The sequence below is a fragment of the Zootoca vivipara genome, chromosome 11 (genome assembly GCF_965207765.1).
Source record: "Zootoca vivipara chromosome 11, rZooViv2.hap1.1, whole genome shotgun sequence".
NCBI classification, from domain to species: Eukaryota; Metazoa; Chordata; class Lepidosauria; order Squamata; family Lacertidae; genus Zootoca; species Zootoca vivipara.
The window spans coordinates 24,015,454-24,075,895 of record NC_142594.1 but is presented as its reverse complement, the minus strand read 5'-3'; the positions used below and the strand labels follow the sequence as shown (position 1 = coordinate 24,075,895).

At 42.2% G+C, this 60,442-nt stretch overlaps 3 protein-coding genes across 7 annotated transcripts; 2 read left to right on the top strand and 1 right to left on the bottom strand.

Moving 5' to 3' along the window:
- Positions 1–6,763: 6,763 nt before the first annotated feature.
- On the bottom strand, positions 6,764–29,000 carry TRA2A (transformer 2 alpha homolog). 4 transcript variants are annotated; one of them, XM_035129022.3, is made up of 8 exons: positions 28,796–29,000; positions 17,839–17,972; positions 15,903–16,071; positions 13,848–14,036; positions 11,121–11,236; positions 10,507–10,629; positions 8,051–8,118; positions 6,764–7,615 (listed from the first exon to the last, which is right to left on the bottom strand). In XM_035129022.3, exons 1-8 carry the CDS (start codon positions 28,829–28,831, stop codon positions 7,605–7,607), a joined length of 846 nt encoding a protein of 281 aa, XP_034984913.1. In that variant the 5' UTR covers positions 28,832–29,000; the 3' UTR covers positions 6,764–7,604. The 4 variants fall into 4 exon arrangements, with proteins under 4 accessions (XP_034984913.1, XP_034984914.1, XP_034984915.1 ...); XM_035129023.3 differs by having other exon boundaries at positions 10,507–10,626; XM_035129024.3 differs by having other exon boundaries at positions 15,912–16,071.
- Positions 29,001–34,739: 5,739 nt separating this feature from the next.
- On the top strand, positions 34,740–41,879 carry CCDC126 (coiled-coil domain containing 126). The gene is made up of 4 exons (XM_088653539.1): positions 34,740–35,018; positions 36,791–36,848; positions 38,704–38,836; positions 40,280–41,879. The coding sequence occupies exons 1-4, from the start codon at positions 34,948–34,950 to the stop codon at positions 40,453–40,455; spliced, it is 438 nt and encodes a 145-aa protein (XP_088509665.1). The 5' UTR covers positions 34,740–34,947; the 3' UTR covers positions 40,456–41,879.
- A 3,116-nt stretch (positions 41,880–44,995) lies between these two features.
- On the top strand, positions 44,996–56,034 carry FAM221A (family with sequence similarity 221 member A). 2 transcript variants are annotated; one of them, XM_035130268.3, is made up of 7 exons: positions 44,996–45,306; positions 46,199–46,372; positions 47,709–47,899; positions 48,490–48,696; positions 50,706–50,819; positions 52,499–52,584; positions 55,699–56,034. In XM_035130268.3, the coding sequence occupies exons 1-7, from the start codon at positions 45,242–45,244 to the stop codon at positions 55,759–55,761; spliced, it is 900 nt and encodes a 299-aa protein (XP_034986159.1). In that variant the 5' UTR covers positions 44,996–45,241; the 3' UTR covers positions 55,762–56,034. The 2 variants fall into 2 exon arrangements, with proteins under 2 accessions (XP_034986159.1, XP_088509663.1); XM_088653537.1 differs by having other exon boundaries at positions 45,066–45,735.
- Positions 56,035–60,442: the final 4,408 nt, after the last annotated feature.

Genomic DNA, 60,442 nt, shown 5'->3' with positions numbered 1-60,442 from the left:
TAGATGGACCAGTGTACTGACTTGGTATGGCTTCCCATGTTCTTAAGACACACCACACTTTTCAGTGTAGAATCTTATCTGTGCTGCTCCCTCTGCATTCAGGTAAAGGTAAAGGGACCCCTGACCATTAGGTCCAGTCGTGACCGACTCTGGGGTTGCGCGCTCATCTTGCTTTATTGGCCGAGGGAGCCGGCGTACAGCTTCCAGGTCATGTGGCCAGCATTACAAAGCCGCTTCTGGCGAACCAGAGCAGCACACGGAAACGCAGTTTACCTTCCCACTGGAGCGGTACCTATTTATCTACTTGCACTTTGACGTGCTTTCCAACTGCTAGGTTGCCAGGAGCTGGGACCGAGCAACGGGAGCTCACCCCGTCACGGGGATTCGAACCGCTGACCTTCTGATCGGCAAGCCCTAGGCTCTGTGGTTTAACCCACAGCAGTACAGTACCAATTTCAAAGTTGTATTTCAGCCCCATTGATGTACACCACATGCATAATGTAACTGGGATGTACCCCAGGGTGCTTCAGAGAGTCCTTATCCCTCTCCTTTAACTTGCTCCCTGGGGGAGTGGCAAATGATGTTTGCCAACACATCACTAGGAAGGAAAAGTAGGCTTCAAAGTGTTGCTGCAGCAGCTAAAGTGCTGGCAGTTAAGAAATACTGCCACCTAAGGCTGTGCCTGAGAATAGCAGTCTACACTGTAAGCTGGTTATACAGTTAAACGTAAATATTTACAGCTCAAAAGGCTTAAACCAGGGGTCAGCAAACTTTTTAAGCAGGGGGCCAGTCCACTGTCCCTCAGACCTTAGGGGGGGGCCAGACTATATTGGGGGGGATGAACAAATTCCTATGCCCCACAAATAGCCCAGAGATGCATTTACAGGACACATTCTACTCATGGAAAAACATGCCGATTCCTTAATTTGCATACCCATGGCTTAAACAGTTTTAAAGGCTGTATGAAAAGGCTTCCATAGAACATGAAAGCCTGTACATGCAGGCACATTTAGCATAGTGATTTGGTTCAAACATATTTATCAATTTTTCATCAATACCACTACTTACCTTATTTGGATTAATATAGTAAAATACGGTAGCTGCATCAACTCCCTGCTCCCATATTCAGCCTCTCTTACAATGCAGGCTTACAGGCTGCTTACTCTGTTGAAGCAGTGTTTTGTGAAAGGGACGGTTGTGTGTAAAAGAAATGGGAGACAGAAAAGTGGTCCAAGTGTAATCCAAATTGCTCAGTACATTTAATGGGACCTGCTAGAATGTGAGGAAGTAGGAGGCGGCTATCAATAGCTACCCAGCAACCACCTTGCAGGACTGTTGTGCGGATCAAATGGATTGGGGAGTTCTCTGATGGAAGTCGCACAACTGGGTTTGTTGATTTGAAAGAGGATTGCATTTGGTGGGTGGGGGAGAAGAGTTAAAGGCCCCTTCCACCCATGCTGTGCTCTCACTCTGGATCAGAGACCCATGTCTGTAGTTTGATTTTTAAAAATTTAAAAATCCCACAAGCTAGGGATAACCACCACTAGTGCCATATCTAGTTTGGGCCTTATTGTAGGTTACCAATGCATTGATTGGTGATAATGTAAAGAATGTCGACTGTTTTAAAATGCTTCGTTTCTTTACTGTTTTAAGGCTAAGTATTTTAAATGTTAAACTGTTTGTGGAACAGGATAGGAAAGTCATAACAGCAGACATGTTCAACAAATCATGTAACCTAATCCTTTTATTATTTCCTAATCCAAGTGGATAGTTCAGTTGGTTAGAGCGTGGTGCTGACAATGCTAAGGTTGCAAGTTCGATCCCTATATGGGACACAGATGATCCTCAGATGAACTCTATGATTCTATAATAGATACCAAAAAAATGCACATCAGCACAGTTTTCCTCACGTAGCAACCTCTACTTGCCCGTAGCATTACTTTTCTTCCCAACGGGTTCTTCCAAGCATTACACAAACACGCACAAACAAACAAGCAAGCAAGCAAGCGTGTGTGACAAACAATAGGCACATTATTATCAATCACCCACCCTTCATCCTAAGTTCCCAATGTGGGTTATAACAATTAAAACACAGCGTAAAAGTTTTAAACAGCTTACATCATGTTACATCTAAAAACATACATCTCAAGTGTAAGCCAGGGAAAAAAGGTGTGTCTTTATGAGCAGAGGTGAACACTCATCAAGTAAATTGAGCTACACCTTTTTCATTTTCATTTTTTTTTATTTTAAATGTACTTTGAAGGACCCTTCAAGTTAAGCTGGTTACATATTAAAAGGCTTAAGAGACAAGACCCCCCCCCCCGTCCTAACCAACAACAGAGATGTTGCCTCACCTTTCATCCCAGGCTAAATTGCAGTTACACATTTTCTGAAACAGAGCTGCTGATGTAAAAATAGTTACCTAATGTAACAGGCTCCACTTCCGAGGCTTACACTACAGTGATATATGGACTGCAAATATGCAACAGAAAACCATCACTCAACAGCTCACTCTAATGGACGTCTCTAATCCACTAATACATTTTACGAAGGATAAAACAGCACCAGCGTAACAACAGTGAGGACTCTGGAGACCAGTGGATGCTGATCATCAGCCAGGAGGTGTAGGGTTCAGGCACGAAAAAGCCTTCATCCTTTTCTGAACGTGTGCTATTTTAAAATAAGTCATCAGGAAGTAATACATTTTCAGCCCTCTGTAGCAGGTGCTAAAACCTACAGTTCAGCCAGAAAGTGGTACATTAGCTTCTCTAAACTTGTAGTCAAGCAGAGGGAGCAAGAAAACAAAGGAATGGGCACCATTAATTTCTCTCCACTCTAGACTGCCACCTATTGCCAAAAACGGGAAGGAAGCATAGTTGTTTCTTTCAGCAGGTTGTTTAAATTTTTTTATTTTGCAAAACCAATACCTCCAAGGTTTGTCAGAAAGGTGCACTGAAGCTATTTTTTCTATTTTGGAAGTTTCTCTGTGCAACAGGAAGTGGGGTTAGTTGGTTGTAAGGCAACAGGGGTAATAATCTGCTTCAGTGTTACATTTAGTTTTCTATGGACTGGCCTCAAAACATATTTGAGTTTCCTGCATACCACTGTGTCCTGGTATCAAACAACCTTCAGAGAATCAAATCGAGAAAGGAGTATTTTTTTAAAGCGCTGGGATCTATAGCGTTCTAGCCAAAGGGAGCTGTTCCTGCTGTTCAACATACTGAGACAAGAATTTCAGAAAATTGATCTCTCCCAATTATCTTTATGACAGATTATTTTAAACCTGAAGACTAAGGATATAAAAAACAAAAACAATTTGACTATACCAAGTATAGAATGTTTCAGTACAAGGGTCAGAGTGATAAACACTTTGATTGAAACATTTACCCCAAAGCTGTCCAAGCAGAGAGCAAGATGGCAAAAAATTATGAGTTAAAGACTCCAAAATAATGAAAACTAGAAAGGGGGTGTTGTTTTTAGATACAACCCTGCTCACCTTGGGGAGAACACTAGCCAGTTCAAACCTGTCTTTTCAGAAATAAACTACAACCTTACAGGGAAGTGATCAGAAGCGAATTGCTGAGCAACCATGACTACTGTCTCCATATTCACAGGAATCGCCACACAACAGAAGCCTTGTTAGGTATTTAAACTTGCTTGTTCTCCACTAGGCGAGTGGGGATGTGCTAATTAATTCCATTCCTCCATCCCATTCCTGAAAGTCCCATAGTACTCCACATGTTGAGGCTGAATTTATGCAATCATGCAGATTCCCCACTTGATTTAGTATCTAGGTTCTAAATCACAGTAGCAGCCTGGGGACCACCAGCTCCCACTACACTTTCACCCTACCACCTCAGCCCTCCAGATGTTTTTGACCTACAACTCCCATGATCCCTAGCTAGCAGGAACGGTGGTCAGGGATGATGGGAATTGTAGTCTCAAAACATCTGGAGGGCCAAGGTTGAGGAAGCCTGCCCTACAATGTAGAGGGGTCTGTCATGTGATTTGATGTAGAGGGCTTAATTATGTGTATACCTGCTGTACCCCACTTGCACTACTATTGTAGTATGGTTGACCACTTGCATAATTGAGAACAAAAGGTTATAAACATCTGACCAGGTATATAGCTTAGAGAAAAATCTCATCAACTGTCTTCCCCCCCACCCCGAGCTCTCCTGCCTTACATGGCTTAGAACTCAGCTACATTCGTCACAATAATATGTTTTGAATGTGCTATAAACATCCAACACCAGAGAGCAAAAAAGAATTTATATGGATTGTTATATAGGTTTTTTCCCCCTTTTGTTGTAACAATTTAATTTCTGACTTGCTTATAACGTTTTTAACCTGTGTGTAGAATCCTCTGGTTCGCCAGAAGCGGCTTAGTCATGCTGGCCACATGACCCGGAAGCTGTCTGCGGACATACGCCAGCTCCCTCGGCCTATAGAGCGAGGTGAGTGCGCAACCCCAGAGTCATCTGTGACTGAACCTAACGGTCAGGGATACCTTTACCTTTTTAGATCCACCCTTAATTTCCCCCCAGTAAGAGTTAGTTTTAACTTCCATTAACATAGATGTAAAACCGATTCACAATGAGCTCCACAGATTACTTTAAAATGCACAGTATTTTGTAGTAATGAATCTCTTCCTGTAACATATGCATGCATCCACATGGATCCCAAGTAGTTCTGGTGTCAGGACACCTACACAGATACATTCAACTCCCATGCAAATTACACCTGAAATAATATTTAGATGACATCATATGATTAAGTGTGAAACCATTAGTAATGCATCTTATGTTCAAAAGAGGCAGGATTTAAAAATCCTTCTAATCTAATCTATCTAAAATAAAAGTGGAGAAATATCAGAGGACAAGGGCATGTAAATTGATTAGTGATGTGAACAAATAAATCCAATGCATGCTTTTTAAGTACCACACAAAAGAAGAGCACTTGGATGAAAAAGAAACTTTAGGAAATAGGAATCCTAACATTAACACTTTGGGGAAATGAAGTTGCGTAGCATCTTAAGTTTATAGTGGCATGAGAATACCTGTGGCAACAGGCTTAACAGCACTACTCTTCCAGAATTCATATCCCCATTATAAGTTTGCAGTATGACTCCTCTTCAGGAATTCATATTTAACATGCAAAAGAACAAGTGGTAGCGAACTGGGTGAGCCCCAGCTAATGTGCAATTGGTGTTAAGCAGTTTACATGTGTATAGGGGTTGGGAACTCTTATCAATCGGGTCTCCCATCCTCACTATGCGAGTAAAGCAGCCCCTTTCAGATTAATGACATTCATACATTAGCCAGGCACACTCTGCAGCCAATGCAGTGTAACTGAGGGGGTAGGGCTTGACAGACATGTTTCTGCTTGCCCCTTTTGAGTTCAAACTAAATGCTTGAAGATGGCGAAGATTCTCAATCATTCCAAGTGCCTGTAAATTTCAGGTGGGGCAGGATATGGAACATTTTTCTTACATATTGAATGCTTTGAAATTATATACCAAACCATTCTGCACATCAAACATTATCCACACAGACAAGTATGCATTTGAGATGGTAAATGAGGAAATTTGTGTGTATAAATGAAAGGGAATCTCCACATTGCAGGGTGAGACTCAAAAGGATGAAGTCAAAGCTTCTGCGAGAAAGTAGTACTTTTTTCTTCCTTGGCCACAGAGATGTGTATTACTTTAGGTTATGCAAGTATATATTGTATAAGCACTTATGATTAAGCCTAACGATGCTTAATGATAGAAAGTTTGGGTTGTACATACTTGCTCCTCTTTGTTTTCCAAGTAAATATCATGCATTCTAATGCTTTTGTTGTTGTTATTTAAAGTTTTGTTGTGGGTGCCTTCCAGTTCATCCCTTACACCAAGATTTGAAAAGTTTACTCAACTCAGAAGCAAGCACACAGTATTGTAGTATTAGTTAGTATTGACCATTAGTTAGTTGTACCACAAAGTGGTGTTTGCTCCCAGAAAGGACAACTAGGGGAAAGAAAATGTTTGCCTGTTTTTAAATACTGAGCTTTCCAGGAATTTTGGTACTCTTGAAAGACAAACCAAAAAGTGAGGCAGGAGAAGGTGATGTGCACCTAGGATGTAACACACACCAAGATGCCAGTTCTCCCTCTGCCCCAGTGATTCCTGCTTCTCTTTAGTGTGGCACCTGTCTTTGGCCAGCTGAGGGCTCAACCCCTTCATGCTGTTTTCTGCTACCCATATTTGCATGCAGCATGAGAGCAATGCACATACATAGCTCCTGCTGATTCTGGGGAGAAGCTCTCTTCTAATTATTTTAGAAGTTTAATAATTATTTTTTGCATGTCTACAGGCTCTCTCCCATTTGTTAGGTCCCTGTCTTGCCCTATCTCTCCATCCATTTTGCTGTTCAATATATCTGCACACCCACTTTACTAATACAGGGAGTGATATACCAGAGCTTAATTCCTCAATTCTTTTTCCATGTGCTGAATTTCAGTGACTCCAGATAGTCCAGTTTTAGGGAAGATGCTGTTGGATCTCTCTCCAGAAGCAGACCCATATGTTTTATTGTGCACACCGCTGCCCCCAACTCTAAATCTAAGGGTTGGTTCCAGTCTAATTTAGCTGAAATTGATGGAACTTAAGAGCAGCTAACCTAGGTTGGATCCAATACCAAGATTTCAGGATATGTTACTTGTTAATTCCTTGCAAGAAACTTCACATATCTAACCAATTCTATTAAATGCTGAAACACTGCACTGGTAGCATTTAAATTTATTTTGAGAAGCAAAATAATAGTTTAGAAATCCATAGTACCAAATAGAACATGCTTAACCATAATTTTATTTCCATATAGAACTGCTGAGAACAGATCAAATATTTTCTATGCCCAGTAAATTAGGCGTGTCCTGATTATGGGGCAAACATAAGAACGTTTTCCAGTCAATTTAATATTAACCAAATTAATATTAACCAAATTAATATTCACCAAATTAGCACTGTGATTATATTAAACACATGCCAAGGTGAAATTTGTAGTATATGAGAATTTTGTTTTTTCCAAAGACTTCCCTCCAATGTTTATTATTATTATTATTATTAAATCACTGCATTGAGAAAATGAGTGAAAATGCTCTGGTTTAAGAACATGCACTGACTTGGGCCATAACTGAAGATACAGAACACTTTCTTCCTTGAAAGTAAAAGGCAGAAAGATGAACAGTTCATTAAAATAGTAGATTTCTACTGAAACACAACATGCAGGCTTTAACACACTTCTGTTTTCCTTCCCCATTACGTTCAACAAAAATCCACTTGCTTTTTTTTAAAAAAAAAATCACAAAACGTATTACCACTCTGGGTTTCCTATTTAGTTTTCGCTTAAAGATATTTAAGTACATAAAGCTACAACAATTACACCTGGAGTATTACAATAAGAAGAGATGGAAAACTGGTATTTCAACTGAAAATACATATATTCTAAATGAACCAAAGACCTTTTAATAGGGTTTCAGATAACTGCAGGGGATCTATAGGAAAAGCGAAGTTCAGAACTTGCTGTTTAAAAATTGTATTTGCAACTGTGACTAGCTTCTCTTCTTCAATAGCGCCCTGAAAGAAAGAAGAGAGAATGCTGTAACCATCAGTTCATAATTCCATATTCATTTGTTTCTCCTTCCACCGAGTATCAGTGCATTTCATCTGCATTCCCCTTCTGTTACACTTCATTTTGCTAAAAGTAACTTCTTCTAGATACAAATGCTTTACTTAGGGTTGCAATCCTACGATCCCTGTGAAGGTGTTGCATGCACTATAGGATTTTGTGGATCTCCCTGTCTGCAAGCGGAGAGGGAGATCCAGACGGAACAGGAGCTCAGAACATGGTATTCTCGCTACTGTCTAATCACTAGACTAGAGGATATCCATAAGGCAAATTGGAAGGATTTTTTAAAGGTGTGTGGGGGGGGGGGAAGCGGAGCCTGGCAGCGCTTTGATTTTATGTTTCCTCTGCTATAACCACTCTGGTGAGACTGGTGTTATACTTACTTGGGCTGTAGGAACGGGATCTTGACCGTGATCTGTAACGACTATAGTAAGGTGATGGTGATCGCCTCCTTTGAAGAAAGTATACAAATACATTTGTTAGCAGTGGCTCTAGTACATGTGGTGTATGTACTATTCAAGAGATTAAAAAATATTGTCAAATGATTTGTACACCATACACATTTTAACCATATGGAAGAACCAAGCCTCATTTGCATGGTTTTTTTTCTCCCCCACAGCATATTGGACAAAGTTAAAGACACCTATTTTTAGGTAGTATTCCACAGTGATTCAAGAGGCTGATTAATATGGAAACATTGTTTTTTACAAACTACACTAACAGATTAAGAACACAGACACAGACACCTCTTTTTCACATATTGTAAGTCTGTATCTTTAAGCTCTGACAAGTATTTACTGCTATACCTGACCAAATGTAAGGCAGTCTAATTTCTAGGTACCGTACTCATATGGGCATGTTATTTTCAGCCTAAAATGTGCTGCTGCAGCTGCAACAAATAGTGGTTCTTGTGCCAAAGAAACCTGGGGTTGAAAGGGACTGCAAAGATAATCTAGTCCTCCTCAACCCAGTCATTTCAACACCAATGTCATATGGCACACTAAGTTGTAATATTACATAAACACAACTTGCTATCCAAGCTCCCTGGTTAGGAGAAATGTTGGATAAGTTGGATTTTCAGAGAGATGTAACTATACTGGTGTGAAAAAACACACCTATGATTACAGCATGCTACTGTATACTGTTGACCATAGGTTAGCTTTTATATGGAATAGTTTTAATTCCCTGTTTTATCAGGTACTGGATTTTTTTGTTTTTGTTTTCTTGGTTCTAAGATGTTTAAGCTATTTTACTTGGCTGATTTGGCTTTTATTATTTCGTTTCAAAATATTTATTATTATCTGCTTTGAGACTATTGCAGTTTGTAAAACAGGCTAAACATGCTTTAATAAATTGGCAGTTATATGGATGCGATAATCTTTATTTGCAACAAACCATAAATCACTATACAAACTATAGATCACCATACGAACTAACAGAATTTTTGAAGGCCATAAAGCAAAGTTATCTCAAAATGTCTACCCCCAGGGTCTAAAGGTAAAGGGACCCCTGACCATTAGGTCCAGTCGTGACAGACTGGGGTTGCGCGCTCATCTCGCATTATTGGCCGAGGGAGCCGGCATATAGCTTCCAGGTCATGTGGCCAGCATGACAAAGCCGCTTCTGGCAAACCAGAGCAGCACATGGAAACGCCGTTTACCTTCCCGCTGTAGCGGTTCCTATTTATCTACTTGCATTTTGACGTGCTTTCGAACTGCTAGGTTGGAAGGAGCTGGGACCAAGCAACGGGAGCTCACCCCGTCACAGGGATTCGAACCGCCGACCTTCTGATCAGCAAGCCCTAGGCTCAGTGGTTTAACCACAGCGCCACCTGGGTCCCTTACACCCCCAGGGTCTACCTGAGGGCTAAAATTAGTGGAGCCCACTAGTCACAAAATGGTAGTGGAAGGATGGAGCCAGCAATTAAATGATGGATGGATGAACCCAGAGATTAGCACAATTGCCTGGCAATTACAGACATTTTTGATTGATATTTAACCCTTCTTTAGAAATAGCTCAATCCTATGGCAGAGCAATCTTCTTGCAGCAGGGAGCTCAAGTACTGACATGACTTTGGATCAGAAAATTCTGCTTGAAGCAGGGAGGCTAAGTGAGGGCAGCTTTTAATATTTTCTCTTCTACCATTCACGTGCATCTTAAAAGTAGTTCTATTTGTCTTTATAATTTCTTCTAGACTCCTTTCACACCTAACTTTGCCCCTATTCTTATCCCAACCACCCATGTTTCATCCGTTTTCTGTGTTCCTTTCACATTAACTTCCTCTTCTAAAACAGCTACCCACTCTTACCCCTTTCCCTAGTTTATTACTACTTTTGAAATATAAACTTTTCATCTAGTTTCCCAACAAACCAAATATGAATAAAGGAGGGACTGGTATGTGTGTCCAAAAGACAAAGAAGCATAGGGACCAGAAGGCTCTACAGCAACGTGAGCAATCCTTGCTCAGTCTGCTTGTCCCTTTAGACCAGGCATAGGAAAACTCTGGCCCTTCAGATGTTTTGGGACTACAATTCCCATCCTCCCCGACTACTGGTCCTGTTAGCTAGGGATGGTGGGAATTGTAGTCCCAAAACATCTGCAGGGCCGGAGTTTGCCTATGCCTGCTTTAGACCCCATCTTTCCCATTTTCACTCTCCCATCACACTCAGTGGGCCACACCATCCATTTCTTCTTTTACCTTCTTCTCCAACTTTGCATACTACAGCCTCACTCTGTAACCAACTCCTGCCCCATATGTCTGCCTATGCCTATGCAATGTTCATGCTTGTGATAAAGATATCCTCTGAGCTTTTTCATTTATTTAAATCAGAATGCATACCTGTAACGGTAATCATACTCTTCGTATCTGTCATAGCCTCGGTCATATCCTCTGTCGTAATAGGAATCACGGCGACGTCCAGCTCCTCCACCACCTCCTCCTCCTCCACCACCACCTCCACTACTTTTTTGGGAGGGAAGACAAGATGCATTATGCAAAATATTAGGATCTCTCTTATTTCAAGAAAAAAACACATTTTTAACATTTAAACTTGCAGCTCGCAGGGTTCCCCATTCAAGGGATTACTCGGGTCCACACTGGCTTAAGCTACAGGATTAGATAGCTGAGTCTAGACCATTCAACGGACGGAGTTCACATTTAAAAAGTTGCAAAGAACGGTCTGCCTTTAATTGTATTTGTAATTATTGTTCACATTGCATTGCATTGCAATGCATGCCACTCAGCAACAGTGAGTTATTAGGTGGTATGGAAATAATGACAATAAGTAAGTTTAAAGAACATGAAATCAATGGATTTTCAAAAGGAATTTCTCGAGTAAGACAGCGACTAGCCTATGAAGAGACAGAACTATTGCATTTATCGACAACATAGTTTCTTATGAATCACAGACTCTCAAATGCAGTTCTTCTGATTAAGCCAGGAAAACTCCTTACTGGGTTGGCCTGCCCATGTAGATTCCAGGGGTGGGCGTGTGTGCTCTCTTTGTGATAGAATAATCCACCCGGATTCTCCTGCCATCCAGCTCCATTCCATTTGCATGTTCCATTGCCTGCAAAGAAGGCAGACACTTTAGTTCCAGTAATGAGAAATTAGTGCTTATTCGCATTAAGCAAAATCAGCTTGTCTTTAGTTATTAGTATCCTGCTAATCCGTGGTCTTTTCTCTAGCAGAGAGAATTAAAATGTCTCCACTGACTTGGGGCATTAAAGTTAGTGAAATAGGATCCCTTTTAAAGCCAGCACCCTGCTAAGAAGCTGATGCATTCCAGACATTTTGCCCTTAAGGCTCCCAAAAAGGTAAACAGGGAGGCATTTCCCTTGAAGCAAAGGGACCGCACACTAGTGTGGCTTCCTGCAGGGTGCACATGGCTGGGTTACTACTGCTATTCAGCTGCCATTTCATGCTTTGTGTCTCCTACTATCTCACTTACAAGGACCTATTCCAGCAGAGCTTAGTAAAATGGCAGGTTCAGCCTATATGACTTCCCAATTACTCCCTCACCACACGGCAGTTCACTCAAACAATACATTAAGGAACTGACTCCACATCAGGCTCCATCTCCAAAACACTCTCATGGATGTTATATGCTTTGCCTCAATTAACTGAGTTTTTAGCTCTATTCTTAATCATGCAAATTAGACAGCATCAATAATTTACAATCAGATGATATAATGATTTATTAAATTTCTATACCACCTGTCATCTGAAGATCACAAGGCAGTTTACAATATAAAAACACTAAAATACAAAGAAAAATATTGCCCCTATTTTATTATTAATAATCCATGTGCAAATTTACATAAATCTGGTTTAAAGGTTTGACCCTTGCTCCCCTTTTGTGTGTGTGGTGGTGGTGGTGATTATTGGTTTCTACCTACTCCATGTCTGTTGATGCAAATATTTTCCTTTCCTTTCTTCTTTTTTTGCTTAACATGGACTGGAGAAAATATATGGCACTGCTTTTGCACAAAGGCTTATGTAAATACTAGCAAAGAGTTGTTTACCTACAGCAGGTAGGCTCTACAGCAACAGTCATGCTTGCACTTGTTCAAGAATGCCACAGTATGCCTTTTTGTGAGCAGGCAACCCCTTCTGTGGACAAAATACCGTATATTCCGGCATATAAGACAACCGGGCATATAAGACGACCCCCGACTTTTGAGAAGATTTTCCTGGGTTAAAAAGTAGTCTTATACGCAGGAATATACAGTAGTAGCTTTTGACCCAACCTAAACATTACAGTTGTACCTCGGAAGTCGAACAGAATCTGAAAACCAAAGTGCGGCTTCTGATTGGCTGCAGGAAGCTCCTTCAGCCAATCAACACTCACTTTAGGTTTTTGGTTGTTCGGGAGCAGAACGTTTGACTCCCAGGGCATTCGGGAGCCAAGGTACGACTGTATTACATTCTTGGCACTGGACTTTTGTTTAACTCCAGTCCTAGAAAAAAGGCTCATCCATAATTTAGGGCTTAAACTAGGGAAAAATCAAGTTCCACATGGTTACTGTTTACATTGTAAGAAATTAAAAAGAAAAACTAGAATATTCTACACTTTGATTCAGTACAGTCATACCTCGGGTTACAAACGTTTCAGGTTGTCTTTTCAGGCTGTGCACAGCGTGAACCCGGAAGTACCCGAACAAATACTAAATCACGCTTTGTGCATGCGCAGAAGCGGTGCTGTGGGTTGCGAATGTGCCTCCCGCACGGATCACATTCGCAACCCAAGCGGTCCACTGTAGTTCGAATGTGATTAAATGTGGGCTATATCGCCACCTAGTGATTTCTTTCTATCATTGAAACACAGCAAACGCTATTTTAAAGAATCTTCTCTCACCAAAAGGTCCATGCTACAAGAACAAATGAAATTCCTGAATCAAAGCATCATAGATTATAGCACTATTCATACCAATATATAGTTACTCCAAGACAACTTGAAAAATGCTATTATGAAAAGGAACACCAACAAAGACTACCATTCAAATTTCATACTTTTATCAAACAGCTTCACATAAGTCCTGACAGACACATCATCAACATAGTCTCCGGAATCAAGCAGACCCAAATGACAAAGAAACATTCTCAGTCAAAATTATCTATTACAGCAGCCACATGATTTGATTAAAACTGTATTACTACTATGCTGATATGAAGCTAAAAAATTGAAATTCAAGTTTTAATGCCAGTTTATTTTTCAGAAGCTTATTATGCTTCTCTCTCAAATGCAGTTTTTTCAAACGCCTAGTGTGAAATCCTGGTTAGTGTTTACATTCATCAGATGTAACCCTACAGTCTGGTTAAGAGGGAATTTACATACAAGTGGGCACAGAGTGTACACTCTCACAGCCTTCACTTAAGTCTTGATTATTATTAGCAATCAGGAAGTAGGTCTGCACTGGACAACTGTGGCTGATTCACAGATTATACAGTACTATTACTCCCCCCCTTTTTTTTCTAATAGAGAGAGCGAACTGAATTTGCCTTTCATTATATGTTTATGTTCTGCCTTGGCCCCAAGGCTTGTGACTTCTCCGGGCCTCTCAAATGACCTGGAAGTCTCCAGGGAATCTCAACTCTGTGGGTAACCTCTACAGCCTCATAATCACTGGTAAACTTTGTAACCTTCCCCTAAAACCTTCCCAACTTAATAATTAATTTACCTCTTTAGAATCATCTATTCTTTCAAAGTAAACAAAAGCAAATCCTCTTGATCGTCCAGTTCGTTGATCGTAAACCACATTGACACCACTCAAAGGTCCATAACGAGAGAAGACTTCACGAAGATCCCTCTCAGTAGTATACAAACTGAGGCCAAACACGCCAAGGCATGTATTAGGATCTGGATTAGCCTAAAAAATGAACCAAATTCAAGTATCAAAGCATGTCTAAAACAGTGCCAGTTGCACATTCACTCATATTCTTTCACTGACATAGGCAGCAAGGTATTTTAGGTAACTGCGCATTCTGAGTAACACAAGAAGGGAAAGGAAGATCTATTATGCCTACTCCACCACTGGATCCAATTCTCATAATGAAAGAGGATTCAGAAGGTCTCGCTTCATTATGCTGACTAGGGGGAGGGGCACATTGGCGGCAGAGAGAGTACAGCAAACTGTACTACAGAGCAGCTAATCCTACAGAGGTTTGACAATGTACTGGCTAGAGGGTTTCTAATTCAGTTATGGCAAGATGCAGGGGTAGCCAACATGGGGTTCTCCAGATGTTTTGAACTTACAACTTCTACAATTTACAACAAAAGCTTAGGGATGATAGAAACTGCAGCCCACAACAGGCAAAGGTCATGTTTGCTGCAAACGAGAGAATTAGTTCTTTGAAATCTAACAAAAATGCTGCATTCTGTTGATGTCATGATGGTTCATTCTTTTACAGCTTAAAACATGTATTTACCATCTAGTGCTGGGCAGATGGAACAATATAGCATTCTGGTTTCAACACTGACTGGAGACTGTGTTTCAGACAGTTGCCTGCCATTCTCCTTTCTGTTCAAGGACAACTTCCTTGAAGCAGACAAACAGGTCTTGTTAATTTCCTCAGTGTCTTATTGCAATAGAGGGAATGTTTAATCAGCCATACAATGGAAACCTACCTGCTTTGTACCACCTGCACATGTGCTCCAAAACTCTCCAAGGAGAGTAGAAAGGATCTCAAGTTCCTTTCCCACTCCTAAAATCAGATCAATTTAACAAATGGAGCCTTAAGATGTTGTAATTCCATAATTTTAAAATGCATAATCATTTCTATATATAGTATAGGAAATTCAGAAACACCTGACTTTTCGCTTGGAATGGGAGTGAGTTACAAAGACTCCTGCATCCCACAATGCCTCAATATTTACATAAATATTTTTTATGTAAATGTGAGTAACTCACGAGTATCCTGCCAGCCTACCACAAGGGATGCAGCAAAGCAAAAAACAAAGCAAAACCAGAATAGAGGCAAAGACAGAGTCCTGTGGCCATAATTATCAGAGGGGTTTTGCAAATTTCAGCAGCTCCCACCAAACATCAATTTCAAAAGGGAAGGTGGGGCCAAAAATAAACACTGAGATTGGCTGGCCACTTGAAGTCAATCAACAGTTGATCATGATATGCCTCTGAAATATAACTTTCCCTAAACTGGCACAGGATAGATGCAAAATTTCTGAAGAAATTGTATTTGTGATTCCTGCTGACAGGGGCTGATAGGAGTTGTAGTCCAAAACATCTGTGAGACACCATGCTGGGGACAGCTGATCTAGTCTACCCAAATATCTTCATACCAGCAAGGATTTAAATCTCATTTCCCATGCCCCACTGTAAATCTTTTGAAAGCTATTAGATATCAAAGTTGTCTGTTCTTGCAAAGAACTACACACCTATTGGGTTTGGTTTTTTGGGGGGGCCTCCTCCCATAAAGCCACCAGTTCTTTCCACCACCAACACCCCCCACCCCTTAAGAGAAAATCAGGGTGCTTCTCTCCCCTACACTTCCTTGTTTGGGAAAGTACTGTGGGGTATTCATACTGCTGGTAGCTAGGGTAAACGCTAATAGACCTGACAAGCAGAAAATGCCAAGGCTCCTCTTATTCTTGACCGCAGAAACCTGCAAGCTGTGGATGTTATGCCTAATCAACAAAAATAAATTAGTTAAAAGGATTAGCTTTACTTATACATATATTCATAGTGAGATTTGAAATAATTTCCCTACAAGCTTACACTACATACTCTGCTGCCAGTGTGCCTTCTTCGGTTAGACATTGGAGAGTGACTGCGGCTCCTTCGACGTCGGTACTCTGGGGTGTATGATCTGCTTCGTGATCGCCTTCTATGAGAATGGGATCTAGAGCGAGTGTAACGCCTGTGAGAATGCCTTCTTGACCTGGACCTTCAAATGATACATTTTATTTGTTATATGAAAACATCTGTGAAGCACTATACAAATATTGAAGTTTTCATAATTTCATGCTATACACACACACACACTCCTGAAAGCATATCAAAGTTAGTTTCTGGCACAGTTTTAAAATATCAAGTATTTTAAAATAAACATTTTGTAAAATGTAAACATTTTCAACATTTAACTGTTCCAGGGGCTCCCAAACTTCCCCCCACATGGACCACATGAAAACTGCTTAGGGTCTTGGTGGACCACTCAAGTATTTTTCTGCATTTTGTAGCAATGGTATTGTGTTGTATTGTGCTGTGCTAGATGCTATATGATTTAATTGTACTGACTGCTTCTTTATTTCTTACATTGCATTTTATTGTATTAGAATTTGAATCTCTTAATTACTTGTGCAGGTAATTTGTTGAGTAATTGCTAGCCATGTAATGGTGGTTCAATACAACAATCACTAAAAAACTGAAGGGGGGGTATTTATACAACTAACAGTCACCACTTTGGACATAAAAGTTTGTCATTTCATAAGGTAGCAGTTCACCACAGAACGTACAAAACACCACAAGGAGCTGGTTCACATGTCATGGTAAGTCACACGTTTCTCTGTCACTCGTTTTGCTCGGTCTGTTGTGGAACCAAGTTAAGCCATGAGTAGAAGTCAAAGGAGAACAAAACCAGCCTTGTGATTTATTTCTCTTGGTTCCAGGCAGAATGAAGCAAAGCAGGAGTGGTTGTGCAGTGTGCGCACATGTTTCTCATTCACAGGATGCCATGGTTTATTTCTTAGGTGATTTATTGTGATGTGAAAATCAAGTCATTGTATGGAATGTCAGTTTATGGAAGCTTCACTATCACTGGGGACAGAAAGGAGATAGCTTTTCTTACATTTTAGGATCTTATTTGTCTTACATTTTGTCTTATGTGATGGTAATCCATAAACTGTTCTCCAGTTGGAGGCACAAAGGCTTGTGACATTAGAAAGGAGAATTTTCATATTTCCTATAGCTATCGAAGTAATTTTCAGAGCACATCCATGGTGGAAAACCTTGAGTTTTATTACCTACTTAAACTTACATAATTGTTTTTGGCATCTTGTCAGTGTACCCTGTTTCTCATATTTTAAGACATACCCATAAAATAAGCCATAGCAGGATTTTAAGCATTCAAGAAATATAAGCCATACCCCGAAAATAAGACATAGTGATAGGCACAGCAGCAATGCTGGCCGTGGCAGGAGGAGGAAGAAAAAAATAAGACATCCCTTGAAAATAAGCCATAGTGTGTTTTTTTGAGGAAAAAATAAATATAAGACATGTCTTATAATATGAGAAACACGGTAGGTGGTGATGCAACTAGGCCATGAGGAGGTACAACAACCTCAGTTGTCATTGTGGAGAAGGGTTGTAGCGGCATGGTAAAGGAAAAGCTTCACATGCCAAAGGTTCAGTTTCAAATGCCAGCATCTCCAGATAGGGCTATCTGAAGCTCTGGGGAGTGACAGGCAGAGAGTCTAGACAGCATTGAGTGAGATGGACAAGTGGTTACTGTATAAGAGAGCTTCCTATATTTCTATGCTACTCTGAGGAGCAGTTCAATCTTGCTGAAGAACAAAGTCTGGCATTTTAAAATCATCCATTTAAAAAATTCCTAAAAAGTGCAACTCAAAATCTCTTCCATGAAACCACTCAATACCTTGAAGGCTCAAAATAAGTATGTTTTATGCAAAGACAGAATGTATAACAAGACACATACCTGGATTTTGATCTTGATCGAGAGTGCGATTCAGAGTGTTTAGAAGCTCTTGATGGGCTACGCGATCCTGACCTGCTCTCAGATTTTACCGGAGCAGGACTCCCAGCTGGAGATTTTGACTGGGAGCGTGACTCCTAACAAAAAAAGCAGTATTACAAATGGTAGTGGTTGCACAAATGCCTACCTTCTTATATTAAAGTAACTATATTTTATTGATTGTGCCTGAAAAACAAATGGTTAGGCAATACCCTCCAGGACAAACTTCTGTTTAACCCACTGTTAACATTGCGTGATTTCCTCAAATAGTTCCCTACTCGAACCAGATGACCAATGCTCTATTAACTAAGTAATCATGCAAATTCATCTACAACTTGATCATACAGACACTGGAACATAAACCATACATTTACTTAACCTAGGACCCATTCATTCTTCCAGATTCTTTTAATTCTACTTCACTCTTGCTTTCTACTTTTCTTCATTCTTCATTGAGTTTTTCATTTTTCATACTTCGTGTATTCTTCCCCAATTCAAACAATTCATTATAGCCTTAAAAATATTCAAGTGCTTCTATCTGACCAATCTTCTGTTCAATTTTTTCCCCCATTCAATTTTAATTTTCTGATCTTTAACACTTTTCATTAGCCTTCTTTTATCTTGATTTATCTTCCACATTCTTGGAAAAAACTCTTCCATTTCTTCACGAACATTAACCTTAATGGAAAAAGAACATTTAGTATATTTAAGCATGTGGGGATTATAAAACTCTGCTGGAGTTTCAGACTTTTATCTACCAAAATTGAATAGCCAGCAGGTAAAGTGCAAATAACTAATTTATAAAAGCATTTTTTCCAAAAAAATCTTTTAACTGGTGTAATCATATAGGCTCTAAAAATGAGTCCACTGATTTCTTTGCAACATTTCCCAAATGTTCTTAATCTATTCTGCTCCTTTTCTAATTTTAATCTCGTTCAATTCCATATGATACACACGGACTTCAGTGTTACCTTAAATACTAGGATTGCCTGAAGTTAAAAATGTCAAACAAAACTTATAGGCCAGATTTCAAAGAGCTACACTAGATGCAAACAGGGAGTTACACATGCCTAATATAATGCCCAGCTCCCCATCACCCCAGGCCGCATCACAAACTTTTAAACTCCCAGCTTCAAGAGGTTTAACATGCAGCTTGGGGAGCAGTTGTTCATGACAGACAAGTACCAAGTCCAACTAGCTGCAGGCCACATATGTGCCAATGATCTGAATATTCCAAAATACTTTCCCCCCCTAAACCTAACCATTCTATCCAAAACCTACAAAATATGTGCATAGTAGGGAAGAAACAAAGCCAATTTAAGGCTCTTCTTCAGTAACAATTAAATCAACTTCAGTAGTGGCTGCCATGTGAAGTTATCTATAGAACTGGGACTGATATTCTGTATTCCTTGTCAGAACAACAGATGAATCAAACAAGCAATACAGGAAAATAAGATATTTCAATAAGCGCACTCAAATGAGGTAATTGGGCAAACAGGGAAACTAAAAGAACAGATCAAGAATTTTATGGAAAGATATCGGATATCTGAACTTCAATCTTCATTCTATGCATCATGAAAATTACATTAAGATACATCAAAACTGCGCCCTCCTTTTTTCATTAGCACAGCAATCTGTACTGCTCTGTCTAGCTTATTCCCTTTTTAGCCAATGAAAACTGCTTATTGCATTTACCGTATTTTGCCAAATGTCATTTTGTCTTGTAGTTCTTACTGTTTTGTTTCTCATTAAAGATGCCATTTTATCATTTCATTTCAGACCTGTTTTCCCATACTAATGTCATATTGAAGAGTGAAGTAGTGAATTTTTCAGAAGGGAATCTACATACTCGCGGTAGTCTGAACGTGCACATTTTAATAGCACCATTACTTTCCCTGAGTTGACCAAAATACCATATTGTGGAGCTGTGTCAAATGTCAAAACAAGGCAATGTTCTTTTAAAAAAACATTAGGAGGAATGGGCAAGACAGACAGGGAAATCGATGGTGGAAAAATGCTTAACCAAAGAAAATATTAAATATGAAAAGTGGGGCAGGGTGCTTCATTTTTCATGTTTGCTCATTAAAAATAAAAGCCCACTTCATTGACTAAGTTAAACAAAAACTCCCCATCAGCAGACTTCCACAAGAATCAATTAGTAAAGAAGGAGTATACTGTGCAGTGCCAGGTTAACACTCTCACAAGGTGGCAGCAAAAATACAACTCATAATAATTTTTTTCATATATGAAATTGTTTCACACTGGCAAGGCAATCTTAGGCATGCCTACTCAAAAGTAAGCCCCATGGAGTAGTAATTCAATAGGAATTATCCACAGGTGAGTAAAGGATCACAACCTAAATTAAGGTGCTAAGAGAAGACTTAATAGTCAGATCCCAACTACTGTTGATTAAGCTTTCTTTCTGTTGCCTTCAGATAACTATGTTCATAATGTAAAAGTGTCAAGAATGCAGGACAAACTTTCTGAGCAGAATCAAAGGTATCAACCCTTTAGACTAGCATTTATTCACGTTAAACTTACACCCAACCATAGGGGAGCCGTGACTGAATCTTGAGGTGGTCATTTCGTCATCTGCAACCATGGATCTCTTCCTGGCAGCTACTTGCCCAATCCAATCACAACTTGAGACTCTTTCCCAGAGCTCTCTGTGCAGAGGACTCAGACAAGAGGTCAGGAAAACCACAAATAATCACTAGGTCCACCAAAATTTGTGACTCTTATTATTCAAAATGTAAATCGGTATATATGAAGGTGGGAGAAAGCTACCGTAAATTCTTTATCTAGTGTGTGATGACTGGGATGGTTTGGGATCCAATATGAATGAATCTACAGGACAATGCTATACATATTGACACAGAAGCAAGTACCACCAAATTCAATAGGACTTACTCCTGAGTGTACAGCATTAAGAGTCTTGTGAGAAACAACCATTCAGCTTTGAAGACTGCCATAAACAAAGAGGAATGGAAGGTACCACTGATATTGTAGATGAACAACTAAGTTTTGTATTATATGATGATGCGTGGGATATATGAACCACCCAGAGATACTTGGATGAAGGGCAGAATACAAATTTAATAAATAATAAAATAAACTATATTTAAAAGGATTTGTGTCAAATGAACCCTTTCAAATACTGTACTCTGTTATATATAATGTTAATACATGTATACAAATAAGAATCTACAAATAGTTAATTTTATTTTACTCTGATACCTTCGACAAGTACTTTAAAATGGGCCTAAAGAGTTGCAAGAGAAAATCAATTAAAAGGTGTGATCAATTGAAAAAAAATCATCTTCAATTACAGTTCCCCTCATGACAACAAGGTACCAGTCTAAACCCTAGTGCAAGGAGGGGGGTTGGCTATGCCCTGGCAAGTCCAAGGCCTAGGTCCAAATTCCTAATGAGCCACATAATTTCTGTGCTGCTTTGGGTAGTTCACCATCATTCAACCTAACAAGGTTGTTGAGAGGTTGAATAAGAGAAGATGAATAGAACAGGCATTGTAAAGCAGTTTTACACCAGAGTGCTATAGAAATAGAAGTTTTACAACTAGCAATAAAAGCTCAATAAAGCTAATTAAGATACCATCAACTCCAAATAAAACCTGTATGCTCAGGGGACACTCTGTGAAGAAGGGCAATGATCTGGTTCACTGGCAAAGTACTTTCTGCATAGAAAGTACTTCCAGTATCCTCAAAGAGACCAATTCAGGAATCCCATGTTCCCTAGAGTTCAGAGCACTCCCAAGTTTGTACTAACCACAGATCACTCAGACCCAATGCCTTAAGCTATAGAAAAGGAGATCAGGAGAACTCATGAAAGTTTGAGATTCTGCAGCCTAGTAACTATAAAAACAGCATGGTCCCTGGGGAACCAATATAGAAGAGCACACAAGAAGAGATTTATAATATTTCTGTTAGCCACAATAAGCATATATAATTAGCTATCTCCTAAATACATTCCAAAAATCAGGCAACTAGTCCTGTGCACCCAGTCAGGACTTTGAACTTGTACTACTAGCTACTTGTAAGCGAGTAGCTGGGATAGCTCAGTTGGTGTAGCAGGAGACTCTTAATCTCAGGGTTGTGGGTTCAAGCCCCATGGTGGGTGATAGAGTCCTGCATTGCAGGGGCTGGACTAGATGACCCCTGATGGCCCAACTCTACAATTCTATAATTCTGTTGTTTTTTCAGGGTTATTTCCAATGCTCTCTCCAGGAGACAGTAAATGGCTGCATATGTTTCATTTTGACCTTGGCCACCGGCCACTTGCAACCAAGTGAAGATGCCTGGGTGTCAGGGCGGTGACATCTCCATCTGGCTGGGTGGTGCAGAGCAGTGTATTTTGCTGCTGTGCTATGTTGTGAGTCACCTGACTCGCACCATAGTGCCTCTGCAAAAGAGCAGAGGCTTCCGCTGCCACGAACCAGCTGACTCGCGCAACAGTGCAGAAGACAACTCTGTGTCTTTTGTATAGAGACAATTTTCTGTTTCCCTGAGGCCAGGCTGGGGTTCCTACTGCAAGCAGCTGTGCTGAACCTGGCTTGGAGGACAGCTGATTGCCCATCAGCTTACCCTATGGGCTGCTCCCCATGGCCCTGCACTGGTCCCTGCTGCCCTCACGCCTCCTGCTTGCGCTGTCCACGTTTGCGTGGGAAAGCGAAGACTTCCAAGGACCACACACTGGGATAGTTTCCACACACTCTCTCAGACATCACTCTCTATCTTCCATCCCGACTAGCAAAAGGATTATCATAGCTCAAGGGCAAATTTTAGCCAGGCAAAAACACTCAAGGATAGTGAAAAGCAGAAATGATGAGGAGTGAAGCCTGGAGTGAATCCTAGAGGCCAAACAGAGAGGTTTGGAGAGCCAGATTTGGCCCCCAGGGCCCAAGATTCCCCACTGCTGCTTTACATGAACATTCCAACATGGAACACACATTTCGAGTCCATTTCTCAATGTATGTTTAGAATACAATTGCTCAAAGGCATAACCGGAAGTAGCATCAATGTAACATAGCTAACACTTGAATTGTTTGCCTTTGTTATGTTAAAAGCATGGACAGGATAAACACACCAGTGCAGGTTAGAAATATAGTTCCCTTAAATTTCATCCAAAGCTGAGAACTCAGCCCTAGAATTTCTTCTAAGCATTCATGTTCAGCCTTGAAATATTTAGAATAAAGAAAGGCATTGCCTTCATTACTAAATAATCAGAGCAAAGGCCTAAACTTCTAGGATTAGGGTAACACAGCCCTCCAAGGCCCAAGAGTGTGGTTGCTAGACAGGCTGCCATGTTAGAATCTAAAACGGATTCAGACATTACATGGCAGTGTTTTTGAAGACTATGATAAACATAAGCAATTATAATACAGATCCAACATACAGCCTGACAGAAATCCTAAAAAAAAAATTAGAAGTCTGCATCTATGTTTTTTAGGTATGGTCCAACCATGGGACTACTGAAATTTTGTCAAATCCCCAAGCATCAAACATCCAATCACCTGCAAATTTCCAATACTTTATGCAACTATTTAGGATTAAGAAAAATATAGAATTAATGCTGAACCTCTCAAGTTATCACGTATTTACTGGAAACAGTTGTAGTGTTGTTAAGGTAAAGGGACCCCTGACCATTAGGTCCAGTCGTGACCGACTCTGGGGTTGCGCGCTCATCTCGCATTATTGGCCGAGGGAGCCGGCGTATAGCTTCCAGGTCATGTGGCCAGCATGACAAAGCCGCTTCTGGCAAACCAGAGCAGCACATGGAAACGCCGTTTACCTTCCCGCTATAGCGGTTCCTATTTATCTACTTGCATTTTGATGTGCTTTCGAACTGCTAGGTTGGCAGGAGCTGGGACCAAGCAACGGGAGCTCACCCCGTCACAGGGATTCGAACCGCTGACCTTCTGATCAGCAAGCCCTAGGCTCAGTGGTTTAGCCCACAGCACCACCTGGGTCCCTGTTGTTAGTCTGCTTCAAAATGCACTTCTACAACTGAAGCCTTCACGTAAATGTCAGGTTGGCATGTATTTTGTTTTGTTTTGTCTGTCTCCGAGAAACACTAGCCCAATGAGTTTTCTTTCTCAAATGTATTCAGTTACCACGATTATTTCACTACATACAGAAATGCCATGTTTGCAGACTAACACATTCAGAAAAAAAACCTGAGACAGAAGTTTCATAAATATACTGTACTTCTCAAAAGTTCTATAGGCAGACATCAACATTTTTGGTCATGACACTTGCGGCTGCCCCCAGGCATGTGTGAGGAGCAGCGGGGCTTCTTCCAAGCTGCAGAAACCATCTCAAAAAAACCCATCTCAATCTCCCTCAGCTCCACAGCTGGGAGGAAGGCTGGATTCTGTCTGACCACTTAGTGGTAGAGTGCCTAAAGTTTCCGTGTGCTGCTCTGGTTCACCAGAAGCAGCTTTGTCATGCTGGCCACATGACCTGGAAGCTATACGCCGGCTCCCTCGGCCAATAACACAAGATGAGCGCCGCAACCCCAGAGTCGGTCACGAGTCACGACTGGACCTACCTTAATGGTCAGGGGTCCCTTTACCTTTATACCCTAAACAGTTGTCCTTTCTCATCTGCTTTTTCCTGCAAAAACTACTAATATAAGAGCAAGCATGCTGTAGCACATAACAACTAGGGCATTTAAGATACAAAATTGCCCTGAGCTAAGCCCCAACTCTAATACAGATATAGAATGATAAAACTGGCGGCAGGCAAGGATATCAGAGTATTTGTGGGCTCATTTACAAGCTATTTAAGAATGTTCTTTTGAGCACCAAGTGTTCAAAACCCATTATCAGTACTGAGCCCCAAAGCACTGAAAGCCAAACAGATACACTCTACATCACGGGTGTCAAACACAAGGCCCGCGGGCCAAATCCGGCCCGCGAGACCTCGTCATGTGGCCCGCGTAGCCGCTGAAGGGGGGGAGGGTCAGACTGAGCCCTTCCGCGGACTCCTGTCCGTCCGCAGCCGCCGGCTGGCGCCAAGGCTCGGCGCGCGGGAGTGCGTTGTGAGCGCCCAAAAAGCCTCTGGAGCGAGGGGAGGGGAGCGGGGAGGGAGATGGCGGGCGCATGCGCCTGGGTCGATTGAGCCATATTGGATATGAGGCAGTGAGCGGAGCACCGGTGAGCCTTGCCCGAGCCCCGGCAGCGGCGCGTTTTGCTGTGTGCGCGACAAGGCTTTTTTCCGGCTCCTGAAGTTTGATGCGGGAGACGGCGAGGGAGGGCGGTATCAGCAGCAGCCAGGCGAGCAGGAGGAGCGCAGCGCTAGGGGAGGAGGAGCGAGCGAGCGGCGAGCGCTTCGCTCAGATGTGCAGCCGGGAGACGCCACCTCCGCCTCCGCCGCAGCAGTACGAGTGCCAACTCCGCGCGTGCTTCTCGCGCTCCGCGCAAGTTCCCACAACGCAGAAGAAAGGCGCTCTGTGCCCTCGCACCTCCGGGCCCGAAAGGAGGCGCCTGCCCGCCTGCCGTTTCCCTTCGCATTTGTTTTCCTGCTGTACTTGTAAAAAGTTCATAGGCGCAGACCACTGGAAGGTGCTCCTTCCACCAAATTTCACTCCGCGGAGCCCCTTTGCCAGTGCTATTGATGCCTCCTCCTGTGGGACTCTTCTTTCAGAAAAATTAAAAAAAAGTTAATGCCTTGTGTTTGCCATATGTGTAATAAACAGTGTTTGGCAATATTTGTATTTTTTTTTAAAAAAATTACTGTCTGTTACCAAAAATCATTTTTTAATAAATTGTACAATAATTGTACATTTGAATATCTACTTGCCATTATTCTGACTATGTTTCTGCTTTCAGAGCTAGTTATTACTTACATTATTACAAAAAACAGTAATAATTGAATGCAGTGACAATAATTTATGATAATAAAGAGTGGACACATAGTCCTACAGATACAACCGGCCCTTTGAGGGTGACCAAACTGCTGATGCGGCCCCCGATGAATTTGAGATTGACACCCCTGCTCTACATATTCCAAATGACCACAAAGCATTCTGTAATAGAACACTTTTGATGTAGCAGTTTGTTTCTCAGCTTTGAATTGTACAGATCTGTTCTAAGTGTAGTGAACTAGTTGAACACAATAAAGAAATTCCTTCCAGTAGCACCTTGAGAGACCAACTAAATTTGTCATTGGTATGAGCTTTCGTGAAACTTAGTTGGTTTCTAAGGTGCTACTGGAAGGATTTTTTAAATTTTGTTTTGACCACGGCAGACCGACACGGCTACCTACCTGTAACTAGTTGAACACAGATACTCTGCCCTGCTAACTTTCTACAGAACCATGTTGTTCTATATTTTTAACACACTCATCATCACAGGTTAAACATGTTCTTTTATTTTGTCTACATTCAAAACATTTTTTAATGCACAAAGAATGCAAGGTATTTTCTTGGAATGTTCAATCAACATTAAATACTACCACTCAGGTTTCAGAGCTCCAGGCTAGTGTAATGTGAAAGCTCTCATGCTAGCTGGTAACTTCATATAATGAGGGAATACACAGAATGCTTTGATCAAATCACCACAGCTGGAATTAGGGTACATATAGACAAGGCTGGTACACCCGAGGCAAGGTGAGATGACTGCCTCATGTGGCAAGCTTCACTGGGGTAGCAGATCCCCATGTCAGTCTCCCCTCACCTTGTTTCTGATGTAGACTTTCCCTCACCCCTTCTTCCCTGGTAGGGACTGCCTCTGGTGCTAAAATATATTGGACTAGCCCCACATATAGATATAAATGGTTCTAGATAGGGTGGTCTAGACCATGAAGGATTTATAAGGCAAGCACAGGAACTCTGAATTGGGCACAGAAGTTTACATCCTGAAAGCGGACATCCCTGCTTTTAAAAACAGCAGTGGAGAAGTGGAACTGGTAAAAAGTGTTCCTGGACCATCACCACCTGCTTATCCATAAACAAAGCATTCCAAAAAAACAGAACTAGCATTCTTTCTGTGGTAAAAAAAAATGGATATGGAAACAAATAGTGTGCTTTTCCTGTTAATATATGTTGCATGCACGCATGCGTGCATGTGTTAAATATAGCATAGTAGACAGTAAAGTACTGCAGAGTTAGTCGTGCAGTGAATCTGCGTCCAGCTACTTCACTACCGCCTCCCTGCCGAAGACTTGGGTGGTAGTAGTGGGTGATCCCATGTCTTCTTTAGCTTAATTTCATTTTGTTTTGTCTTAGCCACCATACATTGGTCCAACACTAAGTTGCTCCTGGATGCTTACATAAGAGAAGAGATGGATGTGATCAGCATATTGATATGGCAGGCCCTATTCCCACAGCACTACTGTGAGTTTTCCAAATATCCTCATGCTGAATGTAGCCAATTTAAAAAACAACATGGAATCATTCTGACCAACAGCCCAGACATTCTGACTAGAAGTTTAAACTGGTATTGAATGGAATGACCTAAAAGGTGCTGAGATGTCCAAAAAAAGTTTCTCCCTGTTCACCTCCAAGTATAGATCATTCACCAAGTGCAACTAATGCTGTTCCAGTCCCACATCCAGCCCAGTCTGACCGTAATTGCTAAGGGTCAAATAAATGTATTCCACTCAAGAATGGCTGGAATTGTTCTGCTTACAACACTGACCCAAACCTCCCTATTGCTACTTTTCAGATTTACAGTATAGGGGAAATTGTGAGTTGCAAGCTGCGCCAAAGACACATATTTCAGAATCAAGAAATTCCCTCATACTTCTTTATATTGGAGGGCAGGGGAAAGGAAGGGAGTCTCTCAAGCTGCTGTATAGTGGCTGATCAACACTAGCATAAAACACCCAGATAAATTAAGCTAAGATAATGCACTTCCCCCAGGCATGAATCCCAATGCCATTACTAAATAATGCCTCCAATTCATTTGAGAGGAGTCACACACCTCCTTCAGAAAGCTTCCGAGGGGTCAATCGAAGGATTTCCTACAACATATATAACAACAATAATGAAGAATACCAGCGCGGGTGAAGCACAGGTGCGGACTATGGATCAAACCGTTGAGTTACTAACCACAACCCTAAACAGAGCAAAATGTCTGCCGCCGCTACCCACACAACAAAAAATTGATTCTGTTTTTCCTTGTTTAAACTAGAAGTCGTACCGAAGATACAAGACGGCTGCCTAGGAGGACGCTGACCTTCAGCCGCAGAGTAGGAACCCTGACCTAAAAGTTGGGTCGCTACAGAACCACCGTCATAGCAATGTATCAGTAAAAAAATAATTAAGAAGTAGGTCCCCAATTGCATGTGTGAGCTAAAGGTGGGTCTTCGGTCTGAAAATATTGAGCCGGAGGGACAACAGCCTTTTTTTGCCTAAGAGCCACGGTCCTCACGCGCCGGATTTCCTGATCTACACGAGGCGTTGAGATCCCTCCCCACCAAACACATCTTAACTTCGCTCAGGATTTGGCGGTCGGGGCCTTGGAAAGCAAGAAAGCGGGGGCTGGCTATAATATACAAATTTATCGGGTTCTGGCGATAACGGCAGAGCTCAGAACTAGAAACTGGGAAGGGGGTGGGCTAGGAATCGGAGAGCGAGCGTAACAACCGGAATCCCAGTATCATATTTTTTTTGGGGGGGGGGTTAAAGCCTAAAGATCCCAGCTCAAAAATGGGAGGGCGGGAAAGCCAGGCCTGGAACAGAAACCGCGAAAACGGCCCCGCGGGTGTCAGCGCGGCCCCCACCTCAGGCGAAGGAAACCATTTTGTAGGAACAACGGCGCTCTCCTCCGGGTGGCTCCGCCCTGTTCGCGCCCGGCTGGGAGGCTCGGTTTCCCCCTCCCCCTCGAGCACTTCGTGTCCTCGGGGCCAGGCCAGGCCTCCGACACCTCGGCCTGGATAGAGAAGTGCTCACTACTCACCCTCCCCTCGAAATTGTTCTCCTCCACGTCACTCATGGCGGCGCTTTCCTCCTAACCCGGCAGGCGGATGAAAGGAGCGGGAACCGGGCGAGGAGCGCTTAAGCGCCGCGACCTTCTCCTGAGGCTGCCTCCTCAATCAACCAACTAGCCTCTTGTGGTGGCGGTACTAGCAGCAGCAGCAGCGCAAAATGGCGCCTCGCTCCGTAAGGTCTGCGCCCGACACTGCGCGAGGGAGCGGAGCTGCCGAACGCCCCGCCCCATAGGCCACAATGGAGGCGACCCGCCGTCAGGAGCAAAGCGGGAGGCAGGAGGAGTGGCGCAAGCGCAGTGGAGTCCACGCAGCCCCTCCTGTTTAGGCCGTTGCTAGGCTTACGTGGTAGTGATTACAGTTCCTTTAGGCCTATAGTTAACACCTGTTTTGTTTCTGGGTTCAAAACCTTGGCTTCCTTCTCCTTCTCCTCTGAATCTGTGGAGGAATATGAACATGGAATGTGGCTCCTGCCTGCTGCCTTTCCCTGTAGGGCTTGTAATAAAGGATGTATTATATTTTAAAGGATTTCCACAGCATTGGGAGCTAAGGCAGCTGACTCTAGGCTGGACTAGCTCCTGCGTAAGTTTGGGCAGGATCCCCACACAACAGTATCTCCAGCTGTCCATTCCTTCTATATACAATGCAGCTGGTAAACCAATAGATACTGCCGGTGATCCCTTTAGCTTCGAAGCTCCACCACACAAATTCTCTTTAAAGGCCATGACAGGTGCCACATAATACCTAACCCACTTTTGTAATAACTCAGTTGCATAGTTTGGCAGCAGCTGCACTTTGGAACTCCCTGCCTCTTGAGATCAAGCAGGTACCTGCCAAAAGCATTCCTGTTTAGACAAGCCTACACAGATGCTTAGAAAGTTGAGGTAATTTTAATCGGTTTTAGTGTTTTAACTTAAGTATGTTTTAAAGTGGGGCTGTGGCGCTGTGGTTAAACCACAGAGCCTAGAGCTTGCTGATCAGAAGGATGGCAGTTCGAATCCTTGCGACGGGGTGAGCTTCTGTTGCTCGGTCCTTGCTCCTGTCAACCTAGCAGTTCGAAAGCATGTCAAAGTGCAAGTAGATAAATAGGTACCGCGCCAAGCGGGAAGTTAAATGGCATTTCCGTGCGCTGCTCTGGTTCGCCAGAAGCGGCTTTGTCATGCTGGCACATGACCTAGTAGCTGTACGCTGGCTCCCTCGGCCAATAACGCTAGATGAGTGCCGCAACCCCAGAGTCGGTCATGACTGGACCTAATGGTCAGGGATCCCTTTACCTTTATGTTTTAAAGTAGGGTTGTAAATTATTCCTGAGTTTACTGTTTTTATTTTTTTTGTAATCCACTTTTAGGAATTTTTATTTGCAATTAAGCTGCTTATAAAATTTGTAACTCATAATAAATCAGTAATGATGTTCCAGCCATATTTTCCCTCAACTGCTCACCTCCATGTGAAGTCGTGGGATGAGGTAGCAGGGGTGTCCAACTGGTTGACCCAGTTGATTGCGATAGCACCCCCCCCCAAAAAAGCTCAACAACGGCTTCCGGTTGACCACGCCATCTTGCTCAGACGGGGGTCCGCACAGCGGAGCGGACCTCGGCGCTTCAGAGGTGGAGGGAATCGTTCCAGCGAAACGAAACCTCCTTAAAAGCCCCAAATCGAGCTTTTTGGGGACAGATTTTGCCTGGCGGCGCCAAAAGCGGGCTCTCTCCTCCCCGGATCGGCTTTGTTTAAGCCCCCGAGAGCGAGGAGGTGAACCGCGGCGGACAGGCTGACATTGCTGCTCTGAGAGTGCGAAGCTGCGAGTCTGGGAAGTGGAGGTGGCCAATTCTTCAAAGAACATTCAGCAAATGAATAGACTGTGAGTAATTTGGATTCTTTGGAATGTAAATTAAGGCAACAATTTGGACCTGGGAGAGAGGGGAAAAGAGGAAGCCACCCCCCCCACGGTAACATAAGAGACAGTAAACAGAAACCCGAAGCCGTAAACAGAAGATTTTAACTTAAAAGGATTCCTCAAAGGCATCAAAGAGAATCTCCCCTAAATGCAGGGTAAAAGGGGAGAGAGACTGTTGTGATTGCCCTGCAGAATGAAGTTAAGACTAAGAAAGACCTTTCTTTTTCTCGGGAGCCGGCAGCCCAGAAAACCCAGTGAGCTGACCAGGATTTATAGTTAAATTTTATTTCTATCTTTATCTCTGGACTTTTTGGAAATTCTTTTTTGGTTTATATGCTTTTGAAATGTGAGTTCGAACTTTATTTTAAAGAATGCAGCCAGCTTGTTAAAATGGAGTCGAGAAAATAGACTGCGATCATATTCCACCCCATGTGACAAGTTTTGACCTTGACAGGACTGAACTATGTCAACAAAAAGGTACCCGCCTGAGTTTCAGCGGACTGTTTTGACCTTAATGTGGGAAGCAAGAATAGAACTATGTCAAGAGGAGACACAACGGCTAGTGTTACAGCAACAATTCCAGATTGTGATGATAGAATATGATTTCCTAGAAGATGAAGCTTTTGAAACTGAAGAAGATGAATGTGAGAATGACAATGATGAGGACTGTGATGATTTAACACAAAATGAAGCCCATCACGAAAAAAATGATGATTTTACTCTACAAAAAGTTGGATGGAGTGCCTCCCCTTCGAGGGGGGCACGACTGGACTTACTGGAACTCCAGAATGACCACAGGGAAGAAGGAAAAATTAAGCAGAGAAGAGAAGAAGCTCAGGGGTCTGATATGGAGGCCTGGATGGCAAAAGACTGCAAACAGGGGGTGGGGTGAAGGGAAAGTGAAGTGGTGATTGTAAGGATGGGTTAATAGGACTATAACTGGACTGCTGACTATGGAACTTGCTGGATTGGTGGGGTGGAGCCGGTACTCGGGGGGTGTAAGGTTAGTTTGGGAATAGTTATAGGTTTAAAAAGTGAATTGATTCTGGAAAAAGGTGAAAATATGGAGGCCTATAGAGGGGTAAAAATTAGGCACGGGAAGAAAAAATGGGAGTTTGATTTCTCAGTGATTGGACAATAGGCGAAAATGATAATAGTTTAAAAGTGGTACAAGATATAAAGGTGTATGTTATAAAATATGAACTATGAAACTGTTGAAGATGATAAATAAGGGAGGAAAACCGGGGAAGGGTGGGAGGGTGGGGAAGCCCACAAAATATGGTTTAACAATTATGAATTTAACAATTATGATGAATTTTTTTTTTTGTCTTTTTTCCTTTTTGTCTTTTTTTTTTTCTTCTTCTCTTTTTTCTCTTTTTCTCTTTTTGTATTTTCTTTTTTTTTGGTATGACAATAGATGGTTGGATGGATGAACTCCTGCGTACTGCCCTGGTTCACTGGAGCTCCCTGGTGGCAGGGGGGGGCTTGGGGGGCAGGGGAGGGGGAGGAGGACAGAAACCCAATCATAAAATGGACCACTTCTGACTGATCACCTGCGTGGGATACTTCTGTGGCAGGGGAGGACCCATGGAGGGGGGTGGGAAGAAGGTGGAAAAGGTGTTTATGTATGTACCATCTTTTGTAATTTGTAAAAATCAATAAAAATTATGTTTTAAAAAAAAATAAAAAATAAAAAAAAAGCTCAACAACTCTGATGAAGATCGCCCCCCCCCAAAAAAAAGCTTGACAACTCTGGTCAATCCAATGGGTAGATCACTGCCAGTTTTTTTATACTGGGAGTAGAACGCAGTCTCTTGGAAGTTGGACATGCCTGAGGTAGGGTTGCTATATTTTTAAAAGCAGAAAGAGAACACTATGATGGCCGTTCAAAACAAATAAATGCAATTTGTCTCAAATTTTACCCCTGAAAAAGAGGGTTTGTCCAGGAAAAAGAGGACACATGGCAACCCTAGATGGGCTCTGCCAACTGCATCAATTTCTGCTAACACCAGGGAGAGACTTCCTTTTTAAAGCCCTTTATATTTGTTTTAGGAGTGAGCTGGAGAAAGTGATTGAAGTGTGTAATGGGCAAATCAGAGGCTACACAATGACCTAGGACTAGGTACATAATCTCCCCTGCCTCTACTCGCCCACCACCTCTGCAATCCCTGTAACAGGCCTTGAAACAAACATTCCAGTAGCACCTTAGAGGCCAACTAAGTTTATTATTGGTATGAGCTTTTGTGTGCATGCACACTTCTTCAGAATCACAGACCTATTCTGTTGCCTGGCATGCCTGCACATGTTGTTGACTTGTGAGCAGCATGCATTGCCCAAGCAGTCACAGTATGCTGGATTATGTATACTTTTTTAAAAAATTAGGAATCATCTCTTTCCCATTCTCCCACACTCTTAAGACTGATACCAATGCAGACTTTATAAGTTCTAACACCAAGCCATCTCCTTTCTCCTCATTCCTCTTTGCTTAACATCCAGCCTCGTGATGAGTTCTGGACAAAAAAAAAGCCAGTCTATTATATTGATTGGCCTAATTACTTCAAAAATTATGCATGCATGGGAGAAGTTTGGGTTTTTAAATAGCAGCTCCCCAACGCCACCCAGCAAACTCATTTTGTAAGTGAGAAGAGTTTTAAAAGCAGTTTGTGTTATAGTGAGTGCTCTTCAGAGAGTGGCGGAAAATTCCATTGGGATACACCTAAAATAAGGTTGAAATCATATACATATTTAATTGGGTGTTAATTCAGTGGGACTGAATTGGATTGCACTGTAAAATTGGATTCTGGACAGTTAGAATCCTAAAGTCTTACATTAGCAAAAGAGGTGGTTGGGTTTATAAGTCAAAAGACTCACAATGAACTTGATGGAATTGGAGAACCAAATACATCACACCTGTCTCGTATACCTGCTGCAGAGGATATGATTAACTCTGCCCTCAGTCATAGCACAACCCAGCAGCTTAGCTGCCAAGTATCCCGTTTTTCACCGGAAACCCCCAGATTTTAATCCGTTTCCCGCTGTTCTCCCTAATGGAGAAAAATCCCGGAAATCCCCCGGATGTCCTACCTGCCAGGGAGCCTCCATTTTGGATGCCGCTCTTCCCATGTGTGGGCACCGGAAATTGGGAAGAGCGGCCCCGGAAGTTGCTTCTACGCAACGCTGCTGCTGATCCCGCATTTTTCAGCGGGAGACTTGGCAGGTATGCCCAGCAGCACATTTATAGGCAACCTAAACTATAATAAGATGATCAAGCAGACAGTGAGGCATAATAATTGGACAAATAGGCCAAATGACAGGACACAACGTGGGAGTCCTCTAGCTGACAAAAACTGCCAATATACAGGTGAAACTCAGAAAATTTGAATATCGTTGAAAAGTGCATTTATTTCAGTAATCCAACTTATTATTTTTTATTTTAATTTTTAGAAATGCTTTCTTTTGGAAATTCCACAGTAATAAAACAAATAGTTACAATAATACAAAAATAAACATCTCTATTACATCTCATTAATTACATTCCATTTATAATTGTCTTGCTTTGCATGTCATGCATCTATCTCATACAGTATATTGGTTTTACCTTTTAAGTTGCATTACTTAAATAAATGCACTTGTCGACAATATTCTAATTTTCCGAGTTTCACCTCTAATTACTATTCATGTAATATACTGTACTATTTATTTAAGTAAATTAGTACACGTATTTATCGGTAAGGGGGGGGGGAAAGCCTGTTGGGCATTTAAAACGAAACTAGGGCATGGGTTGAAAGCAGAAATGCAAACTTTCAGATTGCAACGAGTAAAAACTTCTGATGAAACGTCAGATCAGACATACACGGTCTACCATCACTGATGTTACTGATGTTTAGTTTTATATCCGAGACTTTCCCTCCGTATTCGGTGCTCTCCCCCCCCCCCCAACTTCCCCTAAGTAGCCGGAAGTGAAGTCCGCATGCGCCTCGGCCGCGCTGATCTTCCTATGTACAACGCAGTAAGCGGAGGCTGGCGTCCGACGGGCGGAGCTTAACCGGGGCGTTTGCCGTGCGCGCGGAGAGCTCCGGCAGAGCGTGCGGGGTTGCATGGTAACCCCCGTTGAGGTTCGGAGAGCGTGATCTGGATGAGAAGGAGATCGCGGGCCGGAAGGGCGGACGCGCTTGCCTACGGTATATGGCTTAGGTGGGCTGGAGAGCATAAAATGCTGATGGACAGCTCATGGCCCTTGGGGAGCCCTGCGTTTTCAGCCAGCTGTGCTTGCAAGGTAAGATTGGGAGTTTGTTTCCTTTGAAGCAGAGGTGACGACGCGTTCCAGGCAAAACCTCATGTTTCTTTCGCAATGGCAACTTCCCGTTTTTAAAGAGAGGTTGTTGTGTTACGGCTCTCCTGCCCTGAATCCCTAAATTCTCCTGTGCTTTCAGAAATCCACTCCCCGCCATTTCTCTCTTTTTCAGCTTTCTGTTTGTAGGCTGCAAAACTGAGCAAGGTTCTTTTTTAGACCGACTTCCTGCTGATGGTAGACTTACACTTAACTGAATCGTTACGTTTCGTTTGGCTTTCCCTTTCATGATTATTTTAATTTGTTACACTCAAAAGACTTTGCCAGGTCAATGCCAGAGACTAATAGCGCAATCCTATATAGTGTATATATATTTACTTGGAAGTAAGCCGAACCGAGCTCCGATGTGCTTTCTGTGCGGGATCACACTCTTTCAAGTACAAGATAGGTGTAAAAATACACAAGCTTCTGTGTTACATGGAACTCTTTATTCAGATTTATTGCAACTGCAGAGTTTGGAGTACAGTAGTGCTGCATAAATGTTGCTAAGAGAATGAAACACTGTTTTTGAGAGAGTCTTGCAGTATGGACCTAGGAAGTGGCTGATGTAGCCCATCTGCCTTTTTTATCTAGATGTGGGTTAATCCACAGAGCCTAGGGCTTGCCGATCAGAAGGTCGGCGGGTTGTTCGGTCCCAGCTCCTGCCAACCTAGCAGTTCAAAAGCATGTAAAAGTTAAAGTAGATAAATAGGTACCGCTCCGACGGGAAGTTAAAGCTGTACTCAGCCAGTAAAGCGAGATGAGCTCCGCAACCCCGGAGTCGTCCGTATTGGACCTAAGGGTCAGGGGGTCCCTTTACCCTTTACCTTTATTCATTTGGTATAGATCAGGTAGCTTGGCTTTGTTGTCTATGGATGGATAGCAAGTATCTAAGTAATTAATCATTCTTTCCCCAGTTCATAAATCAGTGGTTTGGAATTGCTTTCCTCCTTTTTAATGCAATGTTTAAAGGTAAAGGGACCCCCGACCATTAGGTCCAGTCGTGACCGACTCTGGGGTTGCGGCGTTCATATCGTGTTATTGGCTGAGGGACCCAGCGTACAGCTTCCAGGTCATGTGGCCAGCATGACAAAGCCGCTTTTGGCAAACCAGAGCAGCACACGGAAATGCCATTTACCTTCCTGCTGTAGCGGTACTATTTATCTACTTGCACTTTGACGTGCTTTCGAACTGCTAGGTTGGCAGGAGCAGGGACCAAGCAACGGGAGCTCACCCCGTCGCAGGGATTTGAACCGTCAACCTTCTGATCGGCAAGCCCTAGGCTCTGGTTTAACCCACAGTGCCACCCGCATCCCTAATGCAGTGTTTACTTTGTAGCACAAATGGTAAATTTGCCTGATGAAGAGTTTTATAATAATAAAGCCTGCTAAACAAAGCACAAAAGAAATATAAGAGGTATTATGAAATAATTGTTTATTATTAGAAATTGAGGGTTAAGCAGAATGTGGATTAAGCAAGGATTCATTTTTTTCATGCATAGATGTGACCTAGAGGTAATAGCCCAAATACTGATTGGGGTGAGTGGGTTAGTCATTTATTATATTGTAAATGATTAATAATTTCAAATTAGAACTTTAAGTATTTTGTGGTTTTAGGGATTAACTATGAAATTTTATTATTTTATCTTGCATAATATTTTCTCAATTATATCTACATTCCTAGTGGTAACAACCTAAATGAACTCTCACCTTTTCTTCTTCTCTTGAAAGATTCCCCATCTAAATGGCTGCCAGTTGGGCTATTTGCTCTGATAACTAAAGAAAGCATCAGACTAGCTAATGTACCGGTAAGTTAATTTATACTGCCTTTAACATTTTTGACTTGCAGTCTGTTGATCAGTTCTGGGCTACTCCAGTTCAAATGATAGTTTTATTAAAGCAAATAAACTGCAAATTATATTTATCTCCAAAAGGCACCTGTTTTGTGATTTTGATAATATGCCATTTTTATTTGTTAGTTTTAATTAAATAATGGATTAATCTGATAAGGCACATTATTAATTAAAACATGTTTAGTTTATAACAACCATGATAAGACTTAAAGCACAATCCTATACATTTAGAAGATGTCTCACTTTGTCCAATGTGCTTGGTTTGCAGATTCTAATGTGTTTAGGACTGCAGCTTAAAAGTTACCTAGGAATGACTGTGCAATTCTATGCATGCCTACATACATAGAAAAATAAGTCCTACTGTTTTTTGTGGGATGTGCTCTCAAGGAGGTACACATAGTAGTGGTGGGGAACTTGTCCTTCAGAATGAACTGGACCAACATTTGCCCTGGCACACATGACTCAATAGTCAAGAATGATGGAAGTTTTAGTCCAGCAACATCTGGAAGGCTACAGCTTTCCCACGCTGTGTATAGTGGCACTTACTTCTGAGTAGACATGTGGAGTGCTCTCTCACTGTTTTCTGATGTGGTCCTAGTGCTTCATATACTTACTGTGTAAAGTAGGCCATTGTTATTCCCATATTATACAGGTGAAACTCGGAAAATTAGAATATCGCCAGAAAGTGCATTAATTTCAGTAACACAATTTAAAAGGTGAAACCAATATATGAGATAGATGCATAACATGCAAAGCAAGATATGTCAAGCCTTTATTTGTTGTAATTGTAATTATTCGTCGTTAGGCAGGTCAATGGGATGTGGGTGGCACTGTTAAACCACCGAGCCTAGGGCTTGCCGATCAGAAGGTCGGCGGTTCGAATCCCCGTGATAGGGTGAGCTCCTGTTGCTCGGTCCCTGCTCCCGCCAACCTAGCAGTTCAAAAGCACGTCAAAGTACAAGTAGATAAATAGGGACCGCTACAGCGGGAAGGTAAACGGCGTTTCCGTGTGCTGCTCTGGTTCGCCAGAAGCAGCTTTGTCATGCTGGCCACATGACCTGGAAGCTGTACGCCGGCTCCCTTGGCCAATAACGCGAGATGAGCGCTGCAACCCCAGAGTCAGTCGCGACTGGACCTAATGATCAGGCGTCCCTTTACCTTTACGTGGGTCATTTATAAATGGAATGTAATTCATGAAATGTAATAGCAATGTTTATTTTTGAATTATTGTAACTATTTGTTTTATTACTGTAGAATTTCCAAAAGAAAGCATTTGTAAAAATAAAAATAAAAATAAAAAATAATAATTTGCATTACTGAAATAAATGCAATTTCGACGATATTCTAATTTTCCGAGTTTCACCTGTAGATGTAGCGCTAAAGTAGTGTAGATACCAGACAAGTTCACGGTTGAACTGCCTGGTGGCAAATCATAGGCTTTGTTTAATTTACGTGTATCTGATGAATGGTGAAGTTGAAGTTGGTCATAATAAAGCTCATCTTACAAAGACTTAAGACTGATAATATTTTTAAAAATAATGTTTCAGGAATCAGCCATGTCCATTGGGAAAAGTTTACAGAATGATCTCTCCGGAAGGGTAACTCTGTTGTGAAGATTTTTTATTTTCTTTTAAACTACCATGAAAATACTGTGACTTGAGCCTTGGTTCCTTATGTTGACATTTTGGCCTGCTCAGAAATGTTTTTTGCATTTTCAAGAAAAAATGTGTCCCAGAAATTGAGCTTGCTTCTGCTGGTGTTTGGTTTTATCTGGGGCATAATGTTACTGCGCTACACCTTTCAGCATCCAAGGCAACAGAGCAGTGCTGAATTGCGTGAACAAATACTTGACTTAAGTAAAAGGTATGTTAGAGCACTGGCAGAAGAAAACAAGAATATAATGAATGGTGGTAATGGAGTCTCGATGGCAGGATACGGTAAGACATAATAAATGTCTCTATTTAACTCTTAATTTTAGAATTATGAAATGCAATACCAAGCATACTTTCAAAAGTTCCTATTTATTTTGTAAAACTAATGTCTAATTATTAACAGGGAAACTGTTATGGAAACGATCGTGGCTATGAAATCCCACATTCAGCTGAGGTTAAGAAATGCACAGTGTTTTATATCCTTGAGAAAAGTCATTGGTTTATTAAGGGTATTAGGATACACATAATATTCATTTGTATATGAATTGTATATCCATATTTTGGAGTCCTAGATAATGCCACACCTGGAAAAGTTTAACAGAAGTAGTAAAGGCATCAAATTGGAAAAAAACTAGAATTGGCTAGGTATATAATTTTGAAAACTGTACACTGTAGAATACGGTGGTACCTTGGTTCTCGAACTTAATCTGTTCTGGAAGACGGCTTTTGATTGGCTGCAGGAGCTTCCTGCACTCATGCGGAAGCCATCGAAGCCACGTCAGATGTTCAGCTTCCGAATAACGTTTGCAAACCGGAACACTTACTTTTGGGTTTGCGGCGTTTGGAAGCCAAGCTGTTTGGGAACCAAGGTACCACTGTATCAGGATTAGAGAGCAGCTGGTGGAATTAAATGCATATGTTAAAACACAGTAATTCTTTTTTATATGCTATGCACAAATATTTCCTAGAACTCACTAGCAGTGGTGTGGATAAACAACAACAAGAAGAAAACAAAGAGAGATGGCTAGTTCTGTGCCAGTTGGACTGAATGAAATGAGAAAGAATAAGAAATCCATTCTCTGTGTGAATGTTCCTGAAGAAAAAACCTAGATGAAGCAAATAAATAAATAAATAACCAATATAACTAGATATGTTATTCAACGCCTAAATGCAATAACTGGAAAGGGGTGCGTCTAGGACCAATAAAACAAAAATTTGGTTATGGGGGGACTTGCATCTCCATTGGTAATTTCTGTTTTTCTGCTATCTTGGCACAGTAAATCTCTGAGCCTCTTGGGCTTGCCGATCGGAAGGTCGGCGGTTCGAATCCCCATGATGGAGTGAGTTCCCGTTGCTCTGTCCCAGATCCTACCAACCTAGAAGTTCGAAAGCACACCTGTGCAAGTAGATAAATAGGTACCACTGTGGCGGGAAGGTAAACAGCGTTTCTGTGCACTCTGGTTTCTGTCACGGTGTCGCCAGAAGCGGTTTAGTCATGCTGGCCACATGACCCAGAAAGCTGGCTGTGGATAAACGCCGGCTCCCTCAGCCTGAAAGAGAGATGAGCGCCGCAACACCATAGTTGCCTTTCACTGGACTTAACTGTCCAGGGGTCCTTTACCTTTTTTTACCTTTAGTATGAGCACCTATGCTTCTTTCACTATCAGTAGTTCCATTGTGGAGTGCAAAATAGACAGGATTCCTTTCTGTGTTTCTGTTTTTCTCTAGCTGATCTAAGACGAACGATTGCAGTTCTTCTAGATGACATCTTGCAACGCTTGGTCAAACTGGAAAGCAAGGTTGATTACATGGTTGTAAATGGCTCGGCAACAAATACTACAAATGGGAACTTGATGCCAGCAACTACAAGCAAACGGGTAAATGCAGTAAACAACATAAGATAGCAGATACAGGTGCACAAAGTGATTCTGAATGCTATCTAGTTCTGCTACAGTAGAAAACACAAGCCAACTGCTGGCAAGGAGGTCTGCATCCTGTTGCAACAGGAAATGCTGAATACAGTTCTAACTTCTTTTATATCAAGCTCTAAAACCTTTTAAAGATAGGTCTTTCATAAAGCAACACTGTACAACATCTTATTTAAAAGAGATGCTGGGAACCTAGCTAGTGTAGTAAGACAAGTAGATAATGTGTACATCCATATGTGAGGTTCTATGATAATCATTGAGATTATGATCATGAAAAAGAGGTAGATTTAATATCTAAATATCGTATTTAAATTTAAATCTAACATATCTTGGGAAATTTTAGCTTAATCTTGTGATCTGGTTTACTAATGCATAGCAATGAAGGATAATGCCTTTAACATGAGTGCTGGAAATTTATGTATGTGTAAAGTATATTTTAACATCACCTTTGGCTGATTGATTTCTACAATTGATATCATGTTGTGGATAACATCCTAAAATGGTGATCCAAAGAATGTCTTTTATTTGCACTATCTGTGAAATATCTAGAGAGAATGTATTAAAAATACGATTGTTTGTAAAAGCTTAAAAGGGCGACCTGCCCAAGTGCACACACACACTTGCTACAGAATTAGGGCACTTAGATGATCAAAGATAATCTGTGATGGTACATAGCTGTTAACAATAAATAAATGTATGTATTTAGCAACTGAAGATAAAAACCTTAAGTGATAGAAGCCACACTTACCAGATATTGAACACTGCTAGCTTTTCATTCATTGTTTTTTTTGGGTGAATATTTGAGTATCCTACAGCCTATGATGAATGTAACACTAGTTCTTTAGTTACTCTTTTTAAAGAAAACCAAGAGTGACAAGCTGAATTTAGATGAAGGGAAGCAAGACACTTTGATACTTACTGAAAAGATGAGCTACAGGGGTGCAGTCTCTCAGGCACTGCTGCTTTGCAGTGGCCTTTTGAATGAGTGTTGGTTGTGAAACAGTAGTAAAACCTGGTGGATTTGAACCCAAGCTCTTCCGTGGTGGACTTTAAATTGAGTGGGAGCAAAGGTGAAAATTGCCTTATATCCATGTTAGCCTTATAGCAGAGAATTTGCAGCAAGGGCACACTATGTTACACAGTGTGCTTTTTGTATCCTAAATTATAAAAATGAAGTGCCAGTCTGAGTTTTTGCATCTATACAGAATGATCTCTAAAGGGTTTGTTTTGGTATTTTATGTTTAAAATATGCTGTGTAGTTTTTTCTTTTTCTTTTTAAAGAACTTTTATTTAAAGGGAGAACAAGATTTGCGGTGCTAGATTATATACCGTCCTGAATTATTATCCCTGCAGATGATGATAGCATCTGGATAGATTAAAATAAATAAAGTGAAATATATGGTCAAAGGTTTTGAGTGTCCAATAAGTTCTTATCCTCAGTAGGAGTGTATACATGATTTTGCACAAAATGAAAATCTGTGGTTGCTTTCTACATGTTTTAAACGGCTTACCTTTTAACTTGCTTTAAAATTAAATGACGAGAAGTCACATATCACAGGCTAGACTTGGTAAATGAAAACACTATTCTACTCAGAAGTAAATCTAGGAATAAGCCTTGCTCAGCTCGGCAAGGCTCACTTTGGAGTACACATTTCACAGGACTATATTATAAGGCTACATTCCTGAGCACATACATTTCTAAGCCTCCTGAAACTTTTTTGGTCAGTAAATTTAATTGGGACTTGATTCAGAGTACATTTTCAGACGCTACGGTACAGTCTAAGGCAGGCATCCCCAAACTTCGGCCCTCCAGATGATTTGGACTACAATTCCCATCTTCCCCAACCACTGCTCCTGCTAGCTAGGGATCATGGGAGTTGTAGACCAAAACATCTGGAGGGCTGTAGTTTGGGGATGCCTGGTCTAAGGGAACATACAAGAGGCCAGCATTGTATGAATCCTTGGGATACATTATGTAATGAGTTTACACGTTTATCTACCGCCTTTGGAAGTTTGATGCTGAATTTCTCTTTGCTGTGTGACATTCTCCACTAGTCATATACAGGAGCAGACCTGGTGGATCAGGACCAATTGCCCATCTAGTCTAGGATTCTTTTCTCGTAGTGCTCAGCCAGATGCCTGTGGAAATTCTGTAAGCAGGATTTGAGTGCCCTTGTAGACTCTTTCCCATTAGTGATTCCAAAAATATGATATACAGATGCACACTACCTACAACATTGACATAGATCATAGCCATCATAGCTAGTAGCCATTTGAAGCTTTAACTTCATGAATTTGTCTAATTCTCTTTTAGAGTCATCCAAGTTAATGGCCATTACCACATATCATGGGGTGAATTCTGTAGTTTATGCACGGGATGAAGAAGCACTTTATTTCATCTGTCCTAAATCTTGCAGCATTCAGCTACATTGAATAAAAATAAATGAATAAATAAAGCAAACAAAACTGGGCGGCTCCCAACAGAATATTATTAATAAAAAGCAACATCAAACATAAAAACTTCCCTAAACAGGGCTGCCTTCAGATATCTTCTAAAAGTCAGATAGTTGTTTATTTCCTTGACATTTCATGGGAGGGCGTTCTGTTACCGAGAAGGCCCTCTGCCTGGTTCCCTGTAACCTCACATCTCTCAGGGAGGGAACTGCCAGAAGGCCCTCGGAGCTGGACCTCAGTGTCCGGGCTGAACGATGGGGGTGGAGATGTTCCTTCAGGTATACTGAGCCAAGGCCTATTATGAGAGAAGGGCTGAACAGGACGTTAAGAGAACTGTGTGCAAAATAAATACAGCACTTTTTTATTTTAAGTTTTTCACATAGCAACTCTCACTTGAGGAGGCGAGCTCCTTTTTAGTTTAGAAGCAGCTTGTATTTTCTCCTGGATATGTTACAGAGAAACCTAAAATAATGCTTTGGTTCCTTGTTCTTTCTTGACTTTTTTTTGGGGGGGGGAGGCAATATTATTTGTGTATTAATGAATTGTATGGAGAGCTTACTATAAAAGGTGAAATATCAAAATAATAAAGAGCCACGTCTTCTGCTGCTAGTCTCAACAAATGTAAATACTGTAATGAGACAATACTAAATGCTTGTAGCAGGACGTTGTCACCAGCTCTGCTCCTGGACCTGTTCTGGAGTGAAGAATGCTTTCAGGGAGGGCAAGGACAGCCTGAACCAGGCACCCCCAAACTGCGGCCCTCCAGATGTTTTGGCCTACAACTCCCATGATCCCTAGCTAACAGGACCAGTGGTCAGGGAAGATGGGAATTGTAGTCCAAAACATCTGGAGGGCCGAAGTTTGGGGATGCCTGGAACACTGCCAGTGGCCAGGCAGGAGAACTCCATCCAGGTCCCCCCTGTGATAATTTCCCTTGCAATCAAGCCAGTCGGAGGCACACTTTAGTCAAAAAACCCTCACAAAATGGCTACGAGTTTTTTAGGCTGCAGGGCTTCCTTCCTTCCTTCCTTCCTTCCTTCCTTCCTTCCTTCCTTCCTTCCTTCCTTCCTTCCTTCCTTCCTTCCTTCCTTCCTTCCTTCCTTCCTTCCTTCCTTCCTTCCTTCCTTCCTTCCTTCCTTCCTTCCTTCCTTCCTTCCTTCCTTCCTGTGCATAAGGGTGGATGCAGCTACCTGGGGACACAAGCGGGTGCACGGCTGAGGATTTTGCCGCCAGATCCCTGGGGTCCGAAAACCATGAGTGAGGGGAAACGAGCTGAGTTCAAAGTCCGTTCCTCAGGTCCAAACGTTTTGCTGTTACCTTGAGAGTTTAAAATTCCAAATCTGCAGCACAACTGAAGTGGTGTCAGCCATCTTTTAAAATGGATTAAAACTCTGTGTGTGTGTGTGTCTGTATGTTATACAAAAATTGGGGTTAGGCTTTTGCTGCCCCAACTCGCCATGGGATTCTATGAGTCCCCTAAGTCCATTTTCGGTCAGAGAAGAATGGATGGAGGCAGGATCCAGTGGAAAGCAAGGCACATACTTATTTTTCTGTTGCAACAGAGTTTCTTCCCCTCCTTTCAAGGAGGGACAGACCCTGAACCAAAGGGTGCAGGAACCTTTTGACATTGCCCAACCCCCTTAGCCAAAGACCACCCCAAAATCATAGGTGGGTCTACAACAGAAATCCTGTCTGCCAGGATACCTAAGATTGCATTGCCTGGGCAATCCTTTTGTGATAGCTATTACTTGACCTGAATCCAGTCACAGGCTCGCCCTATTCATACACAAAGACGCTCTTAAAACAGGATTTGTAAGCGGTGGTGGGGGTGGGAATAGAAAACGGGAAGGCTTTCCCCATTTGATTCCCTTAACCACAGAGGAATATTTGAGGTCAAAAACGGCTTCAGGATTGCTGTCAAGACGCATGGTTTATATATTCAGATACGTGTGCACTTATGAATATTTATATGTGGGGCTTTGGATTGCTATAACAATATTAAACTGGGTTAAGTTCGAACCGTCGAGGGGGAGTTAGCGAGGTGTGAGGGGTTTTTCACCCTGCCAGCAGAAAGCGAAAGCCGGCGCCGAAAGGCGCGCTTAGAACCGTCGCTTAGAGACCCGACAAACGGCGAGGGTTGGCGAAGCAGCCGCCTCTCCCGCCTTTCCTGGTGGCGGGGAAGGGAAAGGGGAGGGCCGCCTCTTTGTCTCCCGGGAGGCCCTTCAGTCATCGCCGCCGCGTGTCTCCCTCTTTCGTTAGGGAAATCCGGCCGCGCCGGGGACGGCTTATCCCAGCGCCGGCCCCGGCCATGGAGCGGATAACTTTGCAACCGGGGGCCGCCGCGGCCATAGACGAATACCTGGAATACAAGAGGTGAGCGGGACCGATGGGGGGGGCACGACCAAAGGCCGCCGGGAGGGAGGAGGGACCGGGAGGCCCCCCATTCGCGGCGATCGCCACTGCGTAGGTATCCTCCACTTTTTGTTGCGGCTCGAAGTCTCTTCGCTCGGAAACCCAAAACTCACGAGGGGCCCTCTGAGCTTGTGCAAAGGGCACGTCCCTCACCCCGAGCAACCTAAAGTACTGTAGTATAGTCTTTCCGCTTAGATCCCTGCCTGGCAACCTGCGTTCTTCGCTACTAAGCGTGATACTCCCGAGCAATGCACCGGCTTGACATGATTTTATTGTTTTATCTTTTTGTAAGGCGCGTTGAGTGTTTTTTCTTTCCCTCACAAATCAATCAGTAAGCAAAACACGTAAGAGAGCTGTCGTGGGGGACGGGACCAGTCTTGCTTTAACAAGGTGGGTGTCTTTAACAGGGCTAGCCTCTGATGGTTAAGAGTTGTTTGAAAGAATATTTAATCCAACCGAATCTAAAGATAGCTTGTGGTGAGTTGAAATCGGTTATAGGTTTTAGTTTAAGGTGTGGGTGACTAGGTCCTAGGATATGAATTCCTATGGAACACATGTTTAAACTTTATGATTTATAGCCTTTTTAAGGAATGAAGCCTTCAACCGCTTCCTCCAGTTAGAGGGAGTTAAGTGGGAATATCCCACGAAATATGCTGAGGATCGTAGCACTATTTCGATGTTGTGACATAGATATGAGCAGAAATAAAAGAACACCCCACAAACATTTCCTAGTCTCTCTTCACTTTATCCTTTCTCCGAAGTCACAGCCGTTTCAAGAGGCGTCCTGTGTGTGTGTGTGTGTTGTTATCAGAACATTGATGTTTGTAATTAAGCATGCAACGCTTCTCCGTAGAATTGTAGGCGAAGATGATGGAGGGACACTTTTTACTCCTGAAGAATATGAAAAGTACAAGAAAAAAATGTTACCAGTACGGTTACAAAACAGACTGTTTGTGAGCTGGAGATCACCGACAGGCATGGACTGCAAACTTGTGGGCCCCGAAACCCCATGTTTTTGTACTCACAGGTGAGGCATTCTGTGCCCTACATAGACATTTCCTGTTCAACAGAAGTATTTTTTAATTGTGCAGTTAGCTTGAGAACTTACGGCTTGCAAAGCTTTAGGAAGCATTTATTTTTATTTATTAAATTACTGTACTGCCTTTCATCCAAGGATCACAGGGCGGTTTAGATTAATATTTCTTAGATCAGGAAAATTGTTTCATAATATTCCAAATAAATTATAAATGCATCAAAAATGGAAAAGAAAGAGCACCTTCAGGTTATGTTTCAAGTACCTTGGGATGACATTCAAAGGTATATTCCAAATAATTTGAATGGCAGGTTCCCTGGTCAGGTCTACAAATTTAAGCATCTAAATATTTTACAGTACTGGGATCCCCCCCTGCTATGGTCCACTTAATGCTAAGCTACGGTTTATAGACAATTGCTTACTAAATGATGGTTTAACACGAATGCCCAGCCCAGCACCGTAACCATGGTTTATTAACCACAAACAAACCATGCTTGTAAACCACGGTTTGTGGTTGGTTTATAAAACTTGGTTAGCATTACAAATGATTTAACATTACAATGTGCCCTCATTCCCCCCCTGGCACACGTAATGTTCATACGTATTTCAGTCGTGGCTTTGAAGAAGCAGCAATAATTTTTCTCAGTAAGACTAGCACACAGTTAAATACTGACTCATTACCATAGAAATTCTCTATGTGGCAGAAGATTCAAGAGAGAGGCTGGGTTGGTGGCAACCTCAATAAAGTGATTTATTGAATCTGGTCCTATTCATAAAATATTGCTTAGAATAATATTTTTTAAATAGCTCAACTGTCATCTGGGGACAGCCATTCCAGCAGTGGGACAGCGGAGAAGCAGGGCTCACTCCATCAGTTCTGCTGCAAAAGGCCACCTCCATCAGGCCACCCCATCCCTTCAACCATCATCTGGGAGCAGGCTTCCTCAGTGGGAGAGACAGGAAGCAGGGCTCATCGCATCTGCTTTGCTAGAGGCCCTGCTCCACCTCCTGCCTCTGAACTGTGCCAGCTGCTCAATATAGGAACAACCGTCTAGAAATTGATGCTAGAGTTTTGAGTTTTCTTTTCCTTTTTCCTCCTTGTCCTTTCCCCCTTGTGCATTGTATTATTATTATTATTATTATTATTATTATTATTATTATTATTATTTAATAATAGATTAAGACTTTAAGTAGAGAGTGTCTTGTTTTGATTTCATGTATGCTGCTCTGGGACTGCCTTTTTGCCTGAAGAGTAGGGTACAAATTCTCTTAATAAATGATAAAAAATAAAACAAATGATCACTGTTTCTTTGCATTTCCCCCTCCCCAGGTATAAACAACACAAAACAGACTTTGAAGAGATCCCAAAGGAACGTCCTATTTCTTTACCCTGTAGGGTGGGCCATTGCCCATGCAAATCTTATCACTTCATTCCTCTCAATGGGACTCAGCCCATCCGCTGTAGATGTAAGCACTTTGCTGATCAGCACAGTGCGGCACCTGGGTTTCCATGCAACGCATGTAAGTGAGTTTTGGATAAATAAGCATGTCATATGTATGTGTAGCAGCTTTTCATTACACAGATATGTCCCTTTAGGCATTGTGTGATAATATAACCATGTATATTTGCAGGTGTGGAGAGTATTAATGAAAATGTGCTGGGTTCTGTAACTAAAAAACTCATATTCAGCATCCAAGCTCAACATTGTATTTCACATTCCAAAATCTGTTTAATTTGCACACTATTAAACCATTTCCTGATTTATGCTACAGTACTTCCGTATCTGGGAGCCTGAACATGGGCTTTTTCAGGGATAATTTCTCTATGACTGACAGCTTTCTGTCTAAGTAGAGCCCATCTGCACATTACTATTAAAATATGTTTCATTGTACCAGTATGATCTCAAAATATTGTAGGCCTTAGATTTACACCATGTCTGCCCTGGACTCAAATAATACACTTACGCATCCTATTAAGCTGTTTCCAGCTGTAGCAATTGTTTGGGTAGTCGGGGCTACAGGGAGGAAATACCCAAACAAATCTGCCCCCGAGTGAAAGGGAGTCAAATATTTTGGTCTATCTGATGCTGTCTTCAAATGTTTTGAATTAGGTTCCAAATGTTCAGGGTTTCACAGTTGCTTTACTTGTGGATGTGGGCAGCCAGCATATGCTCATGAAACTGTAGTGGAAACAAAAGAGGAACGCTTAGCCCAAGGAAAACCAGTGGGGCAAGATGTCCCATATGCCGCCATGGGAGGACTAACTGGCTTTAGTTCACTAGCAGAAGGATACATGAGACTTGATGACAGTGGGATAGGTAAGAATCGGGGGACTTGAAATGAAAAATTGAATTTACATCAGTTTTTGTTTGTTTGTTTTATTGATAGTTCTAAAGTGTGATAATTTAACCAGATTGCAACGTCCATGTAGTTTTAAATTATAAATATAGGTGAGAGGTACCAATCTGGTAGTCTGATGCCCCACAAAATAAATGGTATGTTTTTCCTAGCAATGTGCAGTTGGAAAGACTAGGTCTATAGGTCAGCACCATGGGATTTGACCTCTGGTACCCCTCAAGCCTTGGCCTTATCGCCATGCTGCTTAACATTCCTATGAAGCCATTGGAAGAGATAATCTGGAGCTTTGAAGTTGGGTGTGGCCAAACTGATGATTCCCAAATCTATGGGTGGTATTCAGCTAAATTTTACTCATTGTGGACGTCTTGACATCAGTAGACTTAATTTAGGTGTCTTAATTCATTTCAAAACTTTGAGTAAAACTTGGTTGACTCCCACTCTTTGTTTCTTGGCATTTTAACCCTATGTTAGTTTGGAAGCTGGGGACAAGTGATAAAGTAAACTAATAAATAACCTAAATCTGATTCCAAAGAAAACAAGCCCTCATGGGGGACTTGCTGTGCCTTTTGGGGGTAAAGTACTATTCATCTTATTGAAACAGGTACAGATCCATGGATTTCTCCTAGAGCTTACTTTGTCCTGGAAAAGCAGATAATGGCACTGGTGAAGAGTGCATTTTTATCATTTGCATCTGTTGCAAAGGCTCTGACGCAGAGGGGGTCTTGTCATTCTTACCCACATTTTTGTAGCCTTGAGGATTGACTGTACTGTAGTACAAGGAGCTGTATCTGAAGATGACTTGGAAACTAGCAGGATGTTGCCCCCTTCTTCCTAAATAAATACTGTACCTCGGTTTACAAACTTAATCCGTTCTGGAAGTCAGTTCTTAAACAAAAACTGTTCTTAAACCGAGGCACGCCTTCCCTAATGAGGTCTCCCGCTGCCGCTACCCTTCCACCGTTTGGATTCCGTTCTTAGACCGAGGTAAAGTTCTTAAACTGGGACACTATTTCCGGTTTTGCAGAGTTTGTAAACTGAATCATTCTTAAACTGGACTGTTCTTAAACCGAGGTACCACTGTACAGTGGTACCTCGGGTTACGAATGCGATCCGTTCCGGGTCGCAGTTCGTAACCCGAAAAGTTCGTAACCCGAAAAGGGCCCGAACCGCCGTTTTGCGCATGCGCAAAGTGCTATTTTTGCTATTTTCGCGCTTTGCACACGCGTGCGCGGCGAAAATACTTCCGGGTTTGCGAAGTTCGTAATCCTGGTTGTTCGTAACCCGAGGTGTTCGCAACCCGAGGTACGACTGTACAAGGTTTTGAATCCCGGCCCTTTTCGTAGCAACTGTCATGACTGCCTGTGCTCTTCCAGGCCTAATGTAATTGGTGCTTTCTTTTAAAACGCCACACAAAATTGCAGAGCTCCTCCCTGCACAATTTATAACCCCACCATTTCAAATGACCCCAGGGAGAAATTGCACGTAAAACAATCTAATAATTAAATGCTGAATACCACCAACAACAAAATAGGAAACATCGGCTGCAAACTAACAGAACATAGACAGACAGCAAGTGATAAAATCTGAGCCACTGGCATATTACACTCAGCTCCTTCCAAAGCCAAAGTAATAAATCTAGCTTACAGCCCACATCCGTTTTTGTTATGCTTTTATCTATATTTTCAAACATTTGTTTTAATTTAATAACGTGAGGTATAGTTCTAAAATGCTCAGTGTTTTTTAATGAGACCAATAACAGGTCTTCCATTCAGGATGCCATTTTATATCTCCGTGGTAGATCACCAAATTTCTTTTTCAATACAGAGTTGGCTAACTTTGTTGAACTTGCTTCTTGATCGTCTTACTGAATCAGCAACATTTTTAATTTGTTTTTCATCAGTGGCTGCAATTCTTCATGTTTCTGGTTAATTTGGATATATTCTCCCTAAACTGCTGGTTTCATTTTAAGGAGCACCTTCCATCGAGTTCCTAGAATCTCCTGTAACCAACATGGATCATCCCTTCCTAAGAGCATTGCAGGGACCTTCTAGTTCCACACAAGGACGTCCCCAGCTAACAGATGGTAATGGAATTACTTTTCTTTCTTTAAGTAGTCAGTCTGTTGCCTGATTAAATGCGCTGTTAGCAGCTGAATAAATGCTGCCTTTCAAGATCTGTGACCTAGTATCAGGGATGGTGTAATGCAGGCATCCCCAAACTGCGGCCCTCCAGATGTTTTGGCTACAACTCCCATGATCCCTAGCTAACAGGACCAGTGGTCGGGGAAGATGGGAATTGTAGTCCAAAACATCTGGAAGGCCGAAGTTTGGGGATGCCTGGTGTAATGGTTGCAGCTTTTAGGGGATTTAACTTTAGCACACATTTAAAATGCGTTTGCTCCTGTGACAGTTCAGCAATTAGGAGGTTGGAGTGCCTAGTTAAGAAAAGGTACTCTATATAAGGTTGGCCCACCTATGAGGCTCAGTGAGGCAATCACCTGGGAGTGGGTACATGTGGCAGATCTGAGCCTTCTCTGTTGCCGCACCACTGCTTGTTCTTCTCCAGCCTCCTTTATTCTCCCTCCAGTCGCCTCAGGCCGAAGAGATGGTGGAAGGGGCAGCACCATTTTCTGTTTTGCCTCAAGTGGTAGAACATTCTGGGCCAACCCAAACTGTGCATTAGTCATTATGTGCAAATTCAACAGAAAAAGAAAACACGTCAGAGTGTAATGAAGACTCGGTAAGGTACTCTGGCAGAGAGCAAGGGGGTGTATGTGATCTCCTGAGGGCTGAGAGGACATAATACAGTTCCCGGTGTTCTGAGAACTAGAATAAGCTTCCTTCTAGGATTCCCTTTACAGTTGGAGTCCGGGGAGTTGATGGAAGAGGAGAGGAGAAACTACTATGCCTGGTAGGGACGTGGGTGGTGCTGTGGTATAAACCACTGAGCCTCTTGGGCTTGCCAATCAGGTCAGTGGTTCAAATCTGCGTGACAGGGTGAGCTCCCGTTGCTGTCCTAGTAGTTTGAAAGCATACCAGTGCAAGTAGATAAATAGGTACCACTGTGGCGGGAAGGTAAATGGCTTTTCCGTGCGCTCTGGTTTCCATCACAGTGTTTCATTGCACCAGAAGTGGTTTAGTCATGCTGGCCACATGACCTGGGAAGCTGTCTGTGGACAAACGCCGGCTCCCTCGACCTGAAAGTGAGATGAGTGCCGCAACTCCATAGTCGCCTTTGACTGAACTTAACCCTCCAGGGGGTCCTTTACCTTTTTTACCTTACTATGTGTTAAACATGGGGTACATTTTCTCATTGATGGTGTTCCTATAAATAGGCGTTTGAGGTGGGCTGATGCATTTGCTAGTATGTTTTGGTTTGAAGCCTTCAGGATTGAGCAACGAGCACAAGTCAAAAGCAGGAGTAAACCTTATTTACACATATTCTCTTGTCAAACAAGCTGATTCAAGATGGTAGTTATCTTTTCAATTTCATGTGCTGGCAAGTGTGGTTACAGGAGAGATTAGAGGTGCTAAACATGTTTATTTGGTTGTAAGTTCAATTGATTTCAGTGAGTCTTGCTTTCCAGTAAGTATTCTTACGAAATTCTAATGAAATGAAATTCTAATACATTCTGATCTGAGAAACTCTGGAATGAGAGATGATATCCACTTGAGCCCTTGATCTACTTGAGTATGACTAACATTTGATATTGCCCAGATACAATTCTAGAATTTATCTAAATAAAAGTATGTTGCTTTTAAGGAGGTGCAAGTACAGCAATGCAAGTTGCTTTAAGAAGACCCGACGAAGATGACATGGCTTATTTTGAAAGACAGTATCAGGCACGGGTAAGCCATTGCATACGTAATTTAAAGCAAAAGCGTTTCTTTAAAGTTGAAGATAATCCACTTTTGCTGAGCGTGAGACATTTAAAATTTCTTTACAACTTTGTTAAAATACGTTAGGACGTTATATTGGTATCTCAGAATCAAATGTGCTTGTAGAGAAGGAAATATCAGGTTTCTTGCGATTTATTAAGTGACAGAAATTTAAGCAGATACACACCGCAAGCTGGTCAAATGGATTTACCGAGAGTAATGGTTTCCTGTGGTAAGTTTCCTTAGTATTGGCTTGTGGTGATGCAGAGATGGGCTTTTCCCCAGGTGGCACTGGTATTGTGGCATACACAATTTCCCTGCTGAAATATGAGAGGCCTCGTCTGTCTTGGCATTCCACCAGCTTCTGAAGGCATACCTGCTTACCCAAGCATTCACTTGATCTCTTGGCTAGAGCCTGTTGTTTTAATTGCTGTGCTGTTTTAAGGGGATTGCTTTATTGTATATTTTAATTATGGTGTATTTTTTTTAAAATAGTCTGTATTTCTAGCAGTGTTGTGCAGTTACGTTTTCATGTTTCGTAAACCTCTTTAAAAAAAAACCACCTGGGCATTAAGCAGCAAATGAATAAATTAATAATAGCAATAATGATGATTTTATCCTGGTCCTCCCTCCATCTCCTACAGTCTCAACATTACTCCAATCATGTTTATGCTCTGTAGCGGCCAACTACTTCAACTATGAAAAGAAGTGGTCAATAGCGGCTTCCGGGTTCAGCGCCAGCGCCGATCGGTGGGGTTTCGTCTCGTCTCCGAGACGGCCCGTCCCTGCTAGGAGTGGGGAGGGCAGCGAGAGCGACGCTGCGCCCCTTAGAACCTCGGGAAGGGCGTCCCGGGGGCAAATTTGCTCGGCACAGCCCCAATCCGGACTCCCCAACCCTTCGGCTAGCTCTAATAAGAGCTCCGGAGCGAGGAGGGTAGAAGTCGCGGGGGCCATTTTGAGCGGCAACGTTATTCTAGCAGGGAGAAGCTTCAAGCCGAAGGCGGAGAGCGCTGGATTCTTCCGAAAATAAAACGATTGGGAACAAGACTGTAAGTAACCTCACGATTTGGATTATAAAACAATTTGGATCTGGGAGAGAGGGGAGAAAAGAGGAAGCCACCCCCCCCCCACGGCAACAAAAGAGACAGTAAATAGAAACCCGAAGCCGTAAACAGAAGATTTGCAATTCAAAAGGATCCCTCAAAGGCATCAAAGAGAATCTCCCCTTTGATGCAGGGTGAAAGGGGAGAGAGAGAGACTGTGGCTGTGAGTGCCCTGCAGCAAGAGGTAAAGACTAAGAAAAACCTTTCTTTTCCTCGGGAGCCGGCAGCCCAGACAACCCAGTGAGTTGATCAGGATTTATAAGTCAATTTTTATTTCACTTTGTATTTCTGGACTTTGTGGAATTTCTTTTTTGGTTTAAATGTTTGTGAAATGTGAGTTCGAACTTTATTGTTAATAAGACTTGAAGAATGCAGCCAGCTTGTTAAAATGGAGTCGAGAAAATAAACTGTGATCATATTCCACCCCACGTGACAAGTTTTGACCTTGGCAGGATTGAACTATGTCAACAAAAAAGTGTTCCCCTGAGTTCCAGCGGTCTGTTTTGACCTTAATGTGGGAAACAAGAATAGAGCTATGTCAAGAGGAGACACGACGGCAAGAGTTACAGCAACAATTTCAGATGGTGATGGCAGAATATGATTTTTTAGAAGATGAAGCTTTTGACACTGAAAAAGATGAATGTGAGAATGACAATGATGGTGACTGTGATTTGGAAGGAAAAGATGAAGATGAGGACTGTGATGATTCAACACAAAATGAAGCACACCACGAAAAAAATGATGACTTTACTCTACAAAAAGTTGGATGGAGTGCCCTGCCTTTGAGGGGGGCACGATTGGTATTATTGGAACTCCAGAACGCCCACAGGGAAGAAGGAAAAAATATGCAGAGAAGAGAAGAAATTCAGGGGTCCTGTATGGTGGCCTGGATGGCAAAAGACTGTAAACAGGGGGTGGGGTGAAGGGAAAGTGATGTTGTGATTATAAGGATGGATTAACAGGTTTATAACTGGTCTGCTGATTATGGAATTTGCTGGATTGGGGGGGTGGAGCCGGTAATCGGGGATGTAAGGTTAAATTGAGAATAGTTATAGTTTTAAAAGTGAATGGATTTTGGAAAAATGTGAAAATATGGAGGCTTACAGAGGGAGAAAAAATTAGGCACGGGAAGATAAAATGGGAGTTTGATTTTTCAGTGATTTGAATATTAGATGAAAATGTTAACAATTGATTTATAAGTTGTATAAGATACAAAGGTGTATTTTTATAAAGTAAGAAACTGTTGCAGATGATAAAAAAGGGATGAAAACCGGGGAAGGGGGGGGAGGGGAAGCCCACAAAATATGGTTTTACAACTATGAATGTAAGAAAAAATTTTCTGTTTTGTATTGTTTTTTTCTCTTTTTTTGCCCTTTCTTTTTTCTCTTTTTTCCTATTTCTATTTTTCTCTTTTTTTGGTATGACAATAGATGGTTGGATGGATGGCCTCCTGCGTACTGCCCTGGTTTGCTGGAGCTCCCTGGTGGCAGGGGGGGGCTTTGGGGTCAGGGGAGGGGGAGGAGGACAGAAATCCAAGCATAAAATGGACCATCTCTGACTGTTCACATACATGGGATACTTCTGTGGCAGGGGAGGACCCATGTGGGTGGGTAGGAAGGAGGTGGAAAAGGTGTTTATGTATGTACCGTTTTTTTTTTTGTATTTTGTAAAATTAATAAAAAGTATGTTTAAAAAAAAAAAAAGAAGTGGTCAATAGCAACTGGGAAAGGAAGAAACCAGAAAGTATATACCACACCAGAGTGGCTCACAATGAGAAATGGCATTAATGCTAATAGGGCAGAAAAGTGGCTGGATTTAGGTTGGCTGCAGCTAAGTACAGGCAATGTGAAATTTGGCAGGAAAATGAGCGTAGCTCACTCCTTGAAGCTGCTTCATTTTATAGTTGGCTTGGTCTATAAGTCAAAAGAGGTTATTTTATAAGTGAATGTATTTTAATGTTTTTTTTTCTTTTTCATCACAGTTGAAGCAAGAGAAGGCTGCTGCAAATCAGAAAGGAAAGCGTCCAGTGACAAAACATTCATGATAACCAATAAAACAAAAGAATACATTTCTTATTCATTGTGATTTATTAGAGTTTAGATAAGTTTTCCTTAATGAATTCAGTATGTGAAGATTTTTCTATAAGATAATATGTGGTAATACATCTATTTCTTTCTAGGCATGGAAGCAAAAATAATGTCATCCAACTAGATAGAATATGCCAAGGACAATTGTTTTCTCACTCACATGTTAAGCATCAGCAAAATATGTTTGAATACAGAGATCAAATAATAAAATTATATCCCCGTTTTTTTTAGCTGTTTGGAGCTTCTTTTCTTCTATGTAAATTTACATCAGTCAAAGGGTGGTTTGTTTTATGTTCTTCAAAGTTTTAAAATGTGATCATTATTTATTTCTAATAAAAATACCAGTGATAAAAACTCTGGATTTGAAAGGACAGCATGGGGCCCAAATACTCATAAAATTAGACTGTTAAGGTTATGATTTTCATCCTATGAAAGGAATTAACATTAACAATACAGTGAACAATCAACAATCTATCTGTATAGTTTATTGAGCAAAACAGGATGAGATAATACGAAGAAGTGAGCTTGTTTGATAGCCACCTGCTGATACCTACAGGTTTATGACCAGTAGTTCCAGAGGCTGAAGAAAACTAAGCAGGTTTAACATAAAGCTATACAGCAGAAATGTTGGCATACCAGATATGTGGAGCCAAATTGGTACATGTTTAATTTACTTGAAACAAGTCCAACTTGGTTCAATTAAACTTATAATTAACAGCACAATCCTTAACTACATCTACTTAGAAGCATTTCTTATTGCTGTTGGTATTATTTTGATTTGAATTCCCATTGGATTCAAGGTGAATGGAATTAGGCTTGCAGCCCAACTTCTTTTAAAATGACAGACTGACAGTGTGATCCTAAACTGTTTATTTCAGAAGTGAATCTCATTGAGTGTGCTCACACTTGCCTCCTAGTAAGGGTGCTTAGGGGTGCACTGTTAGAAGTACTTCTATGAATTTGTTAATACAGTGGCACCTTGGTTTTCAAACTCAATGCGTTCTGGAAGTCTGTTTGACTTCCAAAGCAAGGCATGGCTTCTGATTGGATGATTGGCCCCGGAAACAATGCCGACAGCCAAAACAGGCGTTCGGCTTCTGAAAAATGTTCGCAAACCAGAACACTTACTTCCAGGTTTGTTCGTCAGCTAAGCTGTTCGAGAACCAAGGTGCCACTGTATAGTACAGTCATTATCAATCAGTGCACTTCATAAAGTACATTTTATCTTCTCTTTTACTCTGTAGTGCAGAACTCTTTTTCAGACGTCCACGTGCCAGTGGTGAGTGGGACCAGAGGCAAAAGTGGGTACAGCAACAAATGTACATTTTGCCTTTGTCCAGACTAGCTTTTACGCTCACCCACACTCCTATCCTCCATGCACACCAGCAAGAGGCATTTTTCAGAGTTGAAGGAAACATTCCAGGCAGGCAAAAAACACTGGGTACAAAATCGTGAGTGCAAGACCAAAAATCAGCAGCTCCTGTACAGTATCTCGCTTTCCGTTCTTCCCAATTCAACACATCATACCGGTAGTTGCAACACCCCCTAGGCTCAGTGTAGAGAAAGAGGACCACATTTGGTCCCCAGGTCTAAGGTTCTCAACCCCTGCACTATACATCAGATATGGACATCCTATGGCCTTCCAGACGTTGAGACTATAGCTCCCACAATCCTAGACTACTGACCATACTGGCTGGGGGGTGAAGGTTGTTGGAGAGACTCAACAACAAACGAAGGGCTCAGAGTTCTCCGATTCTGCTACAGATCCTTTTGACGTGTGTGGTGGGGAATGTCCTGTGGAACAGTGAATACTGTACATGAGAGTGAAGTCAAATGGGCCTTAGAAAGCATTGCTAATAAGAAGGCCAGCGGAAGTGATGATATTCCAGCTGAACTATTTGTCTGTTACCTCCGAGGATGTGGACAGGCTGCTTAGACGAATGAAACCAACCACCTGTCTCCTTGATCCTTGCCCATCCTGGCTTATAAAAGCTAGCCAGGAAGGGCTGGGCGATGGGCTTCGCGGGTTGGTAAATGCTTCTCTCCATGAAGGAGCCTTCCCAGACCCGCTGAAAGAGGCGGTTATTAAACCGCTTCTTAAAAAACCATCTTTAGATCCGGCCAATATGGCCAACTATCGCCCAGTCTCAAATCTTCCATTCTTGGGCAAGGTGATTGAGCGAGTGGTTGCGGAACAAGTCCAGGCACGCCTGGAAGAAGCGGACCATTTGGATCCCTTCCAGTCAGGATTCAGGCCTCATCATGGGACTGAAACTGCCTTGGTCGCACTGGTCGATGATCTCCGGCGGGCTAGGGACAAAGGTAAGAGCTGTTTCCTTGTTCTGCTGGATCTCTCAGCGGCTTTTGACACCATCGACCATAACATCCTTCTGGACCGTCTAGAGGGCTTGGGAGCTGGGGGCACTCTCATGCAGTGGTTCCGCTCCTTCCTCCTGGGCCGTGTTCAGAAAGTGGTGGTGGGGGATGAGTGTTCAGACCCCTGGGCTCTCACTTGTGGGGTGCCTCAGGGTTCTGTCCTCTCCCCCATGCTTTTTAACATCTATATGCAGCCGCTGGGAGAGATCATCAGGGGGTTTGGGCTGGGTGTCCATCAGTATGCTGATGATACCCAGCTCTACCTCTCTTTTAAATCAGAACCAGTGAAGGCGGTGAAGGTCCTGTGTGAGTGCTTGGAGGCGGTTGGAGGATGGATGGCGGCTAACAGATTGAGATTGAATCCTGACAAGACAGAAGTACTGTTTGTGGGGGACAGGAGGCGGGCGGGTGTGGAGGACTCTCTGGTCCTGAATGGGGTAACTGTGCCCCTGAAAGACCAGGTGCGCAGCCTGGGAGTCATTTTAGACTCACAGCTGTCCATGGAGGCACAGGTCAACTCTGTGTCCAGGGCAGCTGTTTATCAGCTCCATCTGGTACGCAGGCTGAGTCCCTACCTGCCCACTGACTGTCTCTCCAGAGTGGTGCATGCTCTAGTTATCTCTCGCTTGGACTACTGCAATGCGCTCTACGTGGGGCTACCTTTGAAGGTGACCCGGAAACTACAACTAATCCAGAATGCGGCAGCTAGACTGGTGACTGGGAGCGGCCGCCGAGATCACATAACACCGGTCCTAAAAGACCTACATTGGCTCCCAGTACGTTTCCGAGCACAATTCAAAGTGTTGGTGTTGACCTTTAAAGCTCTAAACGGCCTCGGTCCGGTATACCTGAAGGAGCGTCTCCACCCCCATCATTCTGCCCGGACACTGAGGTCCAGCTCCAAGGGCCTTCTGGCGGTTCCCTCATTACGAGAAGCCAAGTTACAGGGAACCAGGCAGAGGGCCTTCTCGGTAGTGGCACCCACCCTGTGGAATGCCCTCCCACTAGAGGTCAAAGAGAACAATTACCAGACCTTTAGAAGGCATCTGAAGGCAGCCCTGTTTAGGGAAGCTTTTAATGTTTGATGGATTTCTGTATTTTAGAATTTCTGTTTTTTTGGAAGCCGCCCAGAGTGGCTGGGGGAACCCGGCCAGATGGGCGGGGTATAAATAATAAATTATTATTATTATTATTATTTGAAATTTTAAAAGATGATGCTGTTAAGGTGCTACACCCAATATGCCAGCAAGTTTGGAAAACTCAGCAATGGCCAGAGGATTGGAGAAAATCAGTCTACATTCCAATTCCAAAGAAGGGCAGTGCCAAAGAATGCTCCAACTACCGCACAATTGCGCTCATTTCACACGCTAGCAAGGTTATGCTTAAAATTCTACAAGGCAAGCTTAGGCAGTATGCTGGATTTCAAAGGGGCAGAGGAACCAGAGACCAAATAGCAAACATGCACTGGATTATGGAGAAAGTTAGAGAGTTCCAGAAAAACGTCTACTTCTGCTTCATTGACTATGCAAAAGCCTTTGACTGTGTCGACCACAGCAAACTATGGCAAGTTCTTAAAGAAATGGGAGTGCCTGATCACCTCATCTGTCTCCTGAGAAATCTCTATGGCAAGTTCTTAAAGAAATGGGAGTGCCTGATCACCTCATCTGTCTCCTGAGAAATCTCTATGTGGGACAAGAAGCTACAGTTAGAACTGGATATGGAACAACTGATTGGTTCAAAATTGGGAAAGGAGTACGACAAGGTTGTATATTGTCTCCCTGCTTATTTAACTTATATGCAGAATTCATCATGCGAAAGGCTGGACTAGATGAATCTCAAGCTGGAATTAAGATTGCCGGAAGAAATATCAACAACCTCAGATATGCAGATGACACAACCTTGATAGCAGAAAGTGAGGAGGAATTAAAGAACCTTTTAATGAGGGTGAAAGGTAAAGGTAAAGGTAAAGGGACCCCTGACCATTAGGTCCAGTCGTGACCGACTCTGGGGTTGCGCGCTCATCTCGCATTATTGGCCGAGGGAGCCGTCGTATAGCTTCCAGGTCATGTGGCCAGCATGACAAAGCTGCTTCTGGCAAACCAGAGCAGCACATGGAAACGCCGTTTACCTTCCCGCTGTAGCGGTTCCTATTTATCTACTTGCATTTTTGACGTGCTTTCGAACTGCTAGGTTGGCAGGAGCTGGGACCAAGCAACGGGAGCTCACCCCGTCACAGGGATTCGAACCGCTGACCTTCTGATC

Coding starts and splice junctions, on each gene's coding strand:
- CCDC126 (XM_088653539.1), top strand. CDS start 34,948: ATGGCCCTTGGGGAGCCCTGCGTTTTCAGCCAGCTGTGCTTGCAAGGT. Junction 35,019..36,790: donor ATTGGGAGTTTGTTTCCTTT/GAAGCAGAGGTG, acceptor TTCCCCATCTAA/ATGGCTGCCAGTTGGGCTAT. Junction 38,837..40,279: donor AGTCTCGATGGCAGGATACG/GTAAGACATAAT, acceptor GTTTTTCTCTAG/CTGATCTAAGACGAACGATT.
- TRA2A (XM_035129022.3), bottom strand. CDS start 28,831: ATGAGTGACGTGGAGGAGAACAATTTCGAGGGGAGG. Junction 14,037..15,902: donor CTGGCAGCAGAGTATGTAGT/GTAAGCTTGTAG, acceptor TTCATTTTTTAG/GCTAATCCAGATCCTAATAC. Junction 11,237..13,847: donor GAATAGATGATTCTAAAGAG/GTAAATTAATTA, acceptor CCTTCTTTGCAG/GCAATGGAACATGCAAATGG.
- FAM221A (XM_035130268.3), top strand. CDS start 45,242: ATGGAGCGGATAACTTTGCAACCGGGGGCCGCCGCGGCCATAGACGAA. Junction 50,820..52,498: donor ACGTCCCCAGCTAACAGATG/GTAATGGAATTA, acceptor GTTGCTTTTAAG/GAGGTGCAAGTACAGCAATG. Junction 52,585..55,698: donor AAAGACAGTATCAGGCACGG/GTAAGCCATTGC, acceptor TTTTCATCACAG/TTGAAGCAAGAGAAGGCTGC.